The following is a 72089-nucleotide window of genomic DNA, read 5'->3' on the forward strand; positions in this document are numbered from 1 at the left end:
CCTAATACTATCACAATGGGGGTTAGGATTTCAACACCCCAGTTTTAGGGGGATACCAACATTCAGTCTATATCAATTATCAAAAGCGGATCATCAAATTTACATTTTAGATGGATTAATAAAAATGTAAATTATGCATTTGAAATGAATTATACTGTAAGTATGGGGAATATTTAGGGGGTGATTTGGAGACTAGAGCCTTCAAAATTTTGATGGTTAATTTTCTGTGTCAGTTTAGCTGAGCCACAAGACTCAAATATTTGGTCAAAAATTATTCTGGATATTTTTGTGAAGATGTTTTTTTGATGAGATTAAGATTTAAATAAAAGGATTTCGAGTAAAGCAGATTACCCTCCGTAATGTGGCTGGGCCTCATCTAATCAGCTGAAGGCCTTAATAGAACAAACAGTGTCCAAGCAAGAAGTAATTTTGCCAGCAGATGGCAACTCCTCCATGAGTCACCAGCCTGCTGGCCTACCCCATCACATTTTGGACTTTGGAGATACATATATATATCTCCACACATATTCTGTTGGTTCTGTTTCTCTGGAGAGCCCTGACTAAGAGGAAAACATAATGGGATCTTGAAAAGTCAAATGGAGATGGAAGACAGATTTTAGAGAGTTTTAAGAGTAAAAATGTTTTATTAATTAATTGCATCAGGAAGTAGATAGGGGTTAAAAAAAGCATGGAAGTAGATAGGGGTTAAAAAAAGCATAAGTCTGGAACTGCTCTTGCTTAGGGGCTAAATATCCAGGAATACAGAAACAGCACTTATCTCTTTAAGCTGCTAATTAAGGGGATTCTATAAATGAAGTTTCACAGTAAGTTTTTACACCATTTCCAAATCCCTAAACTACTCAATGACTTTACTCCCTAGAAAACTACTTTTTAAAAAATAAAATAAGAGAAATGTAATGACTTTTTTAGGATCTCTCATTATGTCTAGTGACCTTAAGCCAATTTTGATCTTGTAGATCTCAAGTGTCTATATACAAAATGAGAGATACTATTTCTCTTATCGAGAGTTTAAGTATCCTTAAAAATTTTTTTTAAAACAGCCACATAATTGACAATGTTCATAATTTTAAAAGTTGTTACTCTTTTAAAAATATTTTAAATAAAAGTTTGGTTGAATATTTTCAAGACATTTAGAAACTGAATTACAGTATATAGTACGATATAGAAAATAAAGAATTGGCATTAAATGATTAACTAACCTTGGATGTTGCTAGCATTGTGACCTTTACTGTCTGTAAAATGGTATGAACAATTCCTCACTGTTCCATGAGGGTGTGACGAGGGTAAAATTTAATCACAAATATGGAATAACTTTGAAATACTAAAGTGCATACCAGACGTTGTTATTAAATGATGGTAGTGAATGCTCAAAAAATGGAAAGATGTGTTTCCTTGAAAAACCACTGTAAAGGGTTATAAGCAATCTGAGAATTTTCCCAGGGTAATTGGAATCCTGAAGTGAATAAATAAGAATTCGTTAGCTTTGTTTGAAAAGTGGTTACATCTTGGGCCCCATGGTATTCCTCCAAGGTGATGAAAAATATGCATTACACTTTGCAAAAGAAAAGTACAAGCACAGAAAAGTAATGAAATTTGCACACATTAGGTTGAACCTCAGTGGAAGAGAAACAAAGAAAACTAAGAATTTCTGTATTTACATCAGATGGAAGTACATGGTAAAGAATGTTGTTATTCGATTGCTTTCCTGTAAAGAAAAATGGCCTTGAAATATTTTGCTTGATCTTTTTAAAACATGCATTTATAGAAATATATGATACATTTAAAATAATAATTTACATGCATATATGTATATGTGTGTATATATAATGTATATATGCAAGATAAAGAATAATTTACAAACATCTTTGTATCCAACATTCAGCTTACAAAAACTAGCATAATAAGTTTCCTTTAAAGACCTCAGTATGTGCCACATCTTTACATGTCTTTATACATTTGGTTTACATTTATGTATCTCCTAAGCATGTAAAATCCATTTTTGCTTGTTTTTAACTTAATGTAAAAACTACATGTTCTTTTATGAATGTACATTTTATTTTATATTACAGTTTTGATATTCATCCAGATTGATAAGTGAATCTAAAATTCATGTTTAACTGTTTTATAGGGTTACCTTACCTGAATATTCTACAATTCATTTGTACATTTTACTATTAAAAACATTTGGCTTGAGGGACTTCTCTGGTGGCACAGTGGTTAAGAATCCACCTGCCAATGCAGGGGACATGGGCTCCAGCCCTGGTCCAGGAAGATCCCACATTTCATGGAGCAACTGAGCCCGTGTGCTGCAACTACTGAGCCTGCGCTGTAGAGCCCGCGAGCCACAACTACTGAAGCCTGCGTGCCTAGAGCCTGTGCTCCGCAACAAAGGGAAGCCACTGCAATGACAAGCCCGTGCACTGCGATGAAGAGTAGCCTCCGCTCGCTGCAACTACAGAAAAGCAGGTACGCACCAACAAACACCCAACACAGCCAAAATATAAATTTAAAAAAAAACAAACAATTTGGGTTAACTCAATTTTCCACTGTTCAAAACCACACTGTTGTAAACATTCTATTTATTTGACCCAGTGCACAGATATACGAGCTTCCGCAGGGTATGTAAGAAAGAAGAATGAAATTTTGGGGCAATCAAGGTTGTTTATCTTCAGCTTTACAACACAATTCTAAATTGTTTACTAACATGATTTCCCAAGTAGAGTATAATCATAAACTACTCCCATTAATATTGTATAAGTAGTTGTAAAACTTTCAGTATCCTAACCAACATTTGAGTCAGATAATTTAACTTTCACCAAGTAGGTGGTCATAATTTTTCTCCCTATATTTATAATTTCTATGTGCCAATTAATAATAAGATTCATATGTTGATTTATATAATTTTTTTCCTCTGTAGGGTTTTTGTTCCTGATTTTTTTTCTGTTGGGTTGTTTTTCTTTTCTCATTGGTCACTCTGAGTTTTGGGTATTCTAAGTACTAAGCGTTTGCTATTATTTGTGGTGCAAACATCTTCCCCTAATTAAGACTTGTATACTCTAATTTTCTAATTTAAGATTTTTGAAACTTTAAAATCTTGTTTTTATTAAAATATTTTCTTTATTTAGCATCCTAAAAAATTTATAGCCATTATGAGATCATAAAAGTCTTTTTTTATATTGTCTTTTAATAGTTTTGTATTCTGCCTTTCAAATTAACCTTTAATCGCTCAGGAAGTATTTTTTTTTTACCAAGTATATGAACATTATATATAATGTATATATTATATATGTATTGTATGTGTGTGTGTATATACATACATACATACATACATACATATATATATATATATATATATATATATACACACAAACATTTTCCCCAACACAATTTATCAAATAGTTCATTGATTACCTTTGATATACAGAACAATGCCCATAACATACTAGCTTTTCAAGAATGTATGTGTGTCTGGTTCCATGTTCCCTATTTTTTCCCATTTTTCTATTAGTCTATCCATGAACCAATAGTTCCTTGGTTATTCTAGTTTTATAAGAGTTGTTATTGTTTGAACAAACCTCTTCACCTTGTTTTCTTTCTTCAAGTTTGTCTTATCTATTTTTAGCCCCTTTCCTTACTCTATTCATTTTAGAATCAGCCTATCAATTTCTATTTTAAAAAACCCACTTTTTCAAAAAAAATTATAGCTGGAGAGGGTGTGGAGAAAAGCGAACCCTGCTACACTGTTGGTGGGAATGTAAATTGGTGTAGCCACCATGGAAAACAGTATGGAGGTTCTTTAAAAAACTAAAAATAGAGTTACCATATGATCCAGCAATCCCACTCCTGGGCATATATCCAGAAAAGATGAAAACTCTAATCTGAAAAGATATGTGCATCCCAATGTTCATAGCAGCACAATTTACAATAGTCAAGACATGGAAGCCACTTAAATGTCCATCAACAGATAAATGGATAAAGAAGATTATATACATATATAAATATTACTCAGCCATAAAAAAAGAATGAAATAATTCTATTTTGCAGCAACATGGATAGACCTAGAGATTATCACATTAAGTGAAGAAAGTCAGACAGAGAAAGACAAATATCATATGATATCACTTACGTGTGAAATCTAAACAAATTATACAAAGGAACTTATTTACAAAACAGAAATAGACTCACAGACATAGAATACCAACTTATGGTTAACCGAGAGGAAATGGGGAAGGGATAAATTAGGAACTTGGGATTAATAGATATACACGACTATATATAAAATAAACAATAAGGACATACTGTAAAGCACAGGGAACTATATTCAGTAACTTGTAATAACCTATAATGGAAAAGGTTCTGAAAAAGAAAAATTTATATATATATATATATAACCCAGCTGGATGACCTGAATCAGAATGTGCATTTAACAAGATTCCTAGATGATTCATATGCTTATTAAAGTATGAGAACCACAGGAAAATCCAGAAATAATGTGAATACAAATGGTAATAGTAGGCACATTGATTTATAGGGAATATATTAGTTTCACCATAAAATATAATATTTGTTGTATATTTTTCCTTGATAGTCCTATCAATTAAGGAAATTTCTTTCAATTCCCAGTTTGCATCTATCATGATGATATAGTCAATCATTTATTTATTTATTTCTGTTAATGTGGTAAATTACATTCATTCGTTTTCTGATCCTCTATACTCAAAATAAGTTCAATTGGTTATAATGTAATTTTATATATTCCTGAATTATTTTGGTAATGTTTTAGTTTATTTGAAACAATGTTACTATGTAAGATATCATTAATACTCTTTTATCATACTTTTTAGGTTTTGCAATCAGCGCTATGCTAACTGCATCAAATGATTTGGGAGTTTTCTCACTTCAGTCCATGAAAAATCTTGGATAAGATAGGATGTAACTCTTCCTTGACTCTGGTAGAACTCATTAGTAAAATCTATTATTTTCAGTAGGATATTTTTAAACTACTGAGTTTAAGATTACAGGATAATTCAGAACTTATAATTCTGTTTGAGTAACTCTGATGATTTTTAAATTTTAGTTATTTGCTTATTTCACCTAAGTTTGAATATTTCTGGAATAAAGGTTTATATGTTTTATTTGTTTTTAATATCTGCTTTACTGGTAGAGCTATCCCCTTTTCAATCTTGATAATAGTCATTTGTGTCACCTCTTTTTCCCTTAATTCACCTTATGAAAAGTTTTAAATTTTGTTGAGTTTGATGGTGTTCTTTTATCATATTTTTCTGTATCCTTAATTAACATTTTTATAAATATTTCTTTTTGCTTAATTTTGTTTATTACATTTTTTTCTTGTTCTAATACATCGCTTTGCTTATTAATATTCATGCTCTCTTTTTGCTAATATAAGTTCCAATATAAGCATTTAAGTGTATATATTTCTCCTTATGTGTGTTATGTTTTGAGACATATACTATTTCCCTTATCAGTCAGTACTAAGTATCTCTAGTGTGCAATATTTGAGACAAAGTTTAAAAAAATCATTTTTTATCTGAAATTCAAATTTCAGATATCTTGTATGTATGTATGTATGGATGGATATCTTGTATGTATGTATGTATGTATTTATTTATTTTGCTCTACCTGGCAACCCTACTGTGTCTTTCCTAAACAATCCCTTCCCACATATCACAACCCAGGTAAACCCTAATCTGCTCTCTGTCCGTATAGATTAAAATTGTCTCTTTTAGAGAGTCATCTTCATTGAATCTCACAGCATATTATCCTTTGTGTTTGGATTCTTTCACACAGCACAATGTTTTGGCAATTCATCCATATAGTTGTGTGTATTACTAGTTTGTATCTATTTATGACTGAAATGTATTTCATTGTATGAATATATCATAACTGATCGATTCAGCTGTTGATGAATATTTGGATTATTTCCAGTTTTTAGTTATAATGAATAAAGCTGCAATGAATATTCATGTACCAACTCATTGAATGGACACTTAATTTCATTTTTCTTGGAAGTTTCATGGTAAGGTTATGTTTAAATTTATTTTAAAAAGCTTCAAGACTGTTTTCCAAAGTGGGTACCTTATTTTACATTCCATCAGCAATGTATGAGAGTGTCAGTTGATCCACATCATTGCTAACAATTGGTACTGTCTGTTTTAAAAAATTCTCACCCTGCTAATAGTTGCATGATCCATTGATATATAGTAATATCTCATAATTTTAATTTTTATTTTTCAGGCAACTAATGTTGTTACACATCTTTTTATGTGCTTATTAGTCATTTGTATATCTTCTTTGCAGAAGTCTCTGTTCAAATATTTTTCTTACTTTGTATTAGGTTGTTGGGTTTTTTAACTAGTTTTAAGAGTTCTTACCTATTCTATATAAAATTATTTTGATATATATATTTATCAATATATATCAGTATATCTCTCAGCACATCTATAAATATATATGAGAGAGAAATACAGATATAGATATCCTGATGTATATTGATATTTTATATTTTATAAATTATAAAAATTATATATTATATATTTAAGTTGATATATATTTACCAGTATATCAATATATATGAGAGAGAGATCGGGAAAGAAATATATATATTTTATATACATATATATGTTCTTTCAGTATTGCCATCGTTTCCTTTTTTTTAATGCTGTCTTTTGAAGAGCATTGTGTGTGTGTATGTGTGTGTATATATATATATAAATATAATATATGCACATATATATGTATATAAAATGCTTGGAGAATGCACGTATATCCTAACAGTATTTCTGTCTTTTCATTTTATAAAGCTGTCTTTTGAAGAGCAAGTCTTTTTCATTTTGAAAAAGTCCAATTCATTCATTTTCAATGGTTTTGTTTTTTGAGTTTTATCAGAGAAATTTTTACTTACCTCTAGGTTGAGAAGATTTTTCTCCAGTGTTTTCTTCTAGACGTCATACTGTTTTAACTTGACACTTGTATCTTTGATGCATTTCCAGTTAATCTTGATGTAAAGCATGGATAAGAGCCAAAGCTCATTTTTTCCCATGAATATCTAATCATTAACACATTTTTGAGAGGTTGCTACCTCAGATAGGATACAGCTTGTGCCAATGGTATTAACCAAATTTATCGAATGCAGGAGGCCAAGAAATGAATGACCTTATCCTAATTAACATTCACTGAGTTTGTTGGCCATAGAAATGCCCAAGCATAGGGCAAGATAAGGTATTTTCTACTATATTGATTGTTTGCAGTTATATTTAATCACCTTGTTACTAATGTGTAAATTTGACTGATCCTTGGGTTTTATTTTCATTTTATCACTCCCGAAGTCATTAATCCTTCCGTATCTCATCAGCCTAACTTTTGATCTAACTGGTATTCCAACTTCCTTCCTTACCTCTCTAAAATCTGTACTCAATGCAGTAGATAAAATTTACTTTAAAACTAGAACACAAATTCTTTTACTCTCTTCTCACAGCCTTCTAATGATTCCTCATCTCACTTTTGAGCAAAAGTAAAGAAACAGTAGAAAAGGGAAGAAAAGAAAAGAAAAACTCACAATAGCTTGCAAATCCTTACCAGGATCTGCTACTGCCATGGCTGATCTGATCTCACCTCCTATTACTCTCTTCCTCACCTACGTCCCTCCAACCATACTAGCCTCCTTGATGTTTCACCAACATATCAGGAATTATTCTGCTTCGGGGCCTTTGCATTTGTTCTTTCTTTTCTTTTTGATATGACTAGTATTTCTCCAGATATTTGAATGCCTCCCTCCCTCATTAGTATCTAGTCTTTATTCAAATATTTTTCCTTCCAGGACGTTGTCTCCTCCCTGGCCTTCCCATTTAAAATTGCCAGACCATTACCCACTTAGGAACTCATTATTCCCCTTATCTACTTTGCTTTCCTGCATAACACATTACCACCTGCCATATAATGTTTTTTTTTAATTAATACACATTTATCCCCCTCTACAGGAATGTTAAGACCCATGAGTCCCTCATATGGACACTGCAGTTTGTCCATAGGTAGAACTTATAACTTCTTGTATTTGCTTCCTGTTTAATGTTAAGCCCTTTGACGTAAAGATATATGTCACGTTCACCATGGTACTTCTAGAATCAACTCTCAGTGGACATTTACTGAATACATGGATCTACTGAATGATAACAAACAAACAAGCAAGAAAAGAAGACAATGCCTCTACCATTAATTGGGTTCAATTAATTGGGGAAAAGTGTCCCTTAGTTTCCTCATTATTAAAATAGAGGTAATAATAGTAACCCATCTCGTGTGGCTGTAATAAGTACTAAATAAGTTACTACATTTAAAGAACTTAGAATAGGGTCTGGCAGACAGTAAACATTCAACAAATGTTGGCACTATCACGATCATCACCATCATCATCACTAACTCTTTTATTAACAGACCACATACTTCCTTTTTAAGTAAATCAAAACAATTTCTCAAGTTCCAACTCTGCCTTCAGCACTACCTCCAATAAAATCTTTCTACCAAGTATGGTGCTGAGAAAGACATATAAAAGAAAATAAAGAAAAGTAGAAAAGGTTTTTCATAGAAAATAAGTGCACGTCCTGGAGCAGATGTATTATCCCCTGATGCTGAACCCCGGTTCCTTGGTCTATCAATAAACATTTCCCAATTCCAACCCTCTAAGGGACAGGGTTAACATTTTTTATCCCTCTTAAGGGCATAAATTGGTCCATAGAAATGTGTCTCCAGTCAATATCTGACTTGTCATGTGGATTAAATTTGATTTGGCATCCTGGGCATCTCTATTTTCCAAATTCGATCTTCTCTCTTATTTGGGGCTGCTTAAAAGGTTAAAAATCAAATTAAAACTTGTTTAATTAATTTAGGTAGGCTTTCGTAGTCATGTGTATATTAAAGTGAACCAGGGCAATCATATTAGTACTATTTATAATTCCAGGCCATTGCATGACAGAATGAAGACAAGACATAATTTAATCTAGTTCAATTTGAGAAAACCAAGTTCCAGTCTTGGCTTTTGTTCAAACCCCTGAGAAACTGAAACAAAAATTTATCATTTAAAAATGAAGCTCTGTCTGTAAAAATGTTGAAGATTTTGAATCATTAACTGTGGTATGTATCTGCGTGCTTACTTTTACACCCTTAATCCTCAGACTAAAACGGCATTCTAGAAATAATAACCCAGAACACAGTAGGATTAGCAGGTCATCTCTGATGATAACTGTCACAGATGTTTAAGGCTAGTGGTTAAGGGCATGAATCCTCCTTGCAGAAGAATAAGTGAGCCTTAGTAGATGGCAGAGAATACTGGACTGAGAATAAAAACCTAAGTTTAAACAGAGTCTATGATGCTTCAAGCAAGTTATTTTACCTCTCCAGGTTTTAGTTTCCCTTTAATAGGACTAAATCATGCCTACTTGTGGACTAATTACATAACCTGTGAAAGTACCTAGCACAGTGCCCGGTAAACAGTATTAATTCAATTATTATTAATATCAATTAAATGTGAATCTGAACCTTCCACTGGCAGTATCAAACCACCTAAAAGATCCCATTAAAAGTATATCCCTAAGTATGAGGGTGAAGTTAGCAACAAAGGACTGAAGTATTACAATAGGGGAAGATAAAACTGCCCTGAGCTCCTGTTTCAAAAATAATCTTAAGCCTCCATTAAACATGTGTAGCATCTAGCCGTTCTTCAAGCACATATCACAACAACAATGCTGGTTTTGTTAAAAGAATAAACGTCAAAAATACTTTGGTCATTGGAGGAAGATTTATAACACAGTTGTATTCTATGAAAAGATGATGCCCATCATTAAAGAAACACTTTATGAAGTCCTACTCCATTTCAAGAACTGCCTCCAATACCCCTCAAATATCATTTACAACTTCAGGTGAAAAGTTTCCTTGCAAACTTAACGATTATCTAATAAATAATCTAACAACATGGCTGGTAGTGCATCATGGAAAACGGAGATAAATTGTAGTACTAGACATCAGAACAGTATCCAAAATAAGCATATGACAGGACTACTCATAGGCGAAGGATGACTCCGGGTGCTAGGGAACAATCTTCAGAGATTACTAGAATCTCTTCTTACACAAGGGTTAGGGTATAAATAGATGCAGAATAGACTTGAGGGTCAAATGAGGGCCAGTAGTCCTGGACCATACCTGGAACAATTGGGGCTTCTCCATAACTGGGATCTGTTCTATGCACTTTTACTTTACAATAAAATTTAAAGCATTTCTATTGGACGTTCAAAACAGTAATGATAAAAGAGATAGAAGCTATACTACTAACTACTTTGAATTTGTCTTTTAAATACTATTTACAAACCAGCAGCTTTCCTAGCCAGAATACTACACTTTTCACAAATTCTTTGCCTTTATACATTTTAAGGTAGCTGTTCCTAAATATATTTTTAAATCATAGTTAATGGTAAGACAATCTATGCATTAACAACCATTGAAGGTTGACTACAGATGTGCGATTTCAGTTATTAGTTATCCCTTATCTGATAAACACAGACATCAAGACACTTGGCTTTTACTATTCCATTAGTTATCAGGTGTCATCTTCCCTTTTCATCTGCCAAACTTTCCTTTAGGTCAAAACCTTTAGGTTTTCATATATATATATATATATACACACATATATATACATTAGAACAAGTTCATTTATAAAAATATGAATAAAGGAATAGTCAACGGAATTTTCAATTTCCAAACTTGAGTTTGAAGGTGCCTCATCTGTACAATGCACATGTGTTTTTTATTGACTTATACTTTAACCTCAAACTTTAGCTATAAAACAGAATGGTCCAATGATCTATTTAACAGGATTACAATCTGATATTCTACAAATACATACCTTTGGTTTTACAATCAAATGCTAAAGATCTCGAGTCTTGAGAGTTATAAAATTATGATTTGTCATCAACTCCCCAGTAGTATGTAATATGGATGCACAAGAAGAGAAGCTTCAAGATACTCCTTTAGAAATATTAAAAATTCAGCAATTTCTCTTGCTAAATCTCTGTTATGAGCCAAGCTTAGGGCACCATCATCTTGCACTAGATTATAATATTTCATAACTGGCCCACTTTTATACCGCAACCACACACACACACCCCCCTCACATGGAGTGATACGCCATATAGCAGCCAGGGTGATTCTTTTATAATTTAAGCCAGATTGCATTTCCTTCATTACCTCCCCACCTCAACTAGCAAGAAGTCTTTACAGCAGCCTGTAAGCCTGTAACTGATCTTACTACTTGCTATAACTCTTTCCTCCTGCTCATACTACTTTCTCCTTCATTCATTTTGCTTAAGCCATACTTGCCTTTGTGCTCTTTCTTGACCATATCGAGCACCTCTACTCCAGTGCATCTATGCATTCTGCTTCCTCTAATTGGAATGTTCTTCCCCTGGATAGCTGTGTAATTTACTCCCTTACTCCCTTTAGATCACTACTCAAATGCTACCCTTGAAGAAGCTGTTAACTGAAGCCTTAAAGTCATGTGGTCTTCAACAAGGCTCCCAGAAAGGGCTTGTAGAAATGGAAGTAAAATGTTATTGGAAACTTGAGGAAAAGGGATTCTTGCTCTGTAGTGGTAGACATTCTTAGCATCAGTGTTGCCTATAGTAACTTGGTAATCTAGCTGAGATTTCCAAGCAAAGTGTTGACAGTGTTGCCTGTTTCTCTTGCTGCTTATAGTAAAATGCAAGAGGAGAGAGATAAACTGAAGCCTCCTATCAACAACCATGAGAATTAGTGTTGAAGGGCATTTTCCAACCACATTCAAGTCTTCAGAGACAGTTTGAAGGCAATTTCATAGGAAACCCTGATCCAGAATCATCCAACTAAACGATTCTTAGATTCCTGACCCTCACAACCTCTGTGAGATAAATAATGTTTGTTGCTTTAAGATGCTATTTTGTGAAAAGGAGATCCCCAAACACAGTAAGTTAAACAAAGTGAGAAGACAGAGGAATATGCAGCAAATGAAGGGGCAAGGTAAAAACCCACCAGACCAAACAAACAAGTAGGAAATAGGCTGTCTACCTGAAAAAGATTCAGAGTAATGATAGTAAAAATGATCCAAAATCTCAGAAATAGAATAGAGAAAATATAAGAAATGTTTAACAAGGACTGAGAAGAACTAAAGAGCAAACAAACGATGAACAACACAATAAATGAAATTAAAAATACTCTAACAGGAATCAATAGCAGAATAACTGAGGCAGAAGAACAGATAAGTGACCTGGAAGATAGAATAGTGGAAATAACTGCTTCAGAGCAGAATAAAGAAAAAGAATGAAAGAATTGAGGACACTCTCAGAGACCTCTGGGACAACATTAAATGCACCAACATTTGAATTATAGGGGTCCCAGAAGAAGAAGAGAAAAAGAAAGGGTCTGAGAAAATATTTGAAGAGATTATAGTTGAAACCTTCCCTAACATGGGAAAGGAAATAGTTAATCAAGTCCAGGAAGTGCAGAGAGTCCAATACAGGATAAACCAAAGGAGAAACAAAGTCACACATTAATCAAACTATCAAAAATTAAATACAAAAAACTAATATTAAAAGCAATAAGGGAAAAGCAACAAATAACATACAAGGAAACCCCCCATAAGGTTAACAACTGATTTTTCAGCAGAAACTCTGCAAGCCACAAGGGAGTGGCAGGACTTATTTAAAGTGATGAAAAGGAAAAACCGACAAGCAAGATTACTCCACCCAGCAAGGATCTCATTCAGTTCAATGGAGAAATTAAAACCTTTACAGGCAAGCAAAAGTTAAGAGAATTCAGCACCACCAAACCAGCTTTACAACAAATGCTAAAGGAACTTCTCTAGGCAGGAAACACAAGAGAAGGAAAAGACCTAGAAAAACAAACCCAAAACAATTAAGAAAATGGTAATAGGAACATATATATCAATAATTACCTTAAATGTAAATGGATTAAATGCTCCAACCAAAAGACACAAACTGGCTGAATGGATACAAAAACAAGACCCATATATATGATATCTACAAGAGACCCACTTCAAACCTAGGGACACATACAGACTGAAAGTAAGGGGATGGAAAAAGATATTCCATGCAAATTGAAATCAAAAGAAAGCTGGAGTAGCAATTCTCATATCAGACAAAATAGACTTTAAAATAAAGACTACTATAAGAGACAAAGGACACTACATAATGATCAAGGGATCAATCCAAGAAGAAGATATAACAATTGTAAATATCTATGCACCCAAAAATAGGAGCACCTCAATACATAAGGCAAATGCTAACAGCCATAAAAGGGGAAATCGACAGTAACACAATCATAGTAGGGGACTTTAATACCCCACTTTCACCAATGGAAAAATCAACCAAAATGAAAATAAATAAGGAAACATAAGCTTTAAATGACACATTAGATCAGACAGACTTAATTGATATTTATAGGACATTCCATCCAAAAACAACAGAACACACTTTCTTCTCAAGTGCACATGGAACATTCACCAGGATAGATCATAACTTGGGTAACAAATCAAGCCTCGGTAAATTTAAGAAAACTGAAATTGTATCAAGTATCTTTTCCGACCACAATGCTATGAGACTAGATATCAATTACAGGGGAAAAAAAACTGTAAAAAATACAAACACATGGAAGCTAAACAATATGCTACTAAATAACCAAGAGATCACTGAAGAAATCAAAGAGGAAATCAAAAACTACCTAAAAACAAATGACAATGAAAACACAACAACCCAAAACCTATGGGATGCAGAAAAAGCAGTTCTAAGAGGGAAGTTGATAGCAATACAATCCCACCTCAAAAAACAAGAAAAATCTCAAATAAACAACCAAACCTTACACCTAAAGCAATTAGAGAAATAAGAACAACAACAACAACAACAACAACAAAAGTTACAGAAGGAAAGAAATCATAAAGATCAGATCAGAAATAAACAAAGTGAGAGAGTAGCATTGATATATATATACTACCAAATGTAAAATAGATAGCTAGTGGGAAGCAGCTGCATCACACAGGAAGATCAGCTCAGTGTTTTGTGACCACCTAGAGGGGTGGGATAGGGAAGGTGGGAGGGAGAAGCAAGAGGGAGTGGACATGGGGTTATATGTATACATATAGCTGATTCACTTTGTGTACAGGAGAAACTGGCACAACATTGTAAAGCAATTATACTCCAATAGAGATGTTTTTAAAAAAAGAATAAATGAAAAAGAAATAAAGGAAACAATAGCAAAGATCAATAAAACTAAAAGCTTGTTCTTGATTGATTGAATCAAAAGCTTGATTATCAACATTGATAAACCATTAGCCAGACTCATCAAGAAAAAATGGGAAAAGACTCAAATCAACAGAATTAGAAATGAAAAATGACAAGTAACAACTGACACTGCAGAAATACAAAGGATCATGAGAGACTACTATAAGAAACTATATGCCAATAAAATGGGCAACCTGGAAGAAGTGGACAAATTCTTAGGAAAGTACAACCTTTCCAAGACTGAACCTGGAACAAATAGAAAATATGAATGAATAGACCAACCACAAGTGCTGAAATTGAGACTGTGATTAAAATTCTTCCAACAAACAAAAACCCAGGACCAGATGGCTTAACAGGTGAATTCTATCAAACATTTAGAGAAAAGCTAACACCTATCCTTCTCAAACTCTTCCAAAATATTGCAGAGGGAGGAACACTCCCAAATACATTCTACGAGGCCACCATCACCCTGATACCAAAACCAGACAAAGATGTCACAAAAAAAGAAAACTACAGGCCAATATCACTGATGAACATAGATGCAAAAATCCTCAGCCAAATACTAGCAAACAGAATCCAACAGCACATTAAAAGGATCATACACCATGATCAAGTGGGATTTATCCCAGAAATGCAAGGATTCTTCAACAGATGCAAATTAATCAATGTGTTACACCATATTAATAAATTGAAGCATAAAAACCATACAATTATCTCATTAGATACAGAAAAAGTTTTTGACAAAATTCAATACCGATTTATGATAAAAACTCTCCAGAAAGTGGGCACAGAGGGAAACTACCTCAACATAATAAAGGCCATATGTGACAAACCCACAGCCAACATCATTCTTAATGGTGAAAAATTGAAACTATTTCCTCTATGATCAGGAACAAGACAAGGTGCCCACTCTCACCACTATTATTCAACACAGTTTTGGAAGTATTTGCCATGGCAATCAGAGAAGAAAAAGAAATAAAAGGAATCCAAATTGGAAAAGAAGAAGTAAAACTGTCACTCATTGCAGAGGACATGATACTATACATAGAGAATCCTAAACATTTTACCAGGAAGCTACTAGAGCTAATTGATGAATTTGGTAAAGTAGCAGGACACAAAATTAATGCACAGAAGTCTCTTGTATTCCTATACACTAACAATGAAAAATCTGAAAGAGAAATTAAGGAAACACTCCCATTTACCACTGCAACAAAAAGAATAAAATACCTAGGAATAAACCTACCTAAGGAGACAAAAGACCTGTAGGCAGAAAACTATAAGACACTGATGAAAGAAATTAAAGATGATACAAACAGATGGAGAGATATACCACATTCTTGGATTGGAAGAATGAACATTGTGAAAATGACTATACTACCCAAAGCAATCCACAGATTCAATGCAATCTCTATCAGACTATCAATGGCATTTTTCACAGAACTAGAACAAAAAATTTCACAATTTGTATGGAAACACAAAAGATCCCGAATAGCCAAAGCAATCTTGAGAAAGAAAAACGGAGCTGGAGGAATCAGCCTCCCTGAGTTCAGGCTATAATACAAAGCTATAATAATCAAGACAGTATGGTACTGGCACAAAAACAGAAACACAGATCAATGGAACAGGACAGAAAGCCCAGAGATAAACCCACGTACCTATGGTCACCTTATTTTTGATAAAGGAGGCAAGAATATACAATGGAGAAAAGACAGCTCTTCAATAAGTGGTGCTGGAAAACTGGACAGCTACATGTAAGAGAATGAAATTAGAACACTCCCTAACATCATGCACAAAAAAAAACTCAAAATGGATTAAAGACCTCAATGTAAGGGCAGACACTATAAAACTCTTAGAGGAAAACATAGGAAGAACACTCTTTGACGTAAATCACAGCAAGATCCTTTTTGACCCACCTCCTAGAGAAACGGAAATAAAAACCAAAATAAACAAATGGGACCTAATGAAACTTAGAAGCTTTTGCACAGCAAAGGAAACCATAAACAAGACGAAAAGACAACCCTCAGAATGGGAGAAAATATTTGCAAATGGGGTATGGCCATTTAATCATGCTCTCCTGACAATGTTTATGCAAGCTGAAGGTTGAGAATTACTGTAAGAATAAGTGTACTCTTTCACACTGTATGACTTCTCCAGTGTCTTCTATAGTTGTTGCTCTCTAAATTCTACCACAGTAGGGAGACAGGGAATGTGCCATATGAGCAAGTTTATCAGAAAATACTGAGACAAAGAGCTCGATAGACAAGTTAATGAAGGTAAAACCAATGGGAAGAGACTAGATTTATGCTAAAATAGAACTTTCTAATAAATATATCCATGTAATGTTTGCATAAATGTAAAATAATGGGGTGGTGGCGGCTAAAGAACTGAATAACCACATGCAGTATGATCTAGGATATACCAAACCGCTAGGTATCCCCAGCACTGAATAGATCAACCTGACATTATTGATTTCACTCTGCTCTTTCTTCAATAGTGCTTTCCCATATACCAATTCATTTTATGCTTTACACTCTCTTGATAAGCTATTAATATAGATAGTGATATAGGGCATTGGAAAGCACTTGGAAATTTTGCTAAGAAAACTCAGGTCAAACTTAACTAACTTAACTTTCATATAAAACACACACCGACCTCTGCAGTGTTACAGATGTCCTTTGTCATCCACATTCACATAGTTGCCAATGTTGGCACTACAAAAGAGAAGGGCAAGCATCAATTTAAGGAGTATTCCTTGATACCTTATTTTTTCATTTTATTTTTTCTTTACCAGATGGTAAGAAAACAGAGTAGTGCATGGACCTCAGAAATAGGAAACTTAAATAACCTTTAGAATTTAATTTTATAACCATGGGTGCAGAGTTGAAGGATATTATTCCCATCTCTTTCTTGAGAAAAAAAAAAAGCCCCATAGTTGATGGGAATATAGACAGACTATCCCTTATGGTAATAGATAAGAAACACCTTAGTCAATCGGGACATGTTCCCTGGGACCTCAAGGGAAAAGGAAGAATTTCCTTTGTGTATTTTTCAATCATTTTTCTTATGAAAAGAGGATATGTGTAAATATAAGGAATGGAGTTGTATTTTTTATACTTGCTGAAAAATTGCTAAGAAGTCTATTTCTTCAAGTAGAATCTTAGCTTAGGTTCACTTCAAATAGCATATGGTAGCAGTGCTAAGGTGGTTCAATCTGGTAGTAAGTATCCTTGCTTCCTTTTCAGAAGTTGCTTCTGACAACATCTGACCTCATCATACTTAACTTCTGCTGCCCATTACTCCTCTCCTGCTTTACCCCAAGTAAGTCCACACTTCCTGGGCAGTGACCTATGCTCTCAAGTCTAGGTCTTGCTCTGCACAGCAAAATTAACCCCAGAAGCCATATCCTAAATTCACAGACAAGCCAAACCCAAATGCTTGGTGTGTAGTTTTGAAAAGGAACCTGAGGGCACATCTCAGCTCAGTAAAGGAGGAGGTAGCTGATCAGTGATGCCTGACAAAAGGATAAAGTGGGAGGATGGCAGGTCTTCTGCCATGTTTTAGTCATCTATTTCAAAAATGAAGACATAATAATATCTTAGTTGTTAACTATTATTTATATCTTAGCCAATAAAATTAATAGCTACTATGAAGAAGAGTATTACTGATGATTAAGATAAATAAAACTTTTTGAACTATTACTATAGGACTAGTTGCTGGCTTTATCTAACTTTATATTTGCAATAATCTTTGAGATAAATATTTTTCCCTCTTATAAAGATAAGAACACCAATTTACACAAAAATGCTAGATATCGACTCAAGTTCACACTCCTATCACAGAGTTGGGCTTTCAAATTCAGAGCTGAGAGACTCCAAACCTGTCCTCTTGAAGAAGGCTAACCTGATAACTAGTATATCGTTAGAACAAATGAAACATTCCTCCACGTATTTACCACACAGTGTAAGTCACAGTATGAGAGTAATATACCAAGTAAACAGAAGTATCAGTGACATTTATTTATAACTATTTAGAGATATACTGATATACACAATACGTTCAGAGACCCAGAGAGAATTTTGATTGTCATTTAAAAAAGAACGGAACATTGATTCAGTAGGAATACTCAACAGGAAGATGGCCTAAGATGATAGAAACGTTCCTACCATAATTTTATATAGTGCATTCAGCAATACAGAGCACTTGGAAAAATTAGAGAACAATATTACATAACGTGTCAAGTCAGTCAAGGAGCAATAATGTATGTAGTGTATATTTCTGATCTGCAGCTGTCTAACATTAACTTGTATAATTTCTATTTTAACCCAGGTATCATTTTGCAAATATTAATAAAAAGAGATGTACAGACATGGTGGCATTTGTATCTGATATGTGCTTAAGGAGGCTTCCTTCTCCAGCTATCTCAGATAGGCTGTGTCCCTTACAGCCCATCAAGTCCAGGCACAGTGAGTGAAAGTGGCAAGAAAAGGCTTTTTCTCTCCCAGACCTACTGATAAAATGGAACAAGAATGTAAAAGACTGTTTCTTTTTTTTTCTTTTTTTATTGGGTCATTTTGACTGAAGCATGTTCATTTAATGATCATATCTTATAATTGTTAATTTGAGGTGAACTGATAGTAATATCAGAATCACAAATTTAGTTCTTGACAGAGGAAAAACCTAGTATAATTGGATACTATCTTTTGGTGGAAAATCAATGAGCACAATTCAAGTGTAAAATTTAGATTATATGGGTTATTTGTATTTAATAACTTGGTGTGCTCATAAAACCTCTATCAAACTTTCATCTGAGAATGGTATGTCCTAAGACATATTAAATGAGAGCTGAAAATAGATGAAAACCAGTCCCTGTTACCAGATACCAACACTAGGTATCAAGAAGTAAAGAAGGGCACTTCATCCTACCTCCTCTGGGATGATGATGGTAGAATCATATTGATTGACCTGGCCAGTCAACATAAAGACATGATGCACATATAGATATTCTTTGTCAACACAGTCACAGATCATGAGTCTTTGATTCATAACATTGCAACTGAGCTTCAGTTCATAAGTATCTTGAGGGTCTGGACCTTTGCTTCACAATCATTGAAAGTAGTATCATGTGCTGGAACCCAGCACACTGCCTGGCAACATAATATGCTCCATGAACAACCACTATCTTCCCCTTTTAATTTACATCTCAGGTCCTAGTGTACAAACCCTGATCTCATATATGGCATGTGTCCAATAAGATTCTCTTTTATTCTCTGTAAAACATGTAACCGCGATGAAGAGAGGCCCCCGCTTGCCACAACTAGAGAAAGCCCTCGCACAGAAACGAAGACCCAACACAGCCAAAAATTAAAAAAAAAAAAATTAATTAAAAAAAAAACCAAAAACATGTATAATCCATAAACTCACCCATTTTAAGTGTACAATTCAATGCTTTGTATACATAGGAATGGCCAAAAATATGTTGAATTTCCTTTAGAATAATTAAGGAATTTATTAATTGTACCATATGTAAGATTAGTAAGAAAATAAAAGTTTTATTTCTGCATGCCAGTAACAAATTTTCAAAAATTGTAGTTTATAAAATATATAATTTATAATACTGAGTAAGATTAAAGCAATAGAAATAAAATGTATGATGAAACGTACAAGACCTTTATGGAGAAAATTATCAAACATTATTGAAAAACATTATAGACCTATATAAATATCTGGGTATGCCATATTCCAAGGACTAAAGCATCAGTCTCTTAAAACTATTGGCTATTTCCCAAATGATCTATAGATTAAATGCTTTCCAATCAAAATCCCAATAGTATTATTTAAAGAACTTGGTAATCAGATTCCAAAGTTCATAAGGAAGATCAAATGGCTAGGTCTAACTACGGCATGCCTGAAAATGGCAAGATGTAAGCTTCTTCTACCTGATACTCTGATTTACTATAAAGTTATAATTAATGTGGTGTGGTATGGGTATAAAGGCAGGTAAAAAGACTAAGTTCTAAATTGAGATGTCAACTATACATACACTTGTATGTGTGTATATATGTATAAATGTATGTGTATGTATATATATACATATATATATACACACACACATATACAGTTGCCCCTTAAACAACCCAGGTTTGAATTGTGCAGGTCCACTTATACGCAGATTTTTTAAAATAGTAAATACTACTGTACTACATGATTCGAGGTTGTTGAATTCGTGGACGTGGAGGAACTGCATTTACTGAGTGCCGACTATAAGTTATATGTGAATTTTCAACTGCGTGGAGGGTCAGAGCCCCTTACCTCTGCATTGCTCAAGAGTCAATTGTGTATAGATAGACGGAGAGAGGGAGAGATACACATATATGCACATGTATTTGAAAACATTTATATATGGCAGAGGTTATCATTTCAGATTAATGGGAAAAGTATGAACCAAAGTAAGTGGTGTTTGTGATACAATTTTACACTATACACAAAAATAAAGCCCAAATGAATTAAAGACTTACATTCAAAAGATAAATGTTTAAAATTTTAGAAGGGAACACAGGAAAATATCTTTATGGTTTGTCGTATGAAAGAAAATATTTGTTAAATGAGACATAAAACGTATAATCTATAAACTTCACAAAAGAGGAATTATATCGAAATCTAAAAATTTGACTCACTAAAGATGTAATAAAATAGGGCACAAACGCTGAGAATATATTTGTACACATATCATCAACAAAGCTGAAGTTCTGTTTACAACTTAGATAAAGAAAGCCTAAAGCTAGATAAGAAAAACTCATATAACAAGATAGGAAAATAGGAAAATGACATTTAAAGATATTTCATAGAGAAAGAAATTCATTTCAAAAGGCTCAGCTTCATTAGTCATCAGGAAAATGCAAATTAAAAATGATAGGGAGAAACTATTTCACACCTATCATATTGAATATAAAAAGCCTGACTTCGAAGATTTTAGAGCATAAATGGGTAATAAAAACTTCCATAAGCTTTGGCTGGGACGTTTTTAATTGGTATAGTCACTTCGGATATCAATTTAGTGATATATAATTGGCCACTATACAGGAATGAAAATGAGTATGTTGAGGAAAACAAGCAAGTCACTAAGGAATATGTATTTTCATGTGTTTTTATGTGAATTCAAAGAAACAAAATTATTTGGGATCCCTTCACATGAGATAAAACTAAAATGACAAGCAAAGAAGTAATAAACAAATTTAGGATAGATGTATTTGGGAGGCAGATAGCGCAATCTGAAGGGACCTAGTGTTGGTTCAAACTTTTCACAGAGGGTAGAGGGTAGGGTAGAATAATTTACTGTGCAAAGAGAAAATTATCTACTTGTAGGAAGAAGAGAGCAGAATGCTTGTGTGTGAATAAATCTTGTCTCCATCACAAAAGCAAATACTTAAGTGATCCCTGTCTTCTGTAGGATTTTCTATATTTTGTAACTGGTATCACTCCTACTCTTCCATTTCAATAATTTTAAAAAATTACTGGATGAAGGGTTGCTATTGCAAATCTTGCTACCTATCTTCAAATCTCTCTGTCCACGCCAAACTCAGTGCTTCACTGATTCTTTCTCGCAGGAGTTCCATTATCAGTTCATATTCTGACTCTAAAAAAAGCCATCCTCCAGAAATGTCTGTAGTGAATTTTAAAATTTCCTATCAGTATGAATTTTCCAAAAATGACAATGGTATTTCAGTATAGCATTTTCTTAATAAAAGCACTTGCTGTCAATTTTTACTTATCTTCAAATGTCATTTAACTCAGATGAAACTGCTGAGATTTATTCCTCTATAAATTGTATATTATTTGCCTACTAGAGAATGTTCATTAGGCATTATAGAAGAAGGACACTAATTCAACTCAGAAAAGCAACAGTAGAAGGAAGACTTTCTACAGGGGAAAAAAAAAAATCACATAAGTTAAAAAGCACATGATAAAAAAATAAGACAGACACAGATGTAAATCCTTGCTACACAAATAAATAAATGTGTGACATTGCATAAACTACCAAACCTCCCAAAACCCAGGAGAGCTTTATACTACATCACATTCCTTGGTTGTCCTAGACCTGGTTTGGTATTGGTGTTAGAGATATGTGAAACTCTCAGGACAGTTCCTAGATGAGAGAAGACAGACAATAAGCCATACTATTATTATTGAGAATATTGGTTTGTTCATGCTAGAAACAGTTGGAAATACATATTTAATTAAAAATTATTTGACACTTTCTTTCCCAGAATAACTTGCATCCTGAAATTGCTTCCATGTGTCAAAAATTAGTTTCAACATGTTATAAGAACTAAAAAGAACACTAGTTTGAAGGCTAGCTTCTGTAGCTAGATGCAGCTGCAAAAAAGGATAGCTTTTTGCAAGCTGTATAATTTTAGTATGAACAATTGCCTCTCTTTTCAATGATACTGAAAAAAAATAGTAAGTATAATATGATTTTTCAATTCAGCCAAGGCAATTTGCTGATGTGAACCTCTGTGGACAGCTCTTGTCAAGAGAGCATTAGTCTTTACATTAAAATGATATTTATTTCCCTATGCCTCTCATCCTTTGCTTTTCCTCGACCTGCTGGTTCTATTAATTCAATCACATTCATTCACATATTCATTCATTCCTGTAATATCTACTGGGCACCTAATATGTACTTACCATTAGTTAAGAGAACAATTCTCTCTCTCTTTCTCAGGACAATTCTTCAGATACTTTAAGACAGCTATGAAATTCTTGCTATCCCTCTTAAGCATCACAATTCCACTTAACTATCATTCCATAAAAATTTTTGTGTCTTCCTCATCCTAATCTCTCTCTTTTGAACATTTTTATATCTCCTACAATGCATGATTATAATTGGGTGAAAATTCTCCCTTTTTGTTATGTAAATTCCATCTTGCTATATATACAATATTATCTTAAAATATGTTTGATAATTCTACATTTACAAATGTATTTACTGGGAGGAGGATCAAGATGGCAGAGTAGGAGGTTGTGGAGCTCACCTTCCCCCACAAACACATCAAAAATACATGTACATGTGGAACAATTCTCACAGAAAACCAACTGGAAACTGTCAGAAGATCTCTTATACAGCCAAAGCTGCACGAGAGATCTCCACATAACCAGGTAGGGTGGAAAAAAAAAAAAGTCATCTGCATGAAACTGGCACCCCTGGGAGGGATTTGTGAAGAAGGGAAGGTCCACATGGGCAGGTCCTCACCCTGGGGGGCCTTGCCTGCTGTGAGGTCCACTGAGACAGATAGACGGCCTGGAGGGGACTGGACTCTGCTTGTGAGGAGTGCGTGTGTGCTGGCTTGCTAACAATCAGAGCAGAGATTGACTGGCACTGATGGCTGCCACATCACTGCACCAGGCAGGGCTGCTAGTACAGGCAGCAGCTAGGTGCTGAAAATTTGGCAGACGGGCCCTGGGAGAGAACTTAGTCTAGCTGAGTAGAGACAGACTGGAGGGTCTGGGATGTGGTCCCAGCCAAACCTTGGAGTCCATTGTCAGCATGAATGGCAGGGGATGGTCCGGTTGCAGTGGACTTTGTGGGCATTCACACAGAGGGGACGGGGCTGGCTTTGAGCCCATTTTCAAGTGTGAATTGCAAGGGTGGGTACAGAAGTAGAGGACATTCTTGGCAGGAACACCAGTGGCACCACAGAAACATAGGTTTCTGGTGGACATTCCCTGTGGAGGAGTACGCAGAAGTTCATTTCCTAGTGGGGGTGCTTTGGTTCTACCCACCCCACACCACAGCTTTGAGCCAGATCTGGGGCAAACAGGTCTTGGGAGAGACATGCCACATAGGTAGTCCAAGTCCCAGGCAGCTTAACAACTGCCTCATTTCTTGCAACCACAGCACCTCAGTCCCCAGCACTAGCTTAGCATTAGGTCTGGGATGAACACACAGAGAAAGGGATGCGATGTTGGGCTGCTTCTGGACAGAACCACAGATGCCTGTATGAGTGGTGCATAGGTTCACTGTGACCACCTTGGCCTCACTAGCTTCAGCACTCAACTCCTTGGAGACAGAGCACTCACTCAAGGGCAATGAAGCCTTATCAAACCCAACCCTCAGGGCTTCTACTCCAACAACTGGGGAGCTGACCCAACTCCCAACAGGGCTGTGACAGCCACGGAGCCAAGAGGTGGCCCCACCCAACATCCAGTGCAGACCCTGGACATTATAACACCAATAATACCCACTATCAAGGGGATAACGGCCAGCACAATCTGAGGAAAGATGTGGCTGGCATCCATACCAAAAAGAAATCTTGCACCAAAAATATTGGACTCACACAGTCTACAGAGAGATGATCCCATATGAAAACACCTCTTCAAGACCACAGTAGGTAACTGTTTCTCCTAATTCATAGAGACAGAGAAAGTTAAGTAAAATGAAAATGCAGAGGAAAATGCCCCAGTTAAAAAACAGAGAAATCCCCTGAAAGAAAAAATATTGAAACAGACCTCACCAGTCTACTAGACCCTGAGTTTGAAAAGGAGGTAATAAAAATGCTAAAGGAATTAAGAAAGATTATTGATAGAAATGCAGATAATTGTAACAAGGAGCTAGAAACTATAAAGAGGAACCAATCAAAATTAGACAACACAGGGGACTTCCCTGGTGGTGCAGTGGTTAAGAATCCACCTGCCAATGCAAGGGACACAGGTTTGATCCCTGGTCTGGGAAGATCCCATATGCCACAGAGCAACTAAGCCTGTGCTCCACAGCTACTGAGCCCATGTACCACAACTACTGAAGTCCACATGCCTAGAACCCGTGCTCCACAACAAGAGAAGCCACCGCAATGAGAAGCCTGCGCACCACAATGAAGAGTAGCCCCCACTCACCACAACTAGAGAAAGCCCATGCAGCAATGAAGACCCAATGCAGCCAAAAATAAATAAATAAATAAAATAAAAATAAAAATAAAAAAAAATAGACAACACAATTACCAACATAAAAACCAGTCTAGAAACAATGAATAGGAGATTAAATAATGCAGAAGAACAAATAAGTGATCTGGAAAATAGAATAAAGGAAATCACCCAAACAAAAGAGCAGACAGAAAGACAAATAAAAAAAAAAAAAAAAGCAACATACATGATCTATGGGATAATATAAAGTGGTCCAACCTACACAAAAGAGGTATGCCAGAAGGAAAAAAGAGGCAGAAGGGGATCAAAAATGTATTTGAAGAAATTGTGGCTGAAAACTTCTCAAACCTAAAGAAGGAAACAGATATCCAGGCACAGGAAACACCAAGGATCCCAAACAAGATGAATCCAAACAGACCTACACCAAGACATATTGTAATTAAAATGGCAAAAATGAAAGATAAAGAGAGGATACTAAGGACAGCAAGAAAAAAAGTGTCAGTTACAAGGGAACCCCCATAAGACTATCAGCTGATTTCTATGCTGAAACTGTGCAGGCCAGAAGGGAGTGCATGATATATTCAAAATCCTGAAAGGGAAAAACCTGCAAGCTACGATACTCTACCCACAAGATTATCACTTGGAATAGAAGGAGAGATAAAAAATGTCCATATAAGCAGAAACTGAAAGAATACAGTAATACTAAACCCATCCTAAAAGAAATGTCTTTTCTTAATAGAAAAGAATCAAAAATCTATAGGACAGCAAAAATCACAGTAGGAAAGGCAAATATATAAAAGGATTGAGGATCACTTAAATAAGCAAGTCTATAGACTAATAAAACAGTCAAAAATTTTGGAAAAGCAATTATAACTCAATTAAGAGAAAAAGGATAAACATGAAGATGCATAATAGGACATCAAAATTACAAAATGTAGGAGAAGGGGAATCAAAAATGTAGAACTTTTAGAATGTGTTTAAACTTATATGACTAACAGTTTAAAGTAAGTAGATACAGGTCAATATACTTGAAAACCAGGGTAACCACAAATCAAAAACATACAGTAGATTCACAAAAGTCAAAAAGAAAGGAACTCAAGCACAATACAATGAAAAGTGTCAAAATCTACCCAGACATTGTTTAAAATAGTTGGATTCCAGATGCCCCTCCGGATCTAACAACTCGGAATTTCCGAGGACCAGGCAGGTCTTCACTTTCTCAGCTGGCAGTTTGAGAACCAGAAACCTAAAGGCAGCTTGCCCACCTCCCAATCTGCACATCACTTCCTTTATTCTGCTTTTATATCCGTGGACGACTTTTATTTCCTTCAGCCCAGGGTTTTGGAGAAGGGGGATTTCCAGTCCCCACTGTAAACTCTAGCCCCACAGAAAAAACTTCAGGCCTCCCTGAGAAGCCCCACCTTGGGTTATGTGAGCATCTGAGCTGGGTGTTTTAGGTTCCTTTTCTGGACCCAGCAGTGGCACCAGAGGTCTGCAGAGAGAAAGATGCCACTGTGAGGAAGTAAAGGGAATGAAAACCACATTCACAGAAAGACAGACAAAATGAAAAGGCAGAGGACTATGTACCAGAGGAAGAAACAAGATAAAACCCCAGAATAACAACTAAATGAAGTGGAGATAGGCACCTTCCAGAAAAAGAATTCAGAATAATGATAGTGAAATGATCCAGGACCTCAGAAAAGAATGGTGGCAAAGATCGAGAAGATGCAAAAAATGTTTAACAAAGACCTAGAAGAATTAAAGAACAAACACCTAGAAGAATTAAAAAACAAACAAACAGAGATGAATAATACAATAACTGAAACGAAAAATATACTAGAAGGAATCAATAGCAGAGGAACGGATAAATGACCTGGAAGACAGAATGGTGGAATTCACTGCTGTGGAACAGAATAAAGAAAATGGAAGGAAAAGAAATGAAGACAGCCTAAGAGACCTCTGGGACAACATTAAATGCAACAACATTCGAATTATAGGGGTCCCAGAAGGAGGAGAGAGAGAGAAAGGACCAGAGAAAATATTTGAAGAGATTATAGTGGAAATTTTCCCTAACATGGGAAATAGCTACCCAAGGACAGGAAGTGCAGAGAGTCCCAGGCAGGATAAACCCAAGGAGAAACATGCCAAGACACACAGTAATCAAACTGACAAAAATTAAAGACAAAGAAAATTGTTCTAAGCAACAAGGGAAAAACGACAAATAACATACAAGGGAACTCCCATAAGGTTAACAGCTGATTTCTCAGCAGAAACTCTACAAGCCAGAAGGGAGTGGCATGATATATTTAAAGTGATGAAAGGGAAGAACCTACAACCAAGATTACTCTACCTGGCAAGGATCTCATTCAGATTTAACAGAGAAATCAAAAGCTTTACAGACAAGCAAAAGCTGAGAAAATTCAGCACCACCAAACCAGCTCCACAACAAATGCTAAAGGAACTTCTCTAAGTGGGAAACACAAGAGAAGAAAAGGACCTACAAAAACAAACCCATAACAATTTAAAAAATGGTAATAGGAATACACATATCAATAATTACCTTAAATGTGAATGGATTAAATGCTTCACCAAAAGACACAGGCTCACTGAATGGATACAAAAACAAGACCCATATATATGCTGTCTACAAGAGACCCACTTCAGACCTAGGGACACATACAGACTGAAAGTGAGGGGATGAGAAAAGATATTCCATGCAAATGGAAATCAAAAGAAAGCAGGAGTAGCAATACTCATCAGATAAAATAGACTTTAAAATAAAGAATGTTACAAGAGACAAGGAAGGACACTACATAATGATCAAGGGATCAATCCAAGAAAAAAGATATAACAATTATAAATATATATACACTCAACACAAGAGCACCTCAATACATAAGGCAACTGCTAACAGCTATAAAAGAGGAAATCAACAGTAACACAAAAATAGTGGGGCACTTTAACACTTCACACCAATGGACAGATCATCCAGACAGAAAATTAATAAGGAAAGAGAAGCTTTAAATGACACAATAGACCAGATAGATTTAATTGATATTTATAGGACATTCCATTCAAAAACAGTAGATTACACTTTCTTCTCAAGTGAACACGGAACATTCTCCAGGATAGATCACATCTTGGGTCACAAATCAAGCTTCAGTAAATTTAAGAAAATTGAAATCATATCAAGCATCTTTTCCAACCACAACACTATGAGACCAGAAATCAATTACAAGGAAAAAAACGTAAAAAACACAAACACATGGAGGCTAACCAATACATTACTAAATAACCAAGAGATCACTGAATAAATCAAAGAGGGAATCAAAAAATGCTCAGAGACAAATGACAATGAAAACACGATGATCCAAAACCTATGGGATGCAGCAAAAGCAGTTCTAACAGGGAAGTTTATAGCAATACAATCCTACCTCAAGAAACATGAAAAACCTCAAATAAACAATCTAACATTACACCTAAAGGAACTAGAGAAAGAAAAACAAACAAAACCCGAAATTATCAGAAGGAAAGAAATCATCAAGATAAGAGCAGAAATAAATGAAATGGAAACAAAGAAAACAGTAGCAAAGATCAATAAAACTAAAGGCTGGTTCTCTGAGAAGATAAGCAAAATTGATAAACCTTTAGCCAGACTCATCAAGAAAAAGAGGGAGAGGACTCAAATCAATAAAATCAGAAATGAAAAAGGAGAAGTTACAACAGACACTGCAGAAATACAAAGCATCCTAAGAGACTACTACAAGCAACTCTATGCCAATCAAATGGATACTGGAAGAAATGGACAAATTCTTAGAAGGTATAACCTTCCAAGACTGAACCAGGAAGAAACTGAAAATATGAACAGACCAATCACAAGTAATGAAATTGAAACTGTGATTAAAAATCTTCCAACAAACAAAAGTCCAGGACCAGATGGACTCACAGGTGAATTCTATCAAACATTTAGAGAAGAGCTAACACCCATCCTTCTCAAACTCTTCCAAAAAATTGCAGAGGGAGGAACACTCCCAAACGCATTCTACAAGGCCACCATCACCCTGATACCAAAACCAGACAAAGATACTACAAAAAAAGAAAATTATAGACCAATATCACTGATGAACATAGATGCAAAAATCCTCAACGAAATACTAGGAAACAGAATCCAACAACACATTAAAAGGATCATACACCATGATCAAGTGGGATTTATCCCAGGGATGCAAGGATTCTTCAATATATGCAAATCAATCAATGTGATACACCATATTAACAAATTGAAGAATAAAAACCATATGATCATCTCAATAGATGCAGAAAAAGCTTTTGACAAAATTCAACACTGATTTATGATAAAAACTCTCCAGAAAGTGGACACAGAGGGAACCTACCTCAACATAATAAAGGCCATATATGACAAACCCACAGCCAACATCATTCTCAATGGTGAAAAACTGAAAGCATTTCCTCTAAGATCAGGAAGAAGACAAGGTTGTCCACTCTCACTACTATTATTCAACATAATTTTGGAACTCCTAGCTACGTCAATCAGAGAAGAAAAAGAAATAAAAGGAACACAAATTGGAAAAGAAGTAAAACTGTCACTGTCTGCAGAGGACATGATACTATAGGTAGAGAATCCTAAAGATGCCACCAGAACACCACTAGAGCTAATCAATGAATTTGTTAAAGTTGCAGGATACAAAATTAATGCACAGAAATCTCTTGCATTCCTATACAATAACAATGAAAAATCTGAAAGAGAAATTAAGGAAACACTCCCATTTACCATTGCAACAAAAAGAATAAAATACCTAGGAATAAACCTACCTAAGGAGACAAAAGACCTGTATGCAGAAAACTGTAAGACACTGATGAAAGAAATTAAAGATGATACAAACAGATGGAGAGATATACCATGTTCTTGGATTGGAAGAATCAATATTGTGAAAATGACTATACTACCCAAAGCAATCTACAGGTTCAATGCAATCCCTATCAAACTACCAAGGGCATATTTCACGGAACTAGAACAAAAAATTTCACAATTTGTATGGAAACACAAAAGACCCCGACTAGCCAAGGTAATGTTGAGAAAGAAAAACAGAGCTGGAGGAATCAGGCTCCCTGACTTCAGACTATACTACAAAGCTACAGTAATCAAGACAGTATGGTACTAGCGCAAAAACAGAAATATATATCAATGGAACAGGATAGAAAGCCCAGAGATAAACCCATGCACATATGGTCAACTAATCTATGAGAAAGGAGGCAAGGATATACAATGGAGAAAAGACAGCCTCTTCAAAAAGTGGTGCTGAGAAAACTGGACAGCTACATGTAAACGAATGAAATTAGAACATTTCCTAACACCATACACAAAAATAAACTCAAAATGGATTAGAGACCTAAATATAAGACTGGACACTATAAAACTCTTAGAGGAAAACATAGGCAGAACACTCTATGACATAAATCACAGCAAGATCCTTTTTGACTCACCTTCTAGAGAAATGGAAATAAAACAAAAATAAACAAATGGGACCTAATGAAACTTAAAAGCTTTTGCATAGCAAAGGAAAACATAAACAAGATGAAAAGACAACCCTCAGAATGGCAGAAAAGAATTGCAAATGAAGCAACTGACAGTGGATTAATCTCCAAAATTCACAAGCAGCTTATGCAGCTCAATATCAAAAAACAAACAACCCAATCCAAAAATGGGCAGAAGAACTAAATAGACATTTCTCCAAAGAATATATACAGATTGCCAACAAACACATGAAAGGATTCTCAACATCACTAATCATTAGAGAAATGCACATGAAAACTACAATGAGGTATCACCTCACACCAATCAGAATGGCCATAATTAAAAATCTACAAACAATAAATGCTGGAGAGGGTGTGGAGGAAAGGGAACCCTCTTGCACTGTTGGTGGGAATGTAAATTGATACAGCCACTATAGAGAGCAGTATGGAGGTTCCTTTAAAAACTAAAAATAGAATTACCATATGACCCAGCAATCCCACTACTGGGCATATACCCAGAGAAAACCATAATTCAAAAAGACACATGCACCTCAATGTTCATTGCAGCACTATTCACAATAGCCAGGTCATGGGAGCAACCTAAATGCCCATCGACAGACAAATGGATAAAGAAGATGTGGTACATATATACAATGGAATATTAGTCATCCATAAAAAGGAACGAAATTGGGTCATTTGTAGAGACGTGGATGGATCTAGAGACTGTCATACTGAGTGAAGTAAGTCAGAAAGAGAAAAACAAATATCGTATATTAATGCATGTATGTGGAACCTAGAAAAATGGTACAGATCAACCGGTTTACAGGGCAGACATAGAGACAGAGATATAGAGAAGAAACGTATGGACACCAAAGGGGGGTGGGGTTGTGGTGGTGGGATGAATTGGGAGATGTGGATTGACATATATACACTAATATGTATAAAGTAGATAACTAATAAGAACCTGCTGTATAAAAAATAAATAAAATTAAATTTTAAAAAAAAGAAAAAAGAAGTGAAAAGATTCTTTCTGAGAATGGGACAGGACCCAATCCCTGAATGGCTAAATAAATTATGATGCTCAAAGTAATTAATTAATAAAAATGGATGTGAAATCTAAAAAAAAAGAAAAGAAAAGCATCAAACCACAATAGGTAAAACAAAAAGAAGAAGAAATGAACAAAGAACTACAAAATCAACCAGAAAACAAGGTTTAAAAAAGGCAATACGTACATACATATCAATAATTACTTTAAATATCATTGGACTAAATGCTCCAATCAAAAGACATAGGGTGCCAGAATGGATTTAAAACAAAACAAAACAAAACAAAACAAACACAAGAGCTCACAATATACTGCCTACAAGAGACTCACTTCAGGGTGAAAGACACATGGATGGAAAGTAAGGGGATGGAAAAAGATATTTCATGCAAATGGAAGCAACAAGAAAGTGCATGTAGCAATACTCATATCAGACAAAACAGACTTTAAAACAAAGTCCATAAGGAAAGGCAAAGAAGGACATTATATAATGAAAAAGTGTTCAATACAAGAAGAGGCTATTACACTTGTTAACATATAGGCACCCAATATAGGATCACCTAAACATATAAAGCAAATGCTAACAGACATAACAGGAGAAATGGACAATAATACAGTAATACAATAATAGTAGAAGACTAACTCCCCACTGACAAAAATGGACAGATAATCAAGACAGAAAATCAGTAAGGCAACAGAGGTCCTAAATGACACAGTAGGCCAGTTGTACTTAATTCATATTTACAGGACACTACATCCAAAGAAAACCAGAATATGCATTCTTTTCAAGTGCACATAGAATGTTCTATAGGATAGAGCACATATTAGGTCACAAAACAAGCCTCTACAAGCTTAAGAGGATAGAAATTATTTCAAGCATCTTTTCTGACCACAATGGCATGAAATTAGAAATTAACCACAGAAAGAAAAACAATAAAAGGACAAACACATGGAGACTAAACAATATGATGCTAAAAAATCAGTGGGTCAATGATGAAATCAAAGAGGAAATCAGAAAATACCTTGAGACAAACAAAAATAAAAACACAACCTTACAAAATCTATGAGATCCATAAAAGCAATTCTATGAGGGAAGTTCATAGTAGTAGAGGCCTTCCTCAAGAAACAAGAAAAATCTCAAATAAAAAACCTACCACCTAAAAGAATTAGAAAAAGAACAAACAAAACCCAAAGTCAGCAGAAGGAAGGAAATAATAAAGATGGGAGAGGAAATAAATAAAATAGAGATAAAAATAATAGAAAAGATCAATAAAGCCAAGAGCTGATTTTGAAAATATAAACAAAATTGACAAACTTCTAGGCAGGCTCACCAAGAAGAAAAGTGAAAGGAATCAAATAAACAAAATAAGAGATGAAGGAGGAGAAATAACAATGGCAGAAATACAAAAAATCATAAAATAATACTATAAACAGTTATATGCCAACAGATTGGACAACCTAAAAGAAATGGACAAGTTTCTAGAAACATGCATCCTGCCAAACTGAGTCAAGAAGAAACAGATAATTTGAACAGACTGATCACTAGAAGTGAAATAGAATCAGTAATTTAAAAATCTCCCTGCAAACAAAAGTCCAGGACCAGATAGATGGCTTCACTGGGGAATTCTACCAAATACACAAAGAAGAACTTAAACCTATCCTTCTCAAACTATTCCAAAAGATTGAAGAGGAGGCAACACTCACAAATTCATTCTATGAAGCCACCATCACCCTGATACCAAAACCAGACAAATACACTATAAAAAAAAGAATGTTACAGGCCAATATCTTTGATGAATATAGATGTAAAAATACTCAACAAAATATTAGCAAACTGAATCCAACAACACATAAAAAGGATCATACACCATGATCAAGTTGGATTCATTCAAGAGTCACAGGGATGGTTCAGCATATGCAAATCAATCAATGTTATACACCACATTAACTAAAGAAAAGACAAAAACCACATGATCATCTTAATAGATGCATTTGATAAAATTCAACATCCATTTATGATAAAAACTCTCACCAAAGTGGGTAGAGAGGGAACATATTTCAACATAATAAAAGCCATTTATGATAAACTCACATCCAACATAGTACTCAACTGTTAAAAGCTGAAAGCCTTCCCACTAAATTATGGAACAAGACAAGAAGGACCACTCTCACCACTATTATTCAACATAGTATTAGAAGTCTTAGCCACAGCAATCAGACAAGAAGAATAAATAAAAGTTATACCAATTGGAACAGAAGAGGTAAAACTTCACTATTTGCAGATGACATGGTACCCTGTATGAAGAATCTTAAAGACTCCACATAAAAACTATTAGAGCTAATAAATGAATTCTGCAAGGTATCAGGATACAAGATTAACATACAGAAATCTATTGCATTTCTTTTCACTAATAATGAAATATCATAAAAAGAAAGTAAAAAAAAAAATCCCATTTTAAAATCACGTCAAAAAGATACCTAAGAATAAACCAAAAAAGTTAAAGACCTATACGCTGAAAACTATAAAACATTGGTAAAGGAAATTAAAGATGATTCAAAGAAATGGAAAGATATCTCATGCTCTTGGATTGGAAGAATTAATATTGTTAAAATGGCTATGGTACCCAAAGCAATCCACAGATTTAATGTGATCCCTATCAAAATACCCATGACATTTTTCACAGAAGTAGTACAAATAATACTAAAATTTATATGGAAACACAGAAGACTCAGAATTGCCAAAGCAATCCTGAGGATAAAGAAAAAAGCTGGAGGCATAACCCTTACAGATTTCAGGCTATACTACAAAGCTACAATAATCAAAAGAGCATGGCATTGGTACAAAAACAGACATATAGACCAATGGAACAGAATAGAGAGCCCAGAAATAAACCCATGCATGTATGGTCAATTAATCTTTGACAAATGAAGCAAGAATAGAGAAAAGACAGTCTCTTCAACAAGTGGTGTTGGAAAAGCTGGACAGCTACACATACATTAATAAAATTAGAACACTCCCTCACACCATATACAAAACTAAACTCAAAATGGCTTAAAGACTTATAAGACAGGACACCATAAAACTCCTACAAGAGGACATAGGCAAAACATTCTCTGACACAAATCATATCAATATTGTCTTAAATCAGTCTCCCATGCAAAAGAAATAAAAGCAAAAACAAACAAATGAAACCTAACCAAACTTAATGAAACCGTCAACAACAAAAAAAGAAAATCTACAGAATGGGAGAAAACATTTGTAAATTATGTGACCTACAAAGGGTTAATATCCAAAATATACAAACAGCTTATACAACTCAGTTTCAAAAAAAAAACAAACAACCCAATCAAAAATTGGATAAAAGTCCTAAATGGACATTTCTCCAAAGAAGACATACAGATTGCCAAAAGGCATGTAAAAAGATGCTCAACATCACTATTAGAGAAGTATGAATGAAAACCACAATGAGGTATCACCTCACACTGGACAAAATGGCCATCATCAAAGTTTACAAATAATAAATGCTGGAGAGGGTGTGAAGAAAAGGGAACCCTCCTACACTGTTGGTGGGAATGTAAATTGGTGCAGCCACTATGGAAAGCAGTATAGAGGTTCTTTAAAAAACTAAAAATAGAACTACCATATGACTCAGCAATCCCACTCCTGGGCATATATCTGGAAAAGACCAAAACTGTAATTTGAAAAGATACATGCACCCCAATGTTCATAACAACAGTATTTACAATAGACAAGATGTGAAAACAACCCAAGTGTCCATCAACAGATGATTGGTTTAAGAAGATGTTTTATATATATACAGTGGAATATTACTCAACCATAAAAGGGTAAAATATTGTCTTTTGCAGCAACAAGGATGTAACTAGAGAATATCATCCTAAGTGAAGTAAGTCAGATAGAGAAAGACAAATATTATACTATATCATTTATATGTGGAATCTAAGAAATAATACAAATGAATCTATACACCAAATAGCAACAGACTCACAAGACAGAGAAAACAAACTTATGCTTATCAAAGGGGAAAGGGAGGGGGAGGGATAAATTCGGTTTATGAGATTAACAGATATAAACTACTATACGTAAAATAGACAAGCAACAAAGATTTACTGTATGGCACAAGGAACTATATTCAATATCTTGTAATAACCTATAATGGAAAATAATCTGAAAAAATATATTAAAAAACAGTGTATTTACTGGATCTACTAGGTTATTTTGTAATTGATTTAGATCATCATTGTTTCCCAATTTCCTTGGAGTTAAGTATCCCTTGTGGAACTTATTTGTATATAGATTACTAAACCTCATTGTTGGATATTTTCATTCAGTAATTCTGGGTTAGGTCTGATTTTCTTTTTTTTTTTTTTTTTTTTTGTCATTTTGAAATAAGCCTGCAGGTGATTCTTTTCTCCAAAAAAGTTTGGAAAACATTGGTATAGTGTATTATAAATACAATCATATTGATTATAATCATTAGTAATACTTATAAAGATTAAAACCATTCACTGGTTTTGTACACAAAAACATGGATTTTAAATTAATGCTATATTGAATATTTCAGAGTGTTCACATCTAACTCAGTGGGCTTTAGAGGCAAGGCCTTTGAAGATACGAAAGTCCTAATCTGATTCTGTCACTGACTGTGTAACCTTACCAGCCACTGCTTTTCTCTTAGACTCTTTTCCTTGATCCATTAACAAAACAGATAGTAATACTTTTGTATATATTTTACTGAATCCTTAGAGGATAAAATGAAATAATGTGGTTATAAATGTGTAATGGGATAAAACTTTATATAAATTTAAGACTGTTATTATCATGTACTCTCAATAACATTTCCAGGGATTGGGTAAGGCATAATGAATTAATGAAAATTAGAGTTTTCTAATTTTTTTTTGGTGATTACTAGTATTTGACATTGTAATCTTATACACATCCTTTTCTTAGGAAAGATTATAGAGTAACTGGTACCAACAATGCTGATATTATTAAACACATTCTACCCTGCTTTGGGTTGAAAGGTTGAAATACATACAATTATTTGTAAAATGTCTGTCAGTCAAACTGAGTCCTCAGGGTAGGTGTGAAGTGTAATCAGATCTAAGTCTTTTGTGTTGATAAAGCCAATCTAAGAATCAAGTGCACCTGACACTCAACAATGCCACATCTAGCTATTACATATGTTGAGCAAGTAAACAGGCTAAGGTCTTCTGTGTGCATTAATAAATAATCAGCTCTGCAATTTAAATTTTATTTCAATATTCTCAGTGGAAAAAAACAACCAACACCACCCAGTTGTTTTCTATGACTTATTTGTTTTACCTTTAAAATTTTTCTTTGTGCATATCCACTTTCCTTCTTCATTTTAAGTATCATAGAATAAAATGTTGTACTTTTTAGTCAATCTTTTTTTTTAATTTTCTCAAATTTTCAGGGAAGAGTAGTCGTTCGTATTTCTAGCTTATGTTGACAGTATCCTGCCACACCCAGGCTTTTGATTAGTGATTCATGACAATAATCAATGGTATAATATTAACTAGATTTTTCTAATTCATTCTAAAATAAGAATGAATGGAATATGCCTATAACCTCACAATCACTGAGGTACCTCAGGTATCTTATTGAGACATGCACTTTGGATATACAGTTTTAGGCAACTTGTTGCAAATTGCAATACTCCACCTTGATTCCAATTGTATTAAAATGCTAGACTGGCAATTACATCACAAAGATAAGGCATAGACTATGAATTATTCTAGGGACTTATAAAGTAAGAAGATGTTCCTGTCTTTGAAGACTTTTTAATCTAAAAATAAAGCAAAACAAAAACTGGTTTTTTTTTTTTTTGTTATCCATTAAACCTATATTTAACATCTTTTTTCTGAATCCTTCAAATAGTGGACACAAAGAAGTGATAATTACCCAAATATGAGAGATAAATAGAAGGAGTGATGTTATTTGGAAGAAAGCAAATGGTCTGGAAAGTCAGAGCCAGATGGATTCACCCATGAATCTGGTACCTACCAACTCTGGCTTTTGATTAAATCATTTAAATTCTTTGAGCCTCAGTTTCATCCACAGCTACATCCTAAAATATTACACAAGAGAAAAAAAATTCACGGATACCCTTAAATATAAGATAATATAATCCTAGAAGGAAATTTGTGCACGTTTTGAATTCTTGGGGCAGAGGTAGGAAAAAGAAAAGTAACTGTCTTCCGTTTATGGTAGACAGGCAAGAGATGAAGAGTAGCTATTTAGCAGAGAGTTATTTCAGTAAACCAGAGCTTGGGTAGTTGCCAAATACCATCATAAGTTTAAAAAGATTCAAAACTTTCTCCTGTCAGCCAATCCTGGTAAATTATCTGTACAAATTAGAGCTGCACCATCATCGGTCTCAAGCATCTCTCAAGAATCCAAACAATTTTTTCCCCACTGTTTGGCTATGTTTGACTTACATTTCAAACAGAAGCAAAACATGCTTTTATAAATTATAAATTGGAAGTTTACAATATAATTACCGGGAGAGGTAATTTTGTGCAAATAAATGAAGATCACGCAAAGAGGACAAGGAGAAACTATTCATTATAGCTTGCTATAGCAAGGGAGTCGGACACCATAGCTTGCATTGGGCAGAAACTCAAAGGTAGGTACGAAAGACTCAAAGGTAGTAAGAAAGCTGTATAGTGTAAAAAGGGGAAGCCTTTAATGCTCTAAGTGGAGGTTGCTGGCATGAGGAAACTGGAGTCAGGCTAAGAGAAGTGAGCTATCCTCTGTGATTGGTGGGGAGACAGTGGGCTTTCTCTGGTTGACCCTAAGTTATACAAAGGGGATGGGGGCAAAAATTAGGGAAGCTGACAGTTGCTGATGAGGTCCTAACCATTCCTGGATGATTGCTGTGGTGACTGTGGTTTGACTTCCCAGGTTGGTTGCTACAGAGGTTGTGGGTCAGAGTTCTATTTTCGGGTATGAACTGGTCGTTGTCCTTTGTATATTCAGTCTCCCAGTACACAGGGACACATTGCCAAAATCTGCCAATTATTCAGCTAGTAGAACTTCCTGATAGTAGGTTCTGGGTCAGACTGATTAACTGGCATGATTAATTGAAGTATCAAAAGTGAAAAGTTAAGAAAGGGAAAATGAGCAATGAAAGTTGGAGGAGGAGATGCCAGCTGAGGCTGTAAAGAAGAGCTGGCAAATCAATGGCACCAAGTAGGAATGAACTTGTGCATAAATGAACTGTTACAACTCAAGCTTAGTGACCACAGTAGCACTAGCACATACTTTCCATCAGCACATATTTATTGACTTCTTATAAGCAAAACTCTGTTAGGTGTAGTGGAGAAATTAAAATAAAATTGCATTATCACTGTTCTCAGTTATTTCCAAGATGTGGAGTTCCTTTATTCTATGAATCAGCCAGAATCCACTATCCTTCAATTTCCATTGGCAGGGGGTGCTAAGGATCTCCAGCTTTCTTAGCTATCAAAACAGGCATTTCTCCTCCTAATGTGCCTCTTCTTGCCTAGTGAAGAGAAAGACATACTTGAACCTACTTTCTTCCCTTAAGGGGGCTCTGCACCAGTCCTGTGATGCTTGAAACTGTGCCATCATTTTGTCTTCAGTTATTATCTCATGGACCTGCATTTGGGGAGTCAGAACGTGGTCCAGCCTTCGGGCTACATCCATGTTTGTTTATTTCTCTGAAGCTATATTAATGGCAATATCACTGTTTTAGTTACTTAAACCTTCAAGGGCTATGGACTCTCTTTACATAAACATTGAATATTTATTTTCTTATTCATTTTAACCACTGCAGAGAAGATGATTTTTAAAGACAGCCCTCTGTTAAAATTTAAATAATGTATATGGTAGCCTCAGTATCACTGGGGAACAGAGAGGGTGTTAAGAATGAAAGCACCTTCAGCAGATGAAGTCATAAAATACATTGAAACTATATAAATCTATTCTCAATTACAGTCCAACCTGCAATATGACTCAAACACTTGCGGAGAGTTCTCATTATGACATCTCTTTTTCCCAGGAGAGACTCATTTGTACTTTTGGAGGACAATTTTTTTTTTGGTGGCAGTGTTAGTTCACTTGATCTTCACTCTTCCTTTTCCTTTTCTCATTGCTCCCTTTCCCTCTTGCGTTATTTTGGTAAATTGTCTCACCTTTCCTTAACACAGCATGATTTGACTGAGTTTACTTTTGCTTAGTGGATCTCCATACTCATGAAATGATTAGTCTTCTGCTTACATGAAAGGCTTTTCAGAAGTAATTGGATATATAGTCATCACATAGATACTGCATTGAGGATAATTTCGTTATGCCTATTTGAGGCATAAAAATAAAAGAAGTTCTAAAGCAAGTGAACAACATAGCCCTGCCTTTTATATAAGTAATATATTGTCTTCTGTGGGACCTTTTTTTTTTTTTTAATCCCTGGAGCTGACACTTTGTTAACTCACTAAGCTGCTTGGTCATTTGTATATATACACACCAACTTTTTAAAAACAAACCACACTGAAAACAAAAAGTATTGAAATGAGATTCATTTGCCACTAAGATAAAGGAGGTTGTTGCTTTTTAATTTTGATGTTTTAGTTCCTAAATGAAGAGTTGGTGTTCATTTAGTTCAGAGAGCACTTTTAGGAATCTTTCCTAAATTGTGTTTTTTTAAACTTCTTCAGTGTATTATTACCTTTGTGACTCATGTGTTTGATCATTGAGAGTAGAACCTCTTGTTTTCTTCTGAACAGACAAAAGAAGCAGTAGTCATTCTCCCTTTGGTTAACTGAGAAGAGCACTGACTTTGATTCTCCCCCAGTGCCCCCCTTGGTTATTATGTAGGTCAGGTGATGCTATTACATCATTACAGAATTTCACTCTCGGAAGCACGTCTAACCTAAAGAATCAGATTCCTATTGGTCTGTACAGATCCTTTAATTAACACTTGATTTTTTCATAACTACAAAACTTAAAACAATTTCTAATGCACTAAAATAAAAAAAAAAATCATAGGGGAAATCAGGTTAGTACCAAAAGCTGGTTCATCTAGTTTGAGTTCCATGATGCCTTTTTAATTACTGAATTATGAAGAGGATTTTAAAAAATTTGTCCTTGGATGAAAACTTGTTTCTATGGGAAAGTAGTTGTTTTAGGACAACTATGGGGGAAAGAAATGTAAAGATGGCTTATTCAACTGACCAGATTGAATGGAACATAGGGTACACAGGAACAATAAGCATGAAATGTAGGTTGGGACAGAATATAAGAGGTTCTGAATGTCAAGCTAAGCAGTCAATATAATCTAGCAAGTAATTGAGAAGTATTAAAGGTCTGCATAGAGATGCATGGCTCCTCTAGTACAAATGTTCTTTGTACATTGGAGGCAATTAAGATGAATGTCTGTTTAATATAATACATAGATATAATCATAGATAGATGTCTGAAGATGAACATGAATGAAATAAAATGACTCAGGCTTTTGCAAATTTGCAACATTATAATACTTTCTAACTATCGCTTCCAGGCCATAAGATCATGCTAAACCTCTGCGGTGGGGTTGGGTTTTCCATGGAGTATGATGGATATTCCTGGTCTCAATCATCCTTGAGAGAGGTTAAACCAAAGAAAGACCATGAGAACCTGGGAAACAGAAATTTAGATACATTGCTGGAAAATATCCTCTCTCTTTGTGGGCAGGAGCTGTGGAAGGTCATACTTTGAATTGTGGATGGCAGTAAGTGGTTCTAATGCTGGGGAATAGAGGGAAGGCAGGAAGGACACAGCTGAGGACCTAGGCAAGGAGCCAGTTTAGCAGGGGAGAGTAGAATAGCTCTGTTATTGCTTGAGTTACATTCCCCTTTCATTATTACTTAAATTTTAGTGAAGCCCTGTTATATATATATATTGTTTGGTATCAGTTGTTTGTGTCCACACTTTGGAAATGCAGAAAAGGGAAAGGGTTGGCAGGAACTTCACAGGAGAAAACAGTATTCACTCACACAGGGCCAGGGTCATGGGTCGAAGTGGAAATGAATGAAAGTCACCTGCAAAGTGACTGTGTCACCTGCAGTCTCACAAAGAAATAACTGGTGACACTAGGAAGAAAATGAACACAAAAAATGGGACAATGGAGCATGAGCCGTTAATAGTCTACTTCAGTGACTATTACAAAATGCAGCTCTGGACAGAGTCTTTGACAATGGTGTATAGGGTTGCAGTGTGGGAAAGCGGTTCAATGCTCTTAAAAGCAGTCAGGCACTTTAAATTCAGAGAATATTTATGGAAAGACATGGAAAGAGAGTAGAGAAAAAATAGCACCTCTGGACTGCAAAACTGTGTGTAATTAAATAAGACTTATTTTGGTTGAAATGATGTGTAGAGCAAATATATGGTAGGAAATATGCTTCAGTTTCCTTGTTTTCTTATTGAAATCACCAGAGGACAATGTTGAGCTGCAATAACATACGTCTAAAATGACTAGTTATCTATTAATTGAAATTCCAATGTTTAAACCAGATTTATTTACATTTCTAATCAATTATAAATGTCATGCATGTGATTATATATAAGTATTAAGGATCTATTGAAAAAAATCAGATGTACCCCCACACTTCTCTGTTCTTTTCTTCATCCAAAAGAGAAAAGAAAAAAGAAAATGATTGTTATTTTTTTTAACAGTAGCAAATCCTTCTCTGCCACAAGTCTTTCAAAATTTTGCAAAAACATTGGGGAATACTTATTGCATGCCATATATCTCAACATCTGAGATATGGCATACATTTGAAAAAAATAAATGCTTGTGAGCTCCCATTCAATTTGAAAAGATGAGTTATTTATGCTAAATAATCTTTAAGAAAATAAAATCAATTTTCAATCTGAAGACTTCTGAAAAAAGGAATAAATTATCCATTTTCCTTGAAGTGGACTCACTAAGCTATTCATTCATAACTCCTCTCTTTGCAACTGGAATGAACATGAAATTTGAGGTTAAATACAAAGAAGGAAACAAACCAGCCATAATGGGTAAACCATTGACAATTGTGGGATCTCCAGTCCCCCAGCAGCAATAAGTAATTAATATCTACCTCGGTAGTATCAAAGTTAAGTTCATATATAAAAATTTCTTCAGAAACTGTGAAACCCTACGGAAATAACAGTTCTCATTGTATTGACAAGTTGGCATAATCATTAATGTTCAGTCTAGTAATCAGTATGCTAATGCCTACTAAATGCTGTTTTCTCAGTTAGTAGATTTTCTTTATAAAGAAAACAGCACTGAAATGGTATGAGTCTTGGGAATTCCCTGGCAGTCCAGTGGTAAAGATTCCAAGCTTTCACTGCCAAGGGCCTGGGTTTGATCCCTGGTCGGGGAGCTAAGATCCCACAAGCTGTGGGTCATGTCCAAAAAAAAAAAAAAAAAAAAGTATGACTCTTTAAGAACATAAAATAAAGGGGAAAATAAATCTCTTTTATTCAACAAGCATTTGTTCTGCCAGGTATTCTGGGTTCTGGAGAAATAAAGGAGATTTTCTTCAAGCAATTTAGAATTAAGCAAGAAATCAGGAAGACAAACAAGCAACTAAAATGTAGAGTGGCAAATGCAGTGATAGAGAGGCAAATACAAAATCCAGAGATAATGCAGAGAAGGAAGTAATTAATCCTGCTTGGAGGTTGAGGCTGAGTTAGAGTTTGTTGCAGAAAAGTTAACATTTAGATTGGATCCTGTTGGAATTCTTCAGGCACATAAGAAAATGAGACTTTAAGGCATAAAACGATATGTACACATACATGGGTGAATGAAACAGTGTTATATGCTCATGGCATATCAAGTATTGTTGCAATATAAGATGAAGAACAGAGAAAGTGATACGAAATGCAGCCGAAAAAGTAGTCCAGGACTAGTACATGACAGTTCAGCCGTGATAAAATATTTGGCCATTTTGCTGAAATGGATGGGGAGCTAAGACAGAACTACTTCCTCCTCATGTCCAGTCTGTCACAAGAGAATATAAGGGAAGATGCAGCTTTGTGATCTTACAAGTTCATGCACATTTAAATAAATGACAAGGATTGTAGGAAATAGAAAATATAAGGATGCTTGACAAATGACTGGATGAAACATATGCACACAGCCCACATGCAAACAGATCCCTAGAGATAATGAGCAGGCAAATTGCTAGCTCCAGAATCCTACACAGCACAGAATGTACAATTAAATTACTGCTTAAAGATCACGATGTATAATTCTTCATCACAAAATTAAGAGTAAATCATTGAGAAGGAAAATAACTCCAATATTCTTGGCACTCTTCGCATAAAACTTTACATCTGGATGTTTTCTTAGTCATTTTAACACAGTATACTCTGTGCTTGGACTTTGAATAAGGTCAAAGTATGACATTTTAGAGAATTCTATTTCTTTCTTCTTTAGGGAAAAATGAAAAAGTAAGTAGGTTGCAAACATTTTGTGAAAGCGTGACTTGTGATGTAAGTACTATACTTGAAACTCATTTCAAGGGGCACATATAATTGATTGGTATCCACCTTCCCCCCAGGAAGAAGATAAAAAGCTGTGAGGTAAAATAAGAATGTGACTCTGAACCAAATCTAGAGTCTGACACCATCTTTGCCGATAACATACTTGATAATCTTAAATCTTCAACTCTCTGAGCAACAAAGATTAAATCAAATATTCCCTATACAGTGCTAAGCACAATGCCTAGCACATAGTGAGCACTCACTAGACAATAGCTGCTACTATCAGTTTCCTCAGTCATATGCTGTAAGGTTTAGACTGTATATCTAAGGTCCCTTTTGGCTCTAATACATGATTTTTAACACTGAAAGTGAAATATTTACTGATTTTAGGTCATTTATTCCTTTTTAGTCTTTGATGGTTATTCTTATCCTTCTGACCTTAATTATAGAACACTGTTGATTTTGTGTCATCATTTTTATTGTCCTGAAACACAATCTTTCCCTTACCCAGGGATAAGGACTGTCTAACTAGTGGCATAAGGATCACCTTGGGAGGATGTAAAATGTGTAAGTTCATGAGCCTCACCCACAAAAATTGTGGTTCAGTAGATTTGGGGTTTTGTCCAGATGATTCTGACCATCTGGTCTGAAGAACACAGTTCAAGAAACACTATACTAAAGAACTAACATTGATAGTATAACACTGTATTCAAGAATAGCAATTTTGGAGCTGTTATAAAGATGGGATGTTGCTGTTATCATTGTTTTTTTTTTATACATCTTTATTGGAATATAATTGCTTTACAATGCTGTGTTAGTTTCTGCTGTACAACAAAGTGAATCAGCCATATGCATACATATACCCCTATATCCCCTTCCTCTTGAGCCTCCCTCGCATCCTCCCTATCCCACTCCTCTAGGTCATCGCAAAGCACGGAGCTGATCTCCCTGTGCTATGCTGCTGCTTCCCACTAGCTAACTATTTTACATTTGGTAGTGTATATATGTCGATACTACTCTCACTTAAATAACCCATATAACTTTTTTTTCCCTAACAGAATAAGCACAAAATCAGAATTCAAGCCTAATTCTTGTATAAAATAAGACTATGGTCTTGCAAGTGCTTGTACCATTACTCATCCTAGTGTAACTAGACTTACTGAATGCACTGAATGCAGAACCTAGTAAAGGACTGCAGATTCCTGCAATTACAGCACTTTCTACCAAACCACTACCGCTATACTCTGTTGCATTATTTACAGAGGTAGGGAAGTGTAGCCAGAGAACTGCATGGATTTTGTATGTGTTTTGCAGCTGGAAAGCTGCTTAAAAAACAAAAACAAAGAAACAAACCAAAAAAAAAAAAAAAAAAAAACCCTCTTCAAGTATCATTTAAGTGCTCTAGCCATGCTAATCCTAATTACTTCTTATGGGGCATGCACAGAATTTCAGGTTTTATTAGGACTATTCTTTTTTAACAAAAAACACAGAGAATACAAATGATCAGAAAACAATAAGAAATTATGCTTTATGTGACATGCTACTTCTGGGCAATTTCAGGTTATCATCATATAAAGGTTCATTATAAAAGTCTCTGGAAGTCTCTTGACTAAAAAATAAGAGGAAATCACAGAAGATATACCTAAAATGCAAGGCCAAAGTATTGAGAGGATCAATGGGAAATGCTTACTTGATATTTTAAAAGGAGTTTTAAAGCTTAAAAAGAGAGTAACAAAATAAATCGTCTAAGGAAGGTTATCTCCTTAAAATATCACACTACTTCTATTTTGTCATTCTATGGGGATTTGAGCTGAAGTATGATACCTATCAGTTAGAAATAAAACACTACTATGTGAAATTGTTAAAAGACTAATTTCTAAAGTCACAAATTAAGCAAAGAAAAAATTCCTATATCAAATTCTTCAAAACTCCTTGCACAGCAGAATAGGCAAAATTCTAGGCTATCACAGCCTAGGTAAGATTTTGAGTGGATAGACCTTTCTGAGACTTGGCTTCAGGAAATTGATTGTAACTCATGATTGAACACTTACATTTGGCTGGTAAATCAGAATTTAGTCTGTGGGATTGTGGAGCCACAGTGTAAGAAGGACTCTATCTTCTGAGACAGCAGGTGAGTGTGTAGAGCTGGAAGTTGAATGGGACACAGAAAGCAATACATCAAAGAGGAGCATTAATACTACCCAAAAACCTAGTGATCTAAAAACAGCTATTAAAGCTAGGAGTTTGAGAGCTAGAGACATGAACATAAGGTAAGGAGTCTAATTTAAGTGAGAGTGATCTTAGATGTTTATACACCATGCCCAACATGGCATGTGGATGATGTCATCCCTGGGTAACAGGCCGGCGGGATGCGGATAATGTCTGGAGAGGTCATTAGGGCAGAGAAAGATAAAGCCAGGTGGCTTAGCCATCATTTACCCCTAAGCAAAAAAGCAAAATTTGAGGTCATTTCCTAATTTTATAGGTATAATATAAACTTCCCAGATCCTTAAATTGGTCTGCTGGAATGAGAAGGAATCTAGACTACATTTTTCAAGTCAACTAAACAGTAGAACATCAGAATTATTTTTCATTTTTTTCTTTACTGTTTTATAGATTGGATATTACCATCTATAGGTATATCTTCAAGTTCACTGAATTTTTTTAAATTGAAGAGTAGTTGATTTACAATATTATATTAGTTTCAGGTATATGACATAGTGACTCAATATTTTTGTAGGTTATATTCCATTTAAATTTATAACAAAACAATAGCTATATTTCCCTGCACTGTACAATATATCCTTGTTGCTTATCTATTGTATACACAGTAGTCTGTATTTCCTAATCCCCCCTATTTTGCACCCTCCTCCCTCTCCCCACTGGTAACCAATTGTTTGTTCTTTATATCTGAGTTCATTGGATCTTTTGTTCTATCATCTCTCTTCTGATATTATGCATCCTATGGATTTTTTTAAGTATTTTTTTTTTTTAGAGCAGTTTTAGATTGAGAGGAGGGTACAGTGATTTCCGATATATTGCCTGGTCTCACACATGTATAGCTTTCCCCATTATCAACATCGCTCACGAAAGTGGTATATTTGTTACAATTGATGAGCCTACGTTGACACATCATAGTCACCCAAGGTCCATAGTTTATACTAGGGTTCACTCTTGGTGTTGTATACCCTATGGTTTGGACAAATGTACAATGACATGTATCCATCATTATAGTATCGTACAGAGTATTTTCACTGCCCTAAAAATCCTGTGCTCCACCCCAACCCCTGGCAACCGCTAATCTTTTTATTGTCTCCATAATTTTGCTTTTTCCAGAACATATAGTTGGAATCATGCAGTACGTAGATTGGTTTCTTTCATTTAGTGATATTCATTTTAGGTTCCTCCATATCTTGTCATAGCTGGTAGCTCATTTCTTTTTAGCACTGAATAATATTTTATTGTCTGGTTGTACCACACACAGTTTATTTATCCATTCACCTACTGAAGGACCATCCTATGAATTTTTATTTTGGTCCTTGTGATTTTGGGTTCTAAAATTTCTATTTGGTCCTTCTATCTTCTATTTCTTTGATGAGATTTTTTATTTCTCCATTGGTTCAACAGGTATTCACAACTGCTTGCTGAAGCATTTTTATAATACTTGCTTTAAGTCTTTGTCAGAAAATTCCAATATCTATGCCACCTTGGTGTTAGAGTCTATTAATTGGCTTTTCTCATAAAGTTAAGTTTTTCCTTTGTTTTTTTTGTTTGTTTGTAAAATAACTTTGAATTGTCCCTGGAAATTTTAAATACCAAGTTAGGAGAACATGGGTCTTGTTTACATCCAATGGAGAATAGCTGGTAGTTGGTTCATTCAGTTCTCAATGCCTTTGACATGCAGAATAGGATCAGATTCATGCATGAGGAGGTCAGGGATGCTCAGGAGTTAAAAAGAAAACTTTATGGAGTTGCTTTATTGAGCTTCATCCTCTCCATGATTTTCCCAGTACTTTCAAGTTCCCTGAAGATCTCTTTTGGTTCACTGGTTAAAAAAAAAAAAATCTCGGGTTTTAGTTACCCCACTCTGCTATGAACTTCCACAACTGTGCCAGTGTCTGGGGTCAAGCAGTAGGGAGACACAGAGAGAAAAAAGCAATGGGGTTCACCCAACACTTTTGTAATCAGACCTTCCTTGAACACAGAGAAAGGTTCCTTTTCCTCAGCATTTTCCCACTGTCTGTCATCATCACCATGGGATTGCTTGAGGGCTGGGGTATGATAGAACAGACAAAAGGAAGAAAAGAGGCGATTTTCACACTTGCTTTGAGAATTAGGTGTTCCCTTTCCTGTTTTTCAAGCCAGAACTAAAGGGATTCTTATGTCATAGAATTTGAAATTCAGGTTTTTTTCTTCTATCTGTTTTCTATGATTTACTTTGTAGAGTTCAAATAGCTGCTCTATTCATACTGCCCATATTGTATGGTTGTATTCAGCAGGAAAGGCAAGGTGGAACCAGAGCACTCAGAGTTGATTTGAAAACAAGTCTATTTAAAGCAAATTTGGAAAATTCACAATTTCTAGAAAAAGTTAAATGTAATTTCTTCGACAAGTGGAAAAAGAATGATTATACATGGTGTGTGTGATGATACGTACATGTGTATTTTGTACACAAACACGTTCACAAGCAAATGTACATATAAAAGTGCATAGCAAATTTCATCCTTATGAAATTAAAAGTTTCACAGTCTGAAATTACCAGCAATAGTTATTTCTTTGGATGAGCAGTTTGAAAGCTGATTTTAAATTACACATATTATATTGGAGAAAAAATTCTAGTCAATATTAGTCATTTTTATTTTTTTCTCAAATAAGTTCAACAGAGCAAATAGTCATTAATTTTAGAATGGAAAAAAGTGAATACATAGAAGAATGCAATCATAGGAGCCTGCTATTATTCATGTAATTTCTTATAGAAACACACTCCCAAACAGATTACGTTCATGTTTTCAGCAGGCATTAGTAGAGGGAGGTTCGTCATGCACATCAATCACTAATGGAATGACTCCCTTTTCTCTTGGGTTGCCCAGTTTGGTGTATCAAGTTATAGAACACCTGTAGCTAATAAAGAATAATTACTTTCCTATAGCTACTTAAATCTATACTTTGGATTATTAAAACAAATACTTTCAAATGTAGTACTCACTAATGTACCCATCACTTCGCTTGAATAATGAGAATCGCCTGGACATTTCCCGTGTTCATAATCAAAATAAATTTATAGTTTTGTAGAAAACCCTTTCTTAGAGCTGATTGTGACAAAGACAGGGAACTTGTCAGTAGATATTTTGAATATAATGGAGTTAAATATAGAGTGTTATGTGCAGAGTCTACCTGCAGGGGTTTTAAATGAATAATTTTGGATTTTAGAAAGAGAAAATGAAAACTATCTTTTCTTCTAATTCTGGTTAATTTACGACAGTCATGACAGTGGGCTGGTGGGCTCAATGGCATCCTGAACACCTGGACTGAGGATACATAACGGAGGCAGCAGACAGAGCTAAACTGGTGTATTTTGGCTCAAGGCACTTTTGTTCCATTTCAACTCTTGGCCAGTGTGTGGGTCATTGAGCTGGAAAGATGAGTTGATGTTATGCTGCAAATGTAGTTGAGTTTTATGGAGAAAAAGGAGAGACCAGATATGCCAGACACCTTTCAACTCTTCAGAAGAGGTATTAGAAAAATGTCTCATGGTGAGGAATTTGAGGTTAGGAATGAGATATTTGTCAAAATAGGCTAAGAATTTTTTTTTTCTTTTTTTAGAGAGATAAACTATCCTATGCAAATGAACATGGGTGCAAATTTATTTGTAGGAGAATACAACCTTAGGGCTGACTTTTAGTGGGCAACACTGGGATAATTTAATAAATACAGATTCAATTTTTCATGCTTAACCATCCATTTGGTCCATCTAAAAAGGACAAGGATTTATCAATATCTTTATATAGAAAAACATATACTATACACACTGATTCAGTTTATAGACTTTGGGGCCAAACTGCCCCTGTTTAGATCTGAGCTCCACTGCTTGATAACCACAAAGCATTGAGTCAATTGCTTAAATACTCTATGCCTCAGCATCCTCATCTGTAAAAGGTGGCAATAACAGGGTTGCTGTAAGAATGAAATGAGCTAATACATGTAAATTGGGATCTTGTATATCACAGAGTATGTGCTCAATAAAAAATACATTTTACTGTTGTTATCTAACCTATTCACAGCCAATAGTCACTCTGAAAATAGAACAAATAATCAACTAAAGTGGGATATTATAATAAAACAAAAGTATATAACACATAAGTATATATTTAAATACATACAATGAAACATACATAATGCCACATGAATATTTTATTTTATGTAAATTCTATAAATATATAAGCACTTGCCAATTCAGTTGAGGTCATTTTGTATGTAAGTCCTCTACATAGAGTTCCACATCATCTTCTTTCAGAAACTTGTGATGTATTATCTATGATTTCTAGTTTTGGTTTCTTTGAAGTGGAGGGAAAACTTAAAGGCATTTGTTAAGCAATCTGAGTACAGAATCCTTCTAGATTTTTACAATTTCTCCCCATCTTTTTTCAGTTGTCTCTCTCTACCTAACTTGGCAGTAATTTTTATAATATTAATTTTATTTTAACTAATTCACATTTATCAAGTTTCTCCCATGTTCAACATCACTTTCAAGGAACAACTTTTTTTGCACTATTTCATTAGTTTATTTTCTATCTTATTAACATTTGTATTTATAGTAACTGATACAACTTATCTAAAAATGTTTGAAACCAATCCAGCTGTCACATGTTAAGCACTTAACTTTCCCCTGGCGGATAATATGGATTGAGAGTGGCTTGTCAGCTTGGTACTGTCCCCGTACTGTTTGCAACAGTCAGTGTGGAGGAAGTGGAGAGTGAATCTGTTTGGTAAAACTAGTTAATCGTTAGTTAACTAAGTGAGTTTCCACTATATCTCTCTTGATTTACCAGATGTTCTTCTCTTCAATTTACCTGTTTGTAGTAGGTTATAAATTTGACCTCTCAGATTATTAAATAATAAGACCAAGTCGATGCCAGAAAAATATTCATACTACTCCTATTGATTCTGAATTTAGTGGCAAGCAGGAAAAACAATTTTGAAAACTCTTTTTGGATGTTGGTGGGGAAATTCTGAGTTGAAATTCATTAAAGAGTATCTGGTAGTCCTTGGAATGCTTAAAAGTGATGTGAAGGGAAAAAGAGCATAAAAATACTGGCTCCATAGAGCTGCAGAATTGAGCAAGATTTGGCTTTTATTTTACAAAATAACTAATTTAAAAAATTTTATTAAGTCTGATGGAAATTTTTTCATCAGATAGTATTCCATTATATAACGAACCTACAACCTTTCAGCATGTACTAACATATCCTCAAAAGTTAAATTTAAAAATGAAGTTTACTTTCTGTCAAAAATAAATTTTAAATATTTGGAAGGTTCAGAATCAAATCAAATTGTTTACTCTTAGAAATGTCACTTTGGTAGCAGTACTAGTAACTTGGCATAGTGGAACTTCGATCATTTACAAAATCTAGCCAGAGGGAACATACTATCAAACATTCCAAATTTCCCAGGAACCTGAATAAATAATCCTTTGACACTGGACTCTTTCTTCCTTTCTAAGCTTCTAAATATCCTTCCTCCTTCTTTTGTTTGCATAAGATCCTTATTTAAGAGTATATTTAAAAAACAAAAGTCTTTGATATGCTGAGGAACAAAGAGGCCCAGGAGGATTTAGTGAGAAGAAGAAATGACAGTAGCCAAGAGCAGAAAAACAGATAAAAGAGAAACTTACCATGGTGACCTACAGAAAAAGAGTAAAATTTTCTCCAGTGCTGGGGAAATTGGAGGAGAGTTCCTGCAGTTCTCCTGTCACTCATGGCCCTCTCCTTGAAAGTAGTCTAGATAAGTTTCTGAACCATGGTGTCAGAGCCAGTACCAGCAGAGTGCAGAAAAAATCTTTCTTCAGTATTCTAGATATTTCTAGGTATAGGAGGACAGGAGAATATGCCACCTGGTAACAGTAAATAAAATTAAGATGTTATATTACATTCCTTTGGAACTCAAAGAACATTGCAAAACTCATTGCAGGACACAGATTGACTCAGAAATAAACCTGTAATACATTTGTTATTGTTGCTTTCAGTGCTGTCTTGATCCAGTTTTGAGGTCCTGAGTAGTAGTAGATCAGTTCTCTTTCTTGAGCAGCTGATTAAATCCATACCCCAAATTTCCCTGATCAGGCTTTCTCGCTCTGAGGCCGCTGTGAAACTGCTCAAATCACCCCAGGGCTAGAAACAGACAATTAGGGAAAGTCCCTATGCCCTGGAGCCCATGAAATTATTCAAATTAGCCTACTCACAAGGAGACTTCAAAATTTAGGTAAGCCCACCTCTCTTGCCATACTTAATTTAAACCACCACCAGCTTGCTGTTACCCTGTTCCTGGATGCAACCCCCTAACAGCCTTCACTCATTTGGAGCTGGAAGTGACAAAGAGTTCTGACTTTCCTCTATCTCAGTATCTTTGTGTTGTGTTCTGCTATTCAAAGAACCTATAATATCCTATTATTATGAAACAATGCCCAGTTCAGTGAGATATCTAGGAACATAGCATTTGACTACTCTTGAATATAGGTGAAGCTGCTATTGATAAAGTAGGGCCTTCAAGGCACAAAGATGGTGTAAAACACTAAATACATAAGTGGGAAAAGCCTGTGAGTATTTAAGGAAAGGAAAAAGGCCAAAATATACAGCCCAGAATAAGGGGTAATAAGAATTACGGAAACACTTCAACCTGTGCTTAATTATCAGGATAAAAAAAAAACATGATTTTTGTTTCATGATCAAATAGAACTAATTTGGAGGTAATTATTTATAAACAGAAAAAGCACTACAGGAGTAGTGCTTTCAGAAGACTAAACTGGAATCAGAGTACTAGATATATTAGAGAGAAGGATACTAGTTAGAAAGAGATAAAAATTTGGGAATCATTTCTTAAAGGCAATGACATCTTCAAGGAGCTAAGGAACCCTAAGGAAGTCAGGAAGTAAGGAAAAAACTAAACTTTTAAGACACTGTATGTCCAAGTAAGGAGAGATATGGGTTGAGTCAACGACAAACTTTTAAAGACAGAGTGAGAAAAAAAATTTAATTTTCTTTGCGGTCATGAAAATAAAAATTAAGGAATAGCTCAATGAATATATATTTCCAGAAAAGGTACCCCCTTACTCATATGTTTCTAAAAGAAAATCTCTACATTCTCCTGCATCAGAATAGCTAGATTTGAAAAAACTCCCTCAAACTGCACTCCATTCCCTTCATATCCACTACTGTGAAGACACCAGAAGGAGAGACAGTGCTGTGTATTCTGAAAAGATCCGTGTTAGAAATTTAGTCCCTATACATAGGACATGTATCACTTGGGACATATCACTTAACTTATATAAACCTTAAATTCTCTCCCTGTATAATAAGGTAGTCATGTGGATTTAATAAGATAATTATTGTGAAGCACTGACACAATTATTGGAATATAGTAACTTCCTAATAAATGATAGTTTTTATTACTGAGAGACATACAACATAGGTTCACCTTTTGGTTCTTTGCACTTAGGCAAGACAGGAATTCAGTTTCCCAATTCTTATAAATGAACATGATAATGACATCACTTTATACAATACTTTATGTGTGTGAAACTCTATAAAGGATTAGCAGCATTATTATTATCTAAATTCCTTTCTCTGTTGTCTCAGAAGACAAATTTAAGTGATACACAGAACTCATTCAATTAACATTTTGGCACCTACTATTTGCCAGGCACTATTCTAAGAACTATATTCTTAGAACTATATTCTTCACTTAGAAAAAGAGTGTGAGAGAGAGAAAATTGAAACAAATAGATTTTAAAAATGAATGCAAGCTTGAAAAATAGTGTGACCTTTGCAGAAAGATAAGCATATTACTTTTATTTGGCTTTTTAATAACAACTTTTAACAAGAGGCACTATTTTAAGATACTAAATTACAAAACACATCCATAAAGTATCTTAGTAAAGTAAAAGTTTAAAATAAGCTTGAGTGTAAATATAAGAGAGCTGTAAGTCTGGTTAAATGAGCATGAGGAAATCATAAAATATTTAAAAACTCAGTATTAATTGGGACAAATGAATTTTATGACTTTTAGTTTCCTATATTCCAAATCTACTTTGCTCTTATCTGCACTTAAGAAGGCAATATTTAGGTTTTTTTAAATTCTTTTTTTCCCTTTTGTATTCACTTATATATTCTTGACCTGATCTCTGATTCCTGAGTGTATAAGTAGAATGGAAATTAGGACTTTCATTTATATATATGAGAGACAAATCTTGTGATTCTGAGTTTTAGGCCTGATGTTCAAAGTTCATGTATACCTAGAGTCAGATAAGGGCTCTCTAATGGTGATTGATATAGAGTTCTTGGGATCAATGAATGAGATCAAAAGTAAACATTGGAACTCAGAGTTAGTCACATTTCCAGAATTATGTCCCTGAATAATACTTCACTGCTTGAAATGCGATGTGGCTGTCACGGGTGATGGGAGGGAGCTGAACTAGTCATCCAGTTTGAGCAAGGATATAGACTATATAAGCCTTGTCAAGGCTTACAGCAGAGAACTCACTTAAGGCACTGCCTGCTTACATAATCTCAATGGGCATTATGAGAGCAGTAATTTTTCCCAAGATAATTCAAACTAAGTGGACACTGTCTTCTTTGACTCACTCAGGAGTTTGGGAACCACAGCTATCATAACATGATATGGTGGAGGAAAGAGGGGATCTGAGTGTCAGGAACTGGCTACGTTCCAGTAGGTGAAGACTGGTAAAGAGATCTGCTTAAAATATCACTGTAATTGTTTAAAATAATGAATGTTGTTGTGTTATTGTAACTTTTATTGCATTTTATAAATGAGAAAATAGAGATTTAGAGAGTTTAAGTCACTTGTTCAAGGTTGTTCAGCTGATGAGTTGTAGAGCTGTGGTTAGAATGAGGTCTCTCTCAAGTGGAATGTGAATTGGAATGTCAAGAATTCTTCTGAGTGTTTTTGCTGTCTATTCCTGCTTGAGTCTTCTGTGAACTTAGTCATCTATGGGCAGAAGGTAATTCTAATGAAATTTTAGGGATACCTCATTGATAATAGCAGCAAGTCTATTTCAAAAGTTGTAAGTCAACTTTTTATTTTTTATACATATACATATATATAAATTTTTAAAGAAAGATATGTGATTATCACAGTATGTAAAAGATATCCAAATACAATGTACCTGGTAATGATCTATTATTTTCATAATATGAATAGTTTTAATATATTTTATATTCTAAAACAATACCTGTAAGGTGGGCAGACAAAACTATAGAAGCCTTTCTAGAAAATGTACATTTTACAAGATATGAGTAATATTCAATTTATTGCCATCTTATTATTCATTGCAAAAATTACCCTCAAATGACATGTTATCTCCACAAAATTTGATATTATTTCTACAAATAAAAATAAACATAGTTTCTTTGAAAATAGGATGAGAACTCAGTCAATAGTGAGGGACAGATTTAAGTAGGAAAGTAGAAAACAGGGATTTAATATACCCAAGGGGGATAAAATATGTGACAGGTGCCTATTTATTAGTGAGAAAAATACTCATCTAGAGAGTTTTCTGTAACCATCTAGACTGGGTTAAGAGTTCAGAGCACCTTATGTATACCATTATATTTTAGCATATATGACACCCTAATGGTCTGTTTACCTCTTTGGCTTTCCCAGGGGATTTTTGAATTTCATGAGAACAGAGCTAATTTCTTTTTCAGTAATGAAAACCTTGAGCCTGATATGCAATAAATATTTAGTAGATAAATAAATGAATAAATAAATGAGTATAGCCTTTGAAATGCACAGTGACAATTTCCATCAAGTCAAGCTAATTAAATGGTGGAAATCTTCAGTAGATTGAATTTGTTCCCAATTCTTTATTTCCTACCTTCATTGTTATGGTTCACTTTGAACAGAGTATACTTTTCTGCCTCTTAGATATTAGAATTGGCTATTAGTCTTGTTTGGACAAAAGAATATGGGATGAAATGACAATGAGCTATTTCCAAGATAAAACTTTAAGAGACATCATGTGTTTTCACTAGACCCTCTTATGCTTCTGCCATTTGGATGAGAGAAACACAGAATGCAGAGAAATGTGAAGACCTGAAGCCAAACCACAGCCTGAGCCAAGCCCAGTCAGTCCCAGACATGCTCCCCAGGGTCACAGCCTCTAGCAAACCTGTGACTGAGAAATAACTACTTGTTGTAATAAGCCACTGAATTTTGAGATAGTTTATTACACAGCATTAGGGCAGCAATAGCTGAAGAATGCAACATCAGAAAGCTCTGGTAAAATATAATGAATCTGTGTCAAATTCACTTGCTGAAGAATTACAATAGAACAGGCTGTATGTAGAGATCCAGACAGGATGTAGATGGTTGGCATGACAGAATTGTAGTAAGAAGCAGGGTGCCCCCTTTCGGGACTGGGGCTCAGAAGAATTTAAATCTTTTGGAAATTGAGAATGTTCATGGGAGGGTCTGAATGTTGCAGAAGATAAACATATTTCTCAGGAACAGACTGAGACTCAAGTCAATGAAACAGGGTTCCCAATACTTGAAATGGAATACTAGGTTAAGCCCTAGATGCATAAATAAAGAAAAGGCATAGTTACCTCAATACAGCTATCCTAGGAACACGGATGCTTTAATGTTAAGCCACTTGCCCTTCAACTAGGGTTCTCAAATTCTCTTCAACAAAGGATAAAGTTGACCCCAGCGTTTGCAGTTAAGATGCAGTAAGGGAGATTAACCAAGATGGCGGAGTAGAAGGACGTGCTCTCACTCCCTCTTGCGAGAGCACCAGAATCACAACTGGCTGCTGGACAATCATTGACAGGAAGACCCTGGACTTCACCAAGGAGGATACCCCACGTCCAAGGACAGAGGAGAAGCCACAGTGAGACGGTAGGAGGGGCGCAATCAGAGTAAAATCAAATCCCATAACTGCTGGGTGGGTGACTCACAGACTGGTGAACACTTATACCACAGAAGTCCACCCACTGGAGTGAAGGTTCTGAGCCCCACGTCAGGCTTCCCAACCTGGGGGTCCGGCAACGGGAGGAGGAATTCCTAGAGAATCAGACTGAAGCCTAGTCGGAATTGATTGCAGGACTTTGACAGGACTGGGGGAAACAGAGACCCCACTCTTGGAGGGCACACACAAAGTAATGTGTGCATCGACCCAGGGGAAGGAGCAGTGACCCTGGGGGAGACTGAACCAGACCTACCTGCTGGTGTTGGGAGGTCTCCTGCAGAGGCGAGTGGTGGCTCTGTTTCACCGTGGGGATAAGGACACTGGCAGCAGAGGTTCTGGGAAGTTCTCCTTGGCGTGAGCCCTCCCAGAGTCTGCCATTAACCCCACCAAAGAGCACGGGTAGGCTCCAGCGTTGGGTTGCCTCAGGCAAAACAACCAACAGGGAGGGAACCCAGCCCCACCCATCAACAGTCAAGTGGATTAAGGTTTTACTGAGCTCTGACCGCCACAGCAACAGTCAGCTCTACCCACTACCAGAGCCTCCCATCAAGCCTCTTAGATAGCCTCAACCACCAGAGGGCAGACAACAGAAGCAAGAAAAACTATAATCCTGCAGCCTGTGGACCAAAAACCACAGTTACAGAAAGATAGAGAAGATGAAAAGGCAGAGGGCTATGTACCAGATGAAGGAACAAGAAAAAACCCCAGAAAAACAACTAAATGAAGTGGAGATAGGCAACCTTCCAGAAAAAGAATTCAGAATAATGATAGTGAAGATGATCCAGGACCTCGGAATAAGAATGGAGGCAAAGATTGAGAAGATGCAAGAAATGATTAACAAAGACCTAGAAGAATTAAAGAACAAACAAACAGAGATGACCAATACAATAACTGAAATGAAAACTACACTAGAAGGAATCAATAGCAGAATAACTGAGGCAGAAGAACGGATAAGTGACCTGGAAGACAGAATGGTGGAATTTACTGCTGCGGAACAGACTAAAGAAAAAAGAATGAAAAGAAATGAAGACAGCCTAAGAGACCTCTGGGACAACATTAAACGCAACAACATTCGCATTATAGGGGTCCCAGAAGGAGAAGAGAGAGAGAAAGGACCAGAGAAAATATTTGAAGAGATTATAGTCGAAAACTTCCCTAACATGGGAAAGGAAATAGCCACCCAAGTCCAGGAAGCGCAGAGAGTCCCATACAGAATAAACCCAAGGAGAAACACGCCGAGACACATAGTAATCAAAGTGGCAAAAATTAAAGACAAAGACAAATTATTGAAAGCAGCAAGGGAAAAACGACAAATAACATACAAGGGAACTCCCATAAGGTTAACAGCTGATTTCTCAGCAGAAACTCTACAAGCCAGAAGGGAGTGGCATGATATACTTAAAGTGATGAAAGGGAAGAACCTACAACCAAGATTACTCTACCCGGCAAGGATCTCATTTAGATTTGATGGAGAAATCAAAAGCTTTGCAGACAAGCAAAAGCTAAGAGAATTCAGCACCACCAAACCAGCTCTACAACAAATGCTAAAGGAACTTCTCTAAGTGGGAAGCACAAGAGAAGAAAAGGACCTACAAAAACAAACCCAAAACAATTAAGAAAATGGTCATAGGAACATACATATCGATAATTACCTTAAACGTGAATGGATTAAATGCCCCAACCAAAAGACATAGACTGGCTGAATGGATACAAAAACAAGACCCATATATATGCTGTCTACAAGAGACCCACTTTAGACCTAGGGACACATACAGACTGAAAGTGAGGGGATGGAAAAAGATATTCCATGCAAATGGAAATCAAAAGAAAGCTGGAGTAGCTATACTCATATCAGATAAAATAGACTTTAAAATAAAGAATGTTACAAGAGACAAGGAAGGACACTACATAATGATCCAGGGATCAATCCAAGAAGAAGATATAACAATTATAAATATATATGCACCCAACATAGGAGCACCTCAATACATAAGGCAACTGCTAACAGCTATAAAAGAGGAAATTGACAGTAACACAATAATAGTGGGGGACTTTAACACCTCACTTACACCAATGGACAGATCATCCAAAATGAAAATAAATAAGGAAACAGAAGCTTTAAATGACACAATAGACCAGATAGATTTAATTGATATATATAGGACATTCCATCCAAAAACAGCAGATTACACGTTCTTCTCAAGTGCGCACGGAACATTTTCCAGGATAGATCACATCTTGGGTCACAAATCAAGCCTCAGTAAATTTAAGAAAATTGAAATCATATCAAGCATCTTTTCTGACCACAACGCTATGAGATTAGAAATGAATTACAGGGAAAAAAACGTAAAAAGGACAAACACATGGAGGCTAAACAATACGTTACTAAATAACCAAGAGATCACTGAAGAAATCAAAGAGGAAATAAAAAAATACCTAGAGACAAATGACAATGAAAACACGACGACCCAAAACCTATGGGATGCAGCAAAAGCGGTTCTAAGAGGGAAGTTTATAGCTATACAAGCCTACCTAAAGAAACAAGAAAAATCTCAAGTAAACAATCTAAGCTTACACCTAAAGCAACTAGAGAAACAAGAACAAACAAAACCCAAAGTTAGCAGAAGGAAAGAAATCATAAAGATCAGAGCAGAAATAAATGAAATAGAAACAAAGAAAACAATAGCAAAGATCAATAAAACTAAAAGTTGGTTCTTTGAGAAGATAAACAAAATTGATAAGCCATTAGCCAGACTCATCAAGAAAAAGAGGGAGAGGACTCAAATCAATAAAATCAGAAATGAAAAAGGAGAAGTTACAACAGACACCGCAGAAATACAAAGCATCCTAAGAGACTACTACAAGCAACTTTATGCCAATAAAATGGACAACCTGGAAGAAATGGACAAATTCTTAGAAAGGTATAACCTTCCCAGACTGAATCAGGAAGAAACAGAAAATATGAACAGACCAATCACAAGTAATGAAATTGAAACTGTGATTAAAAATCTTCCAACAAACAAAAGTCCAGGACCAGATGGCTTCACAGGTGAATTCTATCAAACATTTAGAGAAGAGATAACACCCATCCTTCTCAAACTCTTCCAAAAAATTGCAGAGGAAGGAACACTCCCAAACTCATTCTATGAGGCCACCATCACCCTGATACCAAAACCAGACAAAGACACTACAAAAAAAGAAAATTACAGACCAATATCACTGATGAATATAGATGCAAAAATCCTCAACAAAATACTAGCAAACAGAATCCAGCAACACATTAAAAGGATCATACACCACGATCAAGTGGGATTTATCCCAGGGATGCAAGGATTCTTCAATATACGCAAATCAATCAATGTGATACACCATATTAACAAATTGAAGAATAAAAACCATATGATCATCTCAATAGATGCAGAAAAAGCTTTTGACAAAATTCAACACCCATTTCTGATAAAAACTCTCCAGAAAGTGGGCATAGAGGGAACCTACCTCAACATAATAAAGGCCATATATGACAAACCCACAGCAAACATCATTCTCAATGGTGAAAAACTGAAAGCATTTCCTCTAAGATCAGGAACGAGACAAGGATGTCCACTCTCACCACTATTATTCAACATAGTTCTGGAAGTCCTAGCCACGGCAATCAGAGAAGAAAAAGAAATAAAAGGAATACAAATTGGAAAAGAAGAAGTAAAACTGTCACTGTTTGCGGATGACATGATACTATACATAGAGAATCCTAAAACTGCCACCAGAAAACTGCTAGAGCTAATTAATGAATATGGTAAAGTTGCAGGATACAAAATTAATGCACAGAAATCTCTTGCATTCCTATACACTAATGATGAAAAATCTGAAAGAGAAATTATGGAAACACTCCCATTTACCATTGCAACAAAAAGAATAAAATACCTAGGAATAAACCTACCTAGGGAGACAAAAGACCTGTATGCAGAAAACTATAAGACACTGATGAAAGAAATTAAAGATGATACCAACAGATGGAGAGATATACCATGTTCTTGGATTGGAAGAATCAACATTGTGAAAATGAGTATAGTACCCAAAGCAATCTACAGATTCAATGCAATCCCTATCAAATTACCAATGGCATTTTTTACAGAGCTAGAACAAATCATCTTAAAATTTGTATGGAGACACAAAAGACCCCGAATAGCCAAAGCAGTCTTGAGGGAAAAAAATGGAGCTGGAGGAATCAGACTCCCTGACTTCAGACTATACTTCAAAGCTACAGTAATCAAGACAATATGGTACTGGCACAAAAACAGAAACATAGATCAATGGAACAAGATAGAAAGCCCAGAGATTAACCCACGCACCTATGGTCAACTAATCTATGACAAAGGAGGCAAAGATATACAATGGAGAAAAGACAGTCTCTTCAATAAGTGGTGCTGGGAAAACTGGACAGCTACATGTAAAAGAATGAAATTAGAATACTCCCTAACACCATACGCAAAAATAAACTCAAAATGGATTAGAGACCTAAATATAAGACTGGACACTATAAAACTCTTAGAGGAAAACATAGGAAGAACACTCTTTGACATAAATCACAGCAAGATCTTTTTTGATCCACCTCCTAGAGTAATGGAAATAAAGACAAAAATAAACAAGTGGGACCTAATGAAACTTCAAAGCTTTTGCACAGCAAAGGAAACCATAAACAAGACGAAAAGACAACCCTCAGAATGGGAGAAAATATTTGCAAATGAATCAACGGACAAAGGATTAATCTCCAAAATATATAAACAGCTCATTCAGCTCAATATCAAAGAAACAAACACCCCAATCCAAAAATGGGCAGAAGACCTAAATAGACATTTCTCCGAAGAAGACATACAGACGGCCACGAAGCACATGAAAAGATGCTCAACATCACTAATTATTAGAGAAATGCAAATCAAAACTACAATGAGGTATCACCTCACTCCTGTTAGAATGGGCATCATCAGAAAATCTACAAACAACAAATGCTGGAGAGGGTGTGGAGAAAAGGGAACCCTCTTGCACTGTTGGTGGGAATGTAAATTGATACAGCCACTATGGAGAACAATATGGAGGTTCCTTAAAAAACTAAAAATAGAATTACCATATGACCCAGCAATCCACTACTGGGCATATACCCAGAGAAAACCGTAATTCAAAAAGACACATGCACCCGAATGTTCATTGCAGCACTATTTACAATAGCCAGGTCATGGAAGCAACCTAAATGCCCATCAACAGACGAATGGATAAAGAAGTTGTGGTACATATATACAATGGAATATTACTCAGCCATAAAAAGGAACGAAATTGAGTCATTTGTTGAGACGTGGATGGATCTAGAGACTGTCATACAGAGTGAAGTAAGTCAGAAAGAGAAAAACAAATATCGTATATTAATGCATGTATGCGGAACCTAGAAAAATGGTACAGATGAGCCAGTTTGCAGGGCAGAAGTTGAGACACAGATGTAGAGAATGGACATATGGACACCAAGGGGGGAAAACTGCGGTGGGGTGGGGATGGTGGTGTGCTGAATTGGGCGGTTGGGATTGACATGTATACACTGATGTGTATAAAACTGATGCCTAATAAGAACCTGCAGTATAAAAAAACAAACAAAACAACTAATACTAACTTTCATTGGGTTATTTGTATGGAAATATGTTAATATAAATGTTTCAGACATTACATGAAATTTCTAAAAATCTTATATTTGTATTTGTATGGAAATATGTATGGAAATATGTTAATATAAATGTTTCAGACATTACATGAAATTTCTAAAAATCTTATATTTGTATTTGTATGGAAATATGTTAATATAAATGTTTCAGACATTACATGAAATTTCTAAAAGTCTTATATGTTCTGGTATAATGTTATAAGTAATAATCCTAGTTATTACTTTAAAATGTATATCTCAGAAATAACTAATTTTCTTGTCAACTGCATTATTATGAACTTTCATCAAATCTTTAACCGTGGTCATTTTTAAGTCTTTTGTCATTTACAGACAGTTCTGGGTGTACTCTGATGATTTTGCAAATATGTTCCTATAAAAGGGTTTCATCTTCAAGAAATTCATGGAAAAGACTCTGACAAGTACAGGTTTCTGGTAACTGACTGTACTGCTGAACTGAATGAATAAGCATTTTCAGAACTCTAATGAAAAACTGATGAACTCATAAAAGTGCTAACAAAAGATCAAGATGAAAAAAAAAATTAATTATATGGGACTGAGTGAACTGATGAGTATGAGTATAATTTTTGTGACTTTCTGTCTGAATTAAAAAAAAAAAAATCCCGCAAGGACTCAGAGGCAAAGAATATACAAATCAATTTTCACTGCAAAGTAAAGGAGCTGTTACAGTGGAGGATTACTGGACTAAATGTCAATATTATGACATAGTATGAGTGTGTTTCATGTTTGGTAATTGCAATCATTGTTGCTTTTGTTGTGGTCAAAAAAAAAAAAAAAAGATGCAGTAAGGATGTGCCTTAAAGTTAGCTCCAGATAAAGGTAAAGAGCTAGTTTATGCAGGGATCTGGGAAGCAGAAATGTCAGTACAAAACTGGTGAAGAAGAATGCCTTAAAAATCGCTATCCAAAGAATTTCCCATGTATCTTGAATCAAACAGGTTTATAATGCAAACATTCTAGTGGCTGGAGATTCTCTTTAGTAATAATTCAAATTATATGTCTGGATTACATTTTTAACAGATTAAATGTTAAATCATCATTATAAACATTTTTTAAAAATACCCTGATGGACAACCAGCCTTGAAACTGAGCAGGAGGTTTTCACTGATAGTGGTAGAAGTTACCAGGAAATTCAGTAGTTTGCTATTTTACTCAGCATGGAAGCACACACTAAAGTAAACAGAAGAGAGACATGTGTATTCATTAAGGGGGCAGAATTTTCCTCAATTATTAACACAATTAAGAGGGAAACAGAAAATTCAGAAGACTGAGGAATGGTGGGGAAAGTAAGTGCCTGAACTGAACAAACAACATGCTGTGCTGAGCTAAGTAAGGAAAATTAACCATACGTAGTGCTGTTCTTTCCATCGCACACTGAATTCCCCTCCTCTAATTTTAGACCTACCGTTTACTGGTCCTTTGCTATCCCCAGATTACAATCTATTACTGTTCTCCCATTCCTAACCTTCAGCTATTTAAAGCTTCTTGTTTTACATCTCTCCTCAAACCTATATTGTTTGTTTTCCTCTTTTTATTTATTTATTTTTTAAGTGTAAGCTCCTGCTCTGGCACTTTTCTACATGTTTTCAGATCAGAAAACTCTTACCTCTCCTATGTGTCATGTCCTCAGCATCCTGTTTCCTGATACATGGTTAACTTAGCTGATATTTAATTTCTCACTAATGTTGGAAACAGTAGTTTTAAATAGAGGGAAGGGAGAAGGACAAATTAGAATATGTCCAAAGAATTCTCAAGATATACCAATGGGCATAGGAAGGGAGTAGTCCTGACACTCAGTTGATTAAGAACAACTCCTGAAGGGGTGCTAATAAAGTGAGAATTATAGAATTCTCAGGGCGATCAGGAATGGAAGATCATCTAGGTAAGATCATCTAGGTCAATTTCTTTATTTAAAATATGGGGAAACAAAGGCCCAGAAAGGCTGTGACTTCCCAAAGACATAGGACTATTTGTTGACTTTTGGTCTCATTCATCTCAATTTATATAGTTGTATTTTAACAAGGGACTTTGATATCATTTCCTCAACTGAAGGAATATGGGAACTTCTAGAATACTGTTAGGAGAATGAGGAATAGAGGTAATTGGTCACAATGCTTATAACATCTGTTGAGATGATTTACAACAAATTATGCCAAGTTTTCTATAGGGTCAACAGATTTTATACCCTAGGAATTCCTAAGAATACCCCAATGAATACAGGATATTTACAGCAAGTAAAAACAACAACAATAACAATAGTACCACACACACACACACAGCCAGCATAGTGTAGAGCAAAAAGGAGGGTTATGGATCTATTTTGAGCTTGCCCATTTACTAGCTGAATATTTGTAAATAATTTTGAGTGTAAGTTTCTGCATATGTAAAATAGCCATAATGTTGTAATCTATGACCATCATTGTAAGAATCATTTATTCACCCATTCCATTACTATTTACTAAGCCCCTATTTGGTTGGAAAGTTTTCTAGGTGATAGAATTAACAGTCAACAAGAAAGAACTTTCCCCACTCTGGCTGAACTTATGATCTATGTATGCACGTATGTGTGTGTTTGTATACATGTGTATGTGTTTTCTAGAGGGAGGGCTACAAAAATAAATAAAAGATAAATAAGAAAGATAATTTCAGATAGAGGTAAATGCCACAAATTGCATAAAACAGGAGGTACAACAGAGAAGGAAGTACAGATGGTACAGTAATTTAGACTGAGTGGTCAAGGAAAAGGTCACACTTGAACTGATACCTGAATGACAAGAAGGAGCTAGACAAGCAAAGATCAGGAGAAAATAGTTTAGGGGGTGAAAATAACAAGTGAAAGCTCCCAAGTTAGACATTAATACAGAAGAAATAAGAAATGGAAAGAAAACTAAAATTGTTGGAGCCCAGTGAGAAGGCAGGAGATAAATTTGGAAAAGTTGACAGGGGCAACGCAGGGTCTTTTAGACCAAGGTTAGAAGTTAAATTTATTTTTTAAGCGCAATGAAAAGCCATTATAAGGTGTTAAGAAGAGAGAGGAGTTCTTATCTCCATTAAAAAAAATACCATCCTCACTGTTACATGTCAAATAGTTTGCAGTAGAGTAGGAAGAGGATTTAGTAAACTACTGTACAGTCCAAGCAAGATATTTTGTCAACTTATGGTAACTACCTCACAGAAGTGGGCTGATGCAGGAAAATGGGCACATTTGGGATGTATTCTGGACTTATTGGTGGACTGAGGATGAATGAATTTATAAGGAGAATCAAAGATGATTCTGATGTCTGGATTGCCTCTGGACAGTGATACCTTTTACTGTAACTGAAAAGCTTGGTAGGAGAATAGATTTTTATGAAGAAACAAAAAATTTTGCCTTGCCCTTGTTAAGTTTGAGATATCTATTAATGTTCCAAGAGTAGATAGTAAGTAGCACCTGGGAACAGGAGTCTGGACATTAGTGGAAGAGTCAGGACTACAGATATACTCAAGTGAGTCAACCAAATGTAAAATAGATAGCCAGTGGGAAGCAGCTGCATAGCACAGGGAGATCAGTTTGGTGCTTTGTGACCACCTAGAGAGGTGGGATAGGGAGGGTGGGAGGGAGATGGAAGAGGGAGGGGATATGGGGATATATGTATACATATAGCTGATTCACTTTGTTATACAGCAGAAACTAACACAATATTGTAAAGCAATTATACTCCAATAAAGATGCTAAAAAAAAAAAAAAAGTGAGTCAACATGTGGATGGCATTTAGACCCATGAGCCTGAATGAGATAGCACAGTGAGAGAATGTAGACTAATTATTAAGATATGGAATTGCATTTGTAAAATATCTATCACAGTGAATATCTATCACAGAAATGAATGTTTATTTACCATCTTTCCTTCTCTTCAAATTCTTTCATCTCATGGGTGCAACAACCAATGAGGTTGATCATATCTACCAGCTCTTTATAGCTGTCAAAATGGATCACCATTCTATGAATTCTATCCTACAAAAAAGAGTATAATAGAAGTTATAGGCATAAGGCAAGAAAATAGAAAAGTAGGTGTGTATTTAACACATAGAACCACCCAATATTTTTAAAAACTCTACATACACTATGGTAATTTCCACATTTTGTATTACATCTTTCCAAGACAGGAGCAGAAAAACTCTTCCTATTTCCAGATTTGCTTCTGTTAAGCTGCTAGGATCTGATGCTAGCTGGATCTGCCAATTAAGTGCTGGCAAGTTCTGCTAATGAGATGCACTTTATTGAAACTTGACTTTTTAAGTTAAAGCTAAAAGTTATTGCATTAGTACCCCTTAAAAATTTTTTCTTGATCAGCAGTGTATCAGAATGATTCCCATCTTAGGCTGGGTGGAATATTTTGAAAAATTCTTTGGTACAGTAATATGTTCCTCTCTTTTCCCTCCTAATTAAAAAAAACTGTGTTTAACATTAGCAAAAAATTAAATATCAGCTGAGCTAACCATGTATCAAGAAGCAGGATGCTGAGGATATGATACATAGGAGAGGCAAAATTTTCAGGTTATACACGACCTACATAAGGTGGTGGTCACATAGGGAGATTGATTATCTGGCAAGTACAATCACAGAGGTATTTGGTAGGGCAGGGAGGCAGTGGTGGGATTCCTGGTATCCAGTCCTGAGTGTCCTCAAAGCCAAATGGAAGTGGCAGGAATATTTTCACGAGAGCTGTCCCCATGGATGATTGAGTACTTCTGGCTGTGAAATTTTAAAGCCTCGTTCTCTGGCCCTCCCAAATGTTAATGTGAGCTAATTATTATCATTTAATAAATTTATTAACAACTTTAGCTAGGAAAATAGACTTGGTGTTTGCAATTAAGACCAAATCAATTCAGAGATAAGCCACAAGGTAGTCTAGTATCTCCTTATAATATTGGTTTTTGAGATCTACATCTCTTTAAAGTTTTATATGGGTTTTAATTATTAGCAATTCAGGAGTACCAGATTAATTATATATAAATTCATAACTGAATATGTGCATTTATATCTGCTTCTACATGATACTGAAGGAGAAGATTAAAGTTGGAGGACAGATACTACCTGATTTCGAGCCTTAACATACAGTGACAATAATAAAGGCAGTGTGGTATTGGCAAAAGAATTGTCAAATAGGCTGATGGAACAATATATAGAGCTCAGAAATAGACCCATACAAATATAGTCAACTGATCTTTGACAAAGAAGGAAAGGCAATACTATTGATACAATGAAGAAAAGAGTCTTTTCATCCAAGTGCAAAAAAATATATCTAGACCCAAACCTTACACCCATCACAAAAACTAACTCAAAATGAATCACAGAGCTTAATGTAAAATAAAAAATAGAAAACTCCTAAAAGAAAACACAAGAGACTATCTAGATGATCTTGAATTTGGTGATGTTTTTTGGATACAACACCAAAGTCATGATCCATGAAAGAAATAATTAAGTTGGACTTTATTAAAATTTAAAACTTATGATCTGTAAAAGACACTATCAAGATTATGAAAAAACAAGCCACAGACTGGAAGAAGATAATTGCAAAAGACATATCTGGTAAAAGATTGTTATCCAAATTATACAAAGAACTCTTAAAATTCAACAATAAGAAAGCAAACAATTTGATTTAAAAATGGGCAAAATATCTGAACAGATGGCTCATCAAAGAAGATAAACAGATGGCAAATAAGCATATGAAAAGATGCTCAACATCATATGTCAATAGGCAATTGCAAATTAAAACAACAATAACAGACCACCATGTGCCTATTAGAATGGCAAAAATCCAAAACACTGACAACACCAAATGCTGACAAGGATGTGGAGCAATAGGAACTCCCATTTATTGCTGGTGGGAATGCAAAATGGTACAGCCACTTTGGAAGACAGTTTGGCATTTTCTTGACAAGCTAAGCAGCTGATTACCATACGTTCCAGCAATTGTGCTTCTTGGTATTTACCCAAATGAGTTGAAAACTCATATCCACACAAAAACCTGCACATCAGTGTTCATAATAGCTTTATTCAGAATTGCTAAAACTTGAAAGTTATTAAGATACCCTGTAGGTGAGTAGATAAATAAACTGTGTACATCCAGACAATGGAATTTTATTCAGTGCTAAAAATAAATGAGCTATCAAGACAGGAAAAAAACCTGAAGGAAATTTAAATGCATATTCCTAAGTAAAAGCCAACATGGAAAGTCTACACACTATATGATTCCATCTATGTGACATTCTGGGAAAACCATGGAGAGAATAAAAAATCAGTGGGTGCCAGTGATTGGGGGAAGGGAAAATAAACAGACAGAGTATGGAGGATTTTTTTTGGGCAATGAAACTATTCTGTATGATAGTATAATGGTAGATAAATGTCATTGTATGTTTTTCAAAATCCATACAATGTACAACATCAAGGCTGAACCCTAATGTAAACTCTGAACTGTGTGTGATGATGATGATGAGTAATATGGGTCACAATAACAAATCAGGGATTTCTTGATAACAGGGGAAGCTATGCATGTGTAGAGTTAAAGGATATATGGAAACACTATACTTTGTCCTCAGTTTTGTTGTGAGTCTAAAACTTCTCTAAAAAATAAATACTAAATTTTTTAAAAGGTAGAAAATATAAGAAAGGGGAAGAGACAATAGCAGATATATGAGACACTTAGAAGATTCTGCAATGTAAATAAAACAGGTGAATAAGTGGTAACTACTGATCAGGCAAGAGAAAGCTGAATCTGAATGTTACAGTGGGAGAAGCCAATAAGTATGAAGCCATTTTTGCCACGGAACGTCAGAAATATTCAGTAATTGCAGGTACACCATGTCTTAGGAACAAGGAGTCGGCTTGGAAAGGAAAATCCTGGTTGAAATATTTTATAAGTAGAAGTTAGACTCAATTATCAACCTCACAATGGAAATATAAAAAACTGTCCTTCTTTTAAAATAACTCAAGGCACTCCCCAAAAGAAATCTCCAGGACGAGATGGTTTCAGTGGATATTCTATAAAATATTTAAAGATGAAATAACAACAATTACACATAATTTCTTTAAAAAACAAAATGGAGGGAACACAGCACAATTTATTTCACTAAGCTAGTACTATCTTGATACCAAAACCATACCAAGACAGTACCAGAAAAGAAAATTAAAACTACAGACCAATATCATTCATGAATATAGATATAAAATTCTTTAACAAAATGTTAGCAAATAGAATTTAGCAATATATATAAAAAAAAGATTATACTGCATGACCAAGTGGAATTTATTTCAAAGATACAAGGCTGGTTTAATTTACTATATTAACAGGCTTAAGAAGAGAAGTCACACATATATACACTACCAAATGTAAAATAGATAGCTAGTGGGAAGCAGCCGCATAGCACAGGGAGATCAGCTCGGTGCTTTGTGACCACCTAGAGGGGTGGGATGGGGAGGGTGGGAGGGAGGGAGATGCAAGAGGGAAGAGAAATGGGAACATATTGTATATGTATAACTGATTCACTTTGTTATAAAGCAGAAGCTAACACACCATTGTAAGGCAATTATACTTCAATAAAGATGTTTAAAAAAAAATAAAATAAAATAAAATAAAAATAAAAAAATAAAAAAAAAAAAGAAGAGAAGTCACATAATCATATCAGTTAATGGAGAAAAAAATTTGGCAAATCAATACATATAAATGATAATAAATTTCAGAAAAAATACGATGGGAGAGAACTTCCTTAACTTGAAAAAAATTATCTACAAAATACTCTATAACTGACATTATAGTGAAAGACCCATTGCTTTTCTCCCTATAATCAGAAACAAGCAAGGATGTCTGCTCTCACCACTCTTATTCAAAATATTGCTGGAAGCTTGAGCCAGTGTAGTAAAGCAGGAAACCGGAAATAGAAGACATACAGCAAGACATACAGCAAGAAAGGAAGGAATAAAATTGTTCTCACTTGCAGATGACATGTTTGTTTAAATAGAAATTCTCAAGGAACCTACCAAATTAACTCCCAGAACTAACAGGCACAACATCACAAGTTTCAGGAAAACATTAAAAAGTCAGTTGTATGTCTGCATACTGGCCGTGAACCAGTCCCTTGGTACTGTGTTCAATATACTCTTGTTATGCATCTCATGGTCACTGAGAAATTGATGCTTTATTGACTGTTTTCCCTCTACTCCTCATTCCAACTTCCTCTCCCATATTCATGTAGGACCCTTATAATGCTCTGGTCTTTTTGCTCTTCGAATTCAAACCCAGGGTATTTCACTTCTAATTTATTTCAAAAATCCATTTTCTCCTACATGGTTTACCATAACACAGAACACTTTCATCTCTAAGTCATAATATTCAGCATTTCACTATGTAAACATCAACTTCTAGCTTTGAATGTCACTTATTATTTATTCACAATGTCACTAATCTTTGAATACAATGATGTATTTCAACCACATTTCCCTCAAATAATCATGTTCCTCCTAATTTTTCCACTTTCCCTCTCTGGTGTGGATTCTTTTATCAAAAGAGTGACTGAAATGTTTGCTGTTCACAGCCTAATCATATTCCTCTCTACTTATATCTGGTTATTATTCAGGTTATGAAAGTTTGTGCAAAAGGGAAATCATCTCAAGAACAAAGACACAGGATAAAAGATGGCATACTTTGAAATATGTTAAGTAGGAATTTATCATATTTCACATCTGGGGTTTGTCTTTTGTTTATGTAGATGCACATTCTTCCTGTTTCCTAACAAAAGGTGAGATTTGGATTGCATGGAATTCTA

Source organism: Balaenoptera musculus, chromosome 13, assembly GCF_009873245.2.
Source record: "Balaenoptera musculus isolate JJ_BM4_2016_0621 chromosome 13, mBalMus1.pri.v3, whole genome shotgun sequence".
Lineage (NCBI taxonomy): Eukaryota > Metazoa > Chordata > Mammalia > Artiodactyla > Balaenopteridae > Balaenoptera > Balaenoptera musculus.